We start from the raw sequence: 70,182 nt of genomic DNA on the forward strand, positions 1-70,182 counted from the left end.
CAGCTCGCTCTTCGCTATCTCCGCTTTGCGTCTGCCTACCGACGTCAGCCGAGCGAAGCTGCGCTTAGCGATCGGAGCGGCAATGTAAAGGGCAGGCAAGCCACACTTGCAATTTGGATGTCACGCATTAAAGAACATATCGTAATTTTATTTCTGCGCCGAGTTTTACTTAATTCGAAATAATTAGTCGGCCGATTGGGGATAAAAAACATTATCTCCACAGCTCTTAACCTTGTGCGTTACCCTTTTATTACCCTTTTTGTATATCTTTTGTTTTATAGATTAATCTTTAGCTAAGCTGAGGAGCGTAGCGTATCGGATCAAATCAATAAAAAGTTGATGGGTCTAAGGGGCTAGCTAACGAGGCAGTCAATGGCAATGGCAATGGAAATCCAAATGGAAATTTATGCAAACCATGCGGCAAAACTAAAAAAAAAACTAAACTAATACGCAGAATCATAGACGAGGGGGAACGTTGTGAGTTGCTGCGGACACCGCAACTCTACAGTTATACCCGATACTAAGTCAGTATGGCTCTCCTCCGGCAGACGCCTCTGAGAAAATCAGTCTGAGCGTGACGTCGGGCGCTGCGTAGCCACTGCAAATTGATTTGTTCCTTTTGGCTATAAAAATTATCTGATCTAAACCAGATTCAGCAATCTGATAGATATGGTCGTTATCTATGATTCTGCGTTTTTAGTTTTCTCGAATGTGCAATATTGTGGATGCAACAGATTTTCGTCTTTTGTGAGGGCGGAAGGGGGTGGGGCGAAATTCTGAGATAAACGTTTTATAGTGAGATCTAACAGGAGTGCATATACTAAATTTGGTTACTCTAGCCTTAATAGTCTCTGAGATTTATGGATGCCACAGATTTTCGTCCTTTGCGGGGTCGGAAGGGGGTGTGGCGAAATTTTGACACAAAACGGTCAAGGTCCGATATCACAGGAGTGTGGATACCAAACTTGGTTGCTCTAGCTCTTATGGGTTCTGAGATCCTAGAACTCATATTTTGCAATTGGAAAAACCGACCATGAAACCTGTGTGTTAGAGAGAGAGAGAGCGAGAAAGAATGAAATTGTATTCTTGATTCTGGCTATAATAATTATACGATCTGGTTCAGAATTTGCCGTCTAGAAGATATACTCATATTCTACGATTCTGCGATTTTGGTTTTTTCGTATCTTTAAAATTGTGGATGCCACAGATTTTCGCCCTTTGTGGGAGCGAAGTGGGCGGGGCAAAGTTTTGAAATTTTTTTGTAGCAGTGACATATCACAGAAGTCTGGATCCAAAACATCGTTGCTATAGCTCTTATAGTCTTTGAGCACTAGGCGCTGAAGGGGATGGACAGACGGACAGACGGACGGACGGACAGACGGACGGACGGACAAACGGACAGACAGACATGGCTCAATCGACTCGGCTATTGATGCTGATCAAGAATATATATACCAAACTTGATTCAAATTTGTAGATCACTTTGAACAATCAAGCCACTCCCTGAGTACTTATCAGGCCTTGTCTTACCTTGTTTTCAGTTGGATTGTTATAATTTAATAACTGCACGGGAGGGCAAATTAAGTCTGTAGTTCGGGTACCACAAAAACCACTTAAAACCGCTTTCTTTAATTGCCCCCAAAACGAAGATTTGGTTCTTATTTTTCGAGAAACCAGTGGGGTAGCTTTCGGCTGCGGATGTGGCTGTGACTGTGGCTCTGACTGTGGCTCTGCCTCCTGCTGCTGGCCAGCTCCATGGACAGACAGTCATTTGTGTGAAAATCATCGTAGCATGAAGCGTTGTCAAATACCGTTTGTTGCGGGGGTCGGTCCACTCTCATGCTTTTGTTTCGGCCATTTCAAGGTCTGTACAGAAACCGTCTGTTGGGTCAGACCTCCCTCCATTGACCAGAGAAGAGCTCTAACAATGCGGGTTCTGGCATCATTTTCATAGAAACGGCATTAGAAGTTACTCATAGCTCATCCTCCCCATTCTCACTTGACTCTTTGCAGACAGCAGAATGAGCTCTAACAACTGCGGTTTCATCGATCCGCAGGGCCAGTTGAGCGCAGCCCTCGCTAATCGGGACATACGGGAATTCCACACTGCCCTGGACAGCGGTGCCCAGGCCAATCGCCAGGACGATCGAATGCCTCTCAGGTGGGCTCCTGCATTCAGCTGCTGCTCGAGTACGGAGCCTCTCCGAATTTGGTGGATCAGGGCGAGTTCACGCCCCTCCACCATGTGCTGAAGAATAGAAAGATTGAGGCAGGCACTAAGCTGGAACTGATCCGACTTTTCCTGAAACAACCACAGTTGGACATTGACAGCTATCGGAACGGGCAGGTACGCCAGATGCTGAGGGATCAGTATTCGGAACTGCCGTTGCCGGAGCTGCGCGAGGCCGGAGCAGAGATCGACTGCGAGCGACTCCTCCGCACGCTGCGGGACGGAGACGAAAACCAGTTCGAGCAACAGTTCGCGGAGTACCACCAGAACGTCAGCGGAAACGCAGACAACCAATGCAATGCCAACCAGGAGGAGTATCAGTCCCTGCTGGCAGAGATGGCCTTTGAGGCCATCCTCGAGACGGGCAGCAACATTAATCCTTCAAAATTGAGCGACATCCTTCAGCCCTGTGGAGTTGGCCGTAATCTGGGGCAACCACAGGGCGCTAGAGAAGCTGTTGAAGCATCCGCAGCTGAGGCTGACATCGCATTCCAAGCTGCTGAACGCGGTTATCAGTCGCCTGGGTGAGCAGCCGCTGGACGACTTCTGTGACCACCAGCGCTGCTTCCAGCTGCTGCTCGAGAGCGATCGTGTGGACATCAATGAGGCAGACAAGGCTGGCCTGGTGCCACTCTCCTATGCGGTCAAGTATCGCAACACAAAGGTGGCACAGGAGCTTCTACGGCAGGGAGCGTACATCGGGGCGAGAAGCGCGTTCGGAGATCTTCCCATACAGGAGATGGACCCGAAAGTGCTGGAGGAGCACTTCGATTCCTGCATCACCACCAACGGGGAGAAGCCCGGTGACCAGAGTTTCGAGATCATCATCAACTACAAGAATCTGATGAGACGCCAGCGAGAGCCCGGGCAGTCGGACAAGCGGAGCATTGGCCATCCTCACCAATTGGAGGACGAGATGACTCCAATCGCATACATCGCCGAATCCAAGGAGCTGCGTTACCTGCTGCAGCACCCGCTAATCTCGAGTTTCCTCTTCCTCAAGTGGCACCGCCTCTCGGTGATCTTCTATCTGAACTTTCTACTTTACTCTCTCTTCACTGCCTCCATTATCACGCATACGCTCCTTAAGTTCCACGAAAGCGACCACACGGGCCTGACTGCCCTCTTCGGCCTGTTCTCTTGGATAGGGATTGTGTATCTCATGATCCGAGAGGTCATACAGCTTGCCATGTCGCCGCTGCTGTACTTCAGGTCCATCACGAACCTGATGGAGGTGGCTCTCATTTTCTTGTCGATCCTAACCTGCATGGAAGCCAGCTACGACAAGGAGACGCAGCGCATACTGGCCGTCTTCACCATTCTGCTGGTGTCCGTGGAGTTGTGCCTGCTGGTTGGCTCCCTGCCAGTTCTCTCAATTTCGACGCACATGCTCATGGTGCGCGCCGTCTCCAGCAGCTTCATCAAGAGCTTTGCTCTCTACTCGATCTTTGTGCTTACGTTTAGTCTGTGCTTCTACATACTGTTTGGCAAGCCCCAGGTGGATTCCTCCTCTCCAAAGGACAGCACGCCAGAGCCAGCAAAGGAGGGAGAAGATGATGGTCACTTCAACACATTCTCCGTGCCCATCGAGGCGCTCATCAAGACGATTGTGATGCTCACGGGAGAATTTAATGCCGGTGACATAAAGTTTGACAGCGTCTACACTTACCTGATCTTCCTGCTCTTTGTGTTCTTCATGACTATTGTGCTGTTCAATCTCCTGAATGGTCTGGCTGTCAGCGATACTCAGGTGGGTTTATATTTCCTTTTCTTCCTCGGCTTTATCCAACTGTTTTCTCCCCTCTCTATTCCCACAGGCCATCAAGGCCCAGGCGGAACTGAACGGCGCCATTGTCCGCACCAATCAGCTGACCCGCTACGAGCAAGTTCTCACTGGCCGAGATGGACCCAGTTCCAGTTGAACAAAGGCAGTCGGTTCGCTCGAGGAAGACCATGAGCTAGTCACCGGTTCAATCGTAATTTTCTTCATGCTTTTCTTGAGTTTCACGCCCTCGTGGCTTTTCACACACTTGGGACCCCACTAGGCAGAAAAGCGAAAGGAGAGAAAATCTTCACTGATGAATAGCCTGATCGGATCGGATGGGCTGTTATATACTCACAACACATATTCATTGGCCGCATTTGCGAATCGCTGGGCTGTGAACAAGCTTGAATTGAAAGAGTGTCGGCACTTCGGTGTGCCAAAAATACATATCTTTACCCCTTGAATCAGCTCGTGTTTATTTTTCTGCCGTGCATTGCACTTTTGAGCTCAGGTCCTAAACGAGAGTCACACACCACACACATGCACATTATTATCATTATCATCATCATTATGATAATGACTGTGAGCGAACGAATGCTGATGAAGCCTCATTGTCAATGTCGAAAGTTATGGGATTGGTTAAGGAAACCCAAGGTGGGATATGAAAAGTATTGCGTTCTGCTCTGGCATAGGATCCCAGCTTTAATATTAGGGGGATTCCCCTTCCAAGCAACGATGCGACAATCAACGGACATTGATTAACAACTGTATGTACATATGCATCTACAGTGGGTACACAGCAAGATAGCGCGATTAGATACAGGCCAGCGCCGAGCAGCGTAGACACCCAGTACCCTGCCACCCTCCGAGGGAAACAGAGAGCGATGACGGGGGATCTGTGTGTGCGTATACAATGAATTAATATTTCATTCTAGAACGCAGTTGTCTGCGTTAGTTGGGCACAGACACACATAGTACATATATGCTGGCAGCGTTCCCATTCAATCTACTCGACGGCTGATGCACGCCAGTAGCCCCCGCTGGAAACTTCCGCAGATTCTGGAACGCAGAGGATGCGGGCTATCGGCGACAGGGGAATACTTCTAAGCAGAAAGAGAAGGCGAGTTCATATTATTGCCAATTTAATGCAAGAAAAATAAAGAGAGTGGAGTGGGCGATGCCAAAGGCAGAAGAAAGGCCGTAAACCAAAAGAAGGCCTGTCTCGCTCTCTCTCGTGGGAATTGACTTTGAATTTCGAATATTTCGGTATCTATTTTCATTGCGGCCAAAAACGGAGAGACGATTCCGTGTATTGCGATGCCAGCATCAACGAAAATAGATGCCCAAATGGAAGTGCAAACATCTCTGAGGGGAGGGGTGGAGTGTCGGGCGTGTGGCCGTGTGTCTTCTGTCAGTGTGTGATTGGATACTGCTTGCTGCTTTCTGCTCGATGGCTGCCCCTAGAGCACGAGGTGCAGGCGTATCTGGAACACCAGCTGCTCGACGGTCTTCTTCAGGAGCACCGCCAGGGACAGGATGAATCCCAGGAGGCTGAGGGAGAACAGCCAGGGCGTGGTCATGTGCACGGCAATGAAGACGAGCGTCTCGTCGCCCCGGGCATTGGCCATGCGCCACAGCAACTGGCGCTGGATGGTGCGCAGCTTGAACTTGCTGTTCCACAATCGGTGGCCCTTCGAGCCGACGGTTTCGTTGAAGCCCACGGTCTTCTCGACCAGCCAGAACACCGCGCAGCACAGCATTTGCAGCACCAGCAGCACGACCTTGACCACAGCGGTCTCCAAGACGAGGTGGTACAAGGCCACCATGCGCTGACAGTGCTCCGGCTGCATTGTGGAGAGCACGACTGCGCCGAGGGACTCCAGCGGGGAGACCCTGGGGGAAGGGCCGTCGGAGAGCTCCTCCCACTCCGAGTCCGACTCGGTGCGCTCTATCGAGCTGAACTCGCTCTGGCTCTGACAGGTCTGGCTCTGACAGGAGCACGACTCCTCCTCTTGGTCCTCCTCGGTGGGCATCGAGTAGTCGCCCTCGTTGTCGCCCTCGTAGCGGCAGTCGCAGTACTCTTCGTGGGGGTCGTCGTAGTAGTCTCCGCGGCTGTCCGGAGAAGCGCCGCCTCTCCAGAGGGAGCTCAACACGGGTGGTCCCATCGAAGCCATCTGTGGCACAGCATTGAATCCGCAGGGGAGCCGGGGGTAAGTTATGCCCTGGGGGAAGGGGAGTCTGGGCTGCTTCCGCTAACCCATCTGAATCCCTCATCGGAGGGAAGGTGGGGGGTGAGCGTGACCTATTGGACCCATTGGGCGGGACAGCAGAGGACTGGTGTGGATTTGGCCTAGGAAGGGCATCGCATTGAGTCCGTTCTTGTCGGCGGAACCTTCGGGGGGGACCTGCAGCCCCGGCTGCTGCTGCTGCTGCTGCTGCTGGTCGGTAAAGACGAAGGATCCCATGGATCCGAAAATACCCCGCGAGCGGGTGAATGGGGAACGTGGATTGTTAATAGTTGGATTCATCTTATTCCAGCACCTGTGAGGAAATATTCGTTCATGGGCTTTGTTTTGTATTTGTATTTTTGCTTGGCTTTACATCTTCCTTAAGCTGATGTTTTGTGTCACAGCCAACCTGTCATTTGTACATTGAATTGCTGCTCGAGAGGTCTCTTTGGAGTCCTCTGTTCCCCGTGTACAAATTTACATAAAATCACAGGAAGCACTTAGGATTAATAGGGGATACAAATCCCCCTCTACTCCCTCTCCCCCTTTTGGTGGTGTCATGGGTTAAGCATTTGCTGTGTTCGGCATTCAATTTGTGGCTTGATTTCTTACCTTTTATGATGCGCTATACGGTATACGCTAATCCATGTAGGACATGCACTTTGTTTATCCATTCAAAGGCGCTAAAGAGGGTAGTCCTGTAATCCAAAAGGGCATCCAGTATATCCAGAGCGAAGGTTAATCCATTCGATGGAGCGCTCAAGCAGACCAGCCAGGCGGTTGACCAGAAGCTTAACGAGGCTTAAAATTTCCAAGAGGCCGCCAGCCGGCAAGTGTCATTGCAGTCCCTCCAGTCGACTCCACTCCAGTCCAGTTTTTTCCCAAACTGTGCGACGTGAATAACTTTGATGATTTCTTGGCCCAAAGGCGCCCACACAATATAAATACTCCTCCCTTTTTTGTCAATAAGTTTATTTTCAGTCGTTACATTTACGAATAGCAGGCGAGTTTTTCTACTCAAATTAAATATTAAAATTAAAAAACGAAACAGTTATTGGTTGACGTCCTTCAGCTTCTCTGGATCGGTCTACTCAAGCCAAATCAAATATTAAAATTAAAAAACGAAACAGTTATTGGTTGATGTCCTTCAGCTTCGCTGCATCAGTCTTGGCGGCCCACAAGCGACACCCAATTTTTTTATAGTCATCGCTGCACATGACTATCGCCCTCGAATACTCGGCCGGCACCCCAGTTTCCTCTGATAGTCTTAGCATGGTCACTTTTTTTTTCCTTAAAAACGGCAGCAATTTTTTCATTGTCTTCGAATTCCTTGAAACCATACCTCTTATTGCTGTGTAATGTTGGTTCATTACGTGGTTTCCCAAGGTGCTCAACCTTCCAATCATTTTGCCGCATAGTTTGCACTTGCTGCCATGCACGGGTGGCGAAGCCTTAGGGGAAATCGGTGTTTTCAAATTGTCCTTTCCACTTTCAGTACTAAGAATGTCTTCAGTAAACATGTCTGGAGAATTAAGAAGTTATTATATGTATTTTTTTTAAATTGTACTTGTTTACTTACTTAAGTCCGGATCCTCCCGAACCTCCTGCTCCTGCTTCTCCTCCACGTGGTGCACTGGCTCAGACGAATCATATATTTCATCAGAAATAGTACACTCCATATCATTGACTGTATAATCAGAAATATTGTGAATATTGTCAGAAATGTTGTCAATATTCTCCGCAATATCGTGAGTTGTGGCCGACTCCTTCGTATGACCGTTCATATTGTTGTCAATATCCTCAATATCCTGAGTTGTGGCCGACTCCTCCGTATCACCGTGCATATTGTCAATATCCTCAATATCCTGAGTTGTGGCCGACTCCTCCGTATCACCGTTCATATTGTTGTCAATATCCTCAATATCCTAAGATATCATCAGAACAGAAATATTCTGCACCGGAGTAACAGGCTCAGCATACTTCGCGTGCGTCGTCCCCGCTGAATGGAATACATTATTAGAAGAATATAATATAAATGTAACTAATTTACTTACCCTTACGTTGATGGTCCAGAAAAAAAAAGTACAAATTAATCACTCCTGCTGCACTTATGTCGCAAACTTGGGCTCCACCGAACGACAACGTCATGTTGGCAATTTCCTGTGCTTTCGGGCTTTGCACTTTCCGGCCTTGCAGATGGTCCCAGTATATCCCGCATAATACATTAACAAGGGCACTGTCCACCCCGTCAATTCTTACACCTCCCAAATTAATGTACATCTTTGTCTTATTTTGTGTTCTTTATTTATGTTTTAAATAACGGGGCATGTATGGTTTTGGTATTTACTCATCGATAGTATTATAAGAAATACCAATGTACTCGATATGCCAACACACATTTATTCGAATACGACGATCAAGAAGGAAGAACGTTTACAGATATTTTGTTGCTATACGATACGGACCGATAAATATCACATAATTCCGCGTCTAGTTTCCTGATTTCAACATGTATAAAAATAAAAATAAAATAATTGTAAGGCAACATATATTAACCCTAACCGATCGAGATATTATACTGCAATTAGTTGTATGCGATATTATACTGCGATATGATACTGCGATAGGTTTTATGCGATATTATACTGCGATAAGTCTGAGGCGAGTTATTCGACGATCGACAAAAATAGAGAAAAGAGTGAAATAAGTTAATAAGAGAAACCCAAGAACCGCGCCAAGATGGATAAAAAGATATATTCAGAAATGCATAAATTGTCGTGTTTCGATGAGGACATAAAGGAACTCAATCTGTTGGAGCCGTCGCAATTGTCGTGTTTCGATGAGGACATAAATGAACTCAATCTGTTCTAGCCGTATCAGGACCAAGAGGCAGAGGAACATCCACCGGTGACCAAGGACGCAGGATGGCTCTAAGCTATAGTATTTATTGTACGTGGACGGTTTTCTAAGGGTTAAACTACAAAGAGAGTGAGAGCGCTCTAACTGCGATTGCCCACTCGGAGAACGGCGTCGTTTCATGCTAGGGCGGCGTAACCTCGTTTCCGATCACCATGAAGAGTCTTCGTTTGCGTTTCGACGAAATCACAACGACAATTAGCAGTTGCAGCCGGCCGCGCTTAAGCCCGTATTACCCATTACATTGTACTCTATACGCGATTAAGATTAAAGTTTAAGTTGATTGAAGTCTAAATGAATAAATCTCGAATTGTCTATATCGTGTAGTACATTATTAAACGCAAAGATTCCCCAGAGCATTTCTGCTCAACATTGAAATCTCGTATCGAGGATTTCACAACATTTTTGATGGCCCATGAGGGGAACCGCGTTTAATTCGTACTATACGCATATGATTCTACCTCGTTCCGCGTTCAGTTAAATGTACAAATAAAATCATATTTTACCGGCTGCAACTGTAAACGGCAAACACAACGCAAACCAACGGTTTATGCAACAGCCGCTATCTCTCGCACGAAGCAGGGACAAAGAAGACCAGACGATAGCTCTGCGCCTGGACAGTAGCACACAACAACAACACAAGCCGACGGTTAGACAGCAGCCTCTCTCTCGTGCAAAGCAGAGACCAAGAGACCAACGAGCGTTCTGTTGCTGCATATCATCTCTAGACACAAGGCCTCAACTCAACGCTCACAGTAGCACAGTTTCTGCTCTCCGCTCGGACAACACCAACAACAACGACTCGCAAGTTCTTTTAAGCTACGCTTTAAGCAAAGAGAAGCACTCCCGAGTACCAGAGTAAGTGTTTCGTTGTGGGTATTTTGTACAAGGTCAAAGAGAGTGCAACTAAGGGTGAGAAAGGTACATACACATATAACAGCAACATGTCAACAGCCGAGTCCCACGACCTCGAAGCCGATCCTCAGGTGGAGATCGACAATCTCAGTGTTATTCAAACAAATCTCATTGCGAGGGTTAATCAAACGGTGCGTAATTTCAGAAAGGATGGCGCAGATCGGAAAACAAAAGCTTATTTTCAAACGCGCTTACAAACTTTGCAACGGTTCTTAGGTGAATTTGAGCAAAATCATCAACTTTTACTAATACTTCGATGTCCAAGTACGCATAGTTATGTGTCCAGCGAAGTGGCCTTTCGCTTTGATGAAGACTATACAACGGTATTCAGCATCATATCAGAGGCCTACGAAAATGTATGTCCAAGAGCACCACCGGTACAGCAGAATCCGGAGCCAGCAAATCCATCTGTATCATCAGTGCAATTGCCCAAGCTACCTGTACCGACATTTACAGGCAAGTTTGTGGATTGGCCGGCATTTCACGATGCATTTGTTCAACTCATCCATAACAACCAGAAACTGTCCGACGTCCAAAGGTTTCATTTTCTGAAGCAAGCTCTTCCCTCGGATCGCGACGAGGATATTCAGCAGATGGCGCTTGCGGGAAATAACTATGCAACAGCTTGGAGTCTCGTCCTCAAGCGATACGACAACAAACGGCTGCAGTTTATGTACCATATGAACGGTTTGTATGACTTGCCACAGTTGACAAAGGAGCAGTCTGCTGATATAAAACATATGCTTAATGTTGCGACGGTTTGTCTCAATGCTTTCAAGAATCTAGATGTTCAGCATTGGATGGCTCATCATCTCACTTCCAGACTGCCAAGCACGACACTGCAAGCTTGGGAGCTCCATCTCGGTAGCTCTGCCGAACTTGCCACATTTTCTCAGCTACAATCATTTCTCAACGACCGTCTCGTCAGCATCGATTTGTTCGAAAATCGAGGCCACTCCACGACGCGGACACCTGTGCCGCAGCCTGTCAATCAAAGGCACCCGAAGAAGTCAGTTGGCAACGTAACATACAAGGGCAACAGTTTCCACGCCAAGACTGCGGTTGCCGAACACACTCGCTGCCCTTACTGTAGCGACAGTCACAATCTTCGGCATTGCCCGGACCTTTTGTCCAAGGACTGCTTTGCAAGGAAAGCCATCGTCGATCATGCAAAGGCATGCCTCAACTGTCTGAGCCGTTCCCATGCACTTTCAAAATGTACCAGTAAAAGGAACTGCACGCAGTGTGGTCAAAGACACCATACACTGCTGCACTTCCCAACTCCTGCTCAGGTGGCAACACAGCCTCACGCAGCCTCCCATAGCGCTCGTTCCGGTAACTCCTGGCAGTATACAGCGAGCGACTCATCTGGCAGGGCTACACCTCTCCCAGTTGTTCCCAACACTAGTTCCGGTGGTCATCCACAGTCTGCAGCGACCGACTCGTCTGTGAGAACACACTCTGCGGACACACGGACCCAGCACTGTCCTTCTGGCCACTGCCCTGGTCACAATCCACAACCCCCACACTGGCCAATCAGCTGTGGTACGTGCGTTAGTGGATTCAGGCTTGGAAGGAACCCTCATTACAGAGCACACAGTGCAGGCTCTCAACCTCAAGCGGCATCCAATTTCGGCAGAAATCGCTGGAGTTGGGACCACCTCCAAGAACAGGTGTACCTACACTACAGAATTGTCATTAAGTTCTTGTACTTCGCAGTTTTGTACTACCATTGATACTGCGTTTATACTTAAAACGCTTACATCGCAATTACCTTCAAAATCCATCAAATTGCAGCAATGTCCTCATTTGAACGGAATAGAACTCGCCGATCCCAGGCTCTACAAATCACAACGGATTGATCTTCTGCTGGGAGCGGACGTAATCCCACAGATCCTGCTTTCAGATATCCGCAGAGGAAAGGAGAACCAACCAATTGCACAGCACACCCAGCTGGGCTGGATAGTCTTTGGTCGAGCCACTTCCACACGCTGTCACCATTAGATGTCACCACAACAGGCTAGAGAATCTCGTCCAGAAATTCTTCGAAATGGAGCATCTCGGTTCTGCAAAACAGCTCACACCAGAAGAGCGATGGTGCGAGGAGCATTTTAAACGAACTCACATCCGTCAACGAAACGGAAAGTATTTGGTACGGTTACCACTTAAGCGTTTGTTTGACCCTTCGCAGGTGCTAGGCAAATCCCCGTCAAATCGCGATTAATCGATTCCAAATGCTTCAACGAAGATTCCAAAGGCAGCCGGAGCTGCAAGCCAAATATTCGGAAGTCATGAAGGAGTACTTTCAACTAGGCCAGGTGACCAAAGTAACAACCAAGGAGCAGCAGCATTGCATCATTAGCAAGGAGAATGGAATCGAGTCCACATGTTGCACCTTGCCTCATCACGGAGTATTCAAAGAGGAAAGTGTCACTACTAAGGTTAGAGTAGTATATGACGCCTCCTGTAAAACGTCAAACGGAAAATCGCTCAATGACGTCCTATGCACCGGACCAGCGCTCCAAAACGATCTAGCCGGCGTGGTCCTGAATTGGCGTTTCCATCGTTTTGTTTTTGCTGCCGACATTCAGAAGATGTATAGATGCATTGACATGAATGCAGAGGATTCGCAATATCAACGCATCTTTTGGCATGACGAACACAACCAAGTAGCTGAGTATTATCTCAACACAGTTACGTTTGGAACCGCTTCAGCTCCTTACACAGCCATTCGCGTCATACATCAACTGGCGCAGGATGAACGAGACCGATACCCACTCGCGGAAAGGGTCCTTCGACACGAAATATACGTGGACGACGTACAAAGCGGAGCTTCCACTCGCGAAGGAGCATTAGAAATTCAAAATCAATTGATCGGAGCCTTACGATCAGCAGGAATGGAGCTTCGAAAGTGGTCTGCGAATGACGCTTCTCTGCTACAAGACATACCTCCAGACCATTTATCTCATAAGACATTATTAGAGCTTGAGTACCAAGATCCCGTTATAACCTTAGGCCTCTATTGGCATCCACATCAAGACTATTTTGGGTTCAAGATAAATTTTGAAATCAGTCACGCACATACTAAACGTTCTTTACTTTCCACAGTCGCCCGACTGTACGACCCATTAGGTTTCATCACGCCCTGTGTCATGACCGCGAAGGCGATACTCAAGGACTCATGGATGGCCCGCATCAAACGCAACGATGGCAGCCTAGCACAACTGGACTGGTTGGGACCGCTGCCAACCGAACTGCTTGATAGATGGCAGGGATTCATACAGAACTTGCCATATGTCGAGCAAATTCAAGTACCACGTGGCTGCGCTTCAACATCCACGAGCTTGCGTCATTACAGCTACATGTTTTCTGCGATGGATCATCACTGGCGTATGCAGCATGTGCATATATTCGTGCAGAGCTACCAAAAGGAATGATTCAAACTCATTTGCTAGCTGCACGCAGTCGAGTCACACCCACGAAACCGATCACAATTCCACGAGTCGAACTTTCGGGTGCGCTGCTGGCAGTTAAACTGGCAAAATGGATCCGCGACCAACTTCGCACTGCAGGACCACCTATGGCAACCTTCTATTGGTCAGATGCTACTATCGTTTTGTTTTGGATAAATGGAGATCCCCACCGATGGCAAACCTTTGTGTCAAATCGCGTTGGACAGATTTTGGAGCATAGTACATCAACTCAGTGGAGACATGTACCTACTGCGGTAAACCCAGCGGACTGCGCAACTCGTGGCTTAACACCACAAGAGTTAGCAGTACATCCATTATGGTGGTCTGGACCATCATGGCTACAGCAGCCGGAAAGCCAATGGCCGGCAAACGGAGTTCCCAGTCAGGACATCGACAGGACTATAATCGAGGAGAAACCATCAGTTTTGTTCCAAAATGCTGTGCAAGTCTCGGAGCCTTCATCCAAAACTCGTCCTCATACGACAGGTTAATATCAGTCATGGCATATGTTCTACGGTTTATACATAACATTCAAGCCAAAGGGGACAAACTGTCTGGACCACTGAGTGGGCAGGCGCTCGACAACGCTTTAATTCATCTCGTTCGCAGCATTCAACAGGAGGTCTACGCGACAGAGATATTGAGGTTGAAGGGAAACAAGGCACTATCGGGCACACACAAGCTGTGTCAATTATCCCCATTTCTAGATGACCAACAAATTCTACGAGTCAGAGGTCGACTGCGAAATGCAATGCACCTTCCGATAAGCCAGCGACAACCAATGATCATTGCCAATCATCATCATATTACCGATCTCGTCGTGCGTAATGCCCACCGTCTCGCACTCCACGGCGGCACCGAATTAACGCTGGCCACTATTCGACACAAATTCTGGATAGTCAACGGAAAACAAACTGTCAAACGCATTCTTCGACAATGCGTCCGATGTTTTCGTCACCGACCGAAACCAGCAGCACAATTGATGGCCGATCTTCCTCTACATAGAGTCAATCCGCCAACTCGTGCATTCATCGCCACCGGAGTGGACTATACAGGCGCGTTCGAAATTCAAGCATCCAGATTCCGTGGACACACAAACTACAAGGCGTATATCGCAGTTTTCATCTGTTTGGCTACAAAGGCAATTCATCTTGAAGCGGTCACGGGCTTAACCACCGAACACTTTCTCATGGCCCTACAACGTTTCATCGCGCGTCAGGGCTACTGTCAACACATGTATAGCGACTGCGGCACGAACTTCATTGGTGCCGACTGGGCTCTTCAAACCTGGCAAATACATTTGAAACGAGAGCTACCCACAACTGTAATACCTGCTTTAGCGGCCCGAAACGTCCAATGGCATTTTAATCCACCGCATAGTCCTAATTTCGTAGGCCTTTGGGAGGCAAATGTAAAGTCTGTCAAAACACATCTCTATCGAGCCTTTTCAGGATATAAAATGACCTACGAACAACTTGCTACCGTGCTAACACAAATTGAAGCCTGTTTAAATTCCAGGCCATTATGTCCACTAAGCGCGGAGCCGGAGGACCTAGCTGTCCTCACCCCGGCTCATTGTCTTATTGGAGATTCATTATTAGCACAAGGGATGTTCCACTCACAGTCCAATTTCTGGAAGGACAGAAAATGATCCGGCAATTTTGGAAACGTTGGAGTTCGGATTGGCTATCACATCTTCAAGCCCGTCCAAAGTGGCGACATGAAACCGTCAATCTACAAGTCAGCGATCTAGTAATTGTCAAGGATGACCGACTGCCACCCAACGAGTGGAAACTGGGAAGGATAATAGAAGTTCACCCTGGAGCTGACAGTTTAGTCAGAGTCGCAACTGTTAAAACAGCATCAGGCGTATACAAACGATCGGTCTCTAAACTATGTCGGCTACCGTTGCCACAGACCTCAGAATAATCCTACCACCGTTGCTAGCTCTATTCGACCATACATGTATCGAGTATCGAGGATTTCACAACAGTACGAGTAATAATCAACTAGCACAGCACTAGCATATAACCCGTATTCAGAGCAGACTGTAAGTTTAAGTTAGTCTAAAATTGTTTTTATTAACATACGAATAATGAAATTGAACAAAACCCTTAATTATTTGTTGTCAGTAAGTAAGTAGTATATAATGGTTATATAGACAGTAAATATTGTATAAACGAATATCTTTACTGTATGTACCATTTTGTACCAGAGTAAATATTTTGTAAATGCAATGTTAGATTTACGCATTCTTGAATTTTAATTTCTTTTTCTTTTCGTTATAATAGTTTTATTATCTTTAATTGGTTTTCTGTTTTCTGTTTTCGTTTTGTTTTTTTTTTGCATTTGATATGATTCGGTTCAAAATGTGCGTGTGGTTCTTAATCTTGTTCGTTACTCTTTTATTACCCTTTTTGTATATCTTTTGTTTTATAGATTAATCTTTAGCTAAGCTGAGGAGCGTAGCGTATCGGATCAAATCAATCAAAAGTTGATGGGTCTAAGGGGCTAGCTAACGAGGCAGTCAATGCCAATGGCAATGGAAATCCAAATGGAAATTTATGCAAACCATGCGGCAAAACTAAAAAAAAACTAAACTAAAAACGCAGAATCATAGACGAGGGGGAACGTTGTGAGTTGCTGCGGACACCGCAACTCTACAGTTATACCCGATACTAAGTCAGTATGGCTCTCCTCCGGCAGACGCCTCTACAGAAAATCAGTCTGCGCGTGACGTCGGGCGCTGCGTAGCCACTGCAAATTGATTTGTTCCTTTTGGCTATAAAAATTATCTGATCTAAACCAGATTCAGCAATCTGATAGATATGGTCGTTATCTATGATTCTGCGTTTTTAGTTTTCTCAAATGTGCAATATTGTGGATGTAACCGATTTTCGTCCTTTGTGGGGGCGGAAGGGGGTGGGGAGAATTCTGAGATATACGTTTTATAGTGAGATCTAACAGAAGTGCGGATACCAAATTTGGTTACTCTAGCCTTAATAGTCTCTGAGATTTGTGGATGCCACAGATTTTCGTCCTTTGCGGGGTCGGAAGGGGGTGTGGCGAAATTTTGACACAAAACGGTCAAGGTCATCCTCTACTATTCTGCGTTTTTGGTTTTCTCGTATCTTTAAAATTGTGGATGCCACAGATTTTCGTCCTTTGTGGGGGGCGGAAGTGGGCGGGGCGAAGTTTTGAAATATTCTTGTAGCACTGACATATCACAGAAGTCTGGATCGAAACCATCGTTGCTCTAGCTCATATAGTCTTTGAGCATTAGGCGCTGAAGGGGACGGACAGACGGACGGACGGACAGACAGACAGGGCTCAATCGACTCGGCTATTGATGCTGATCAAGAATATATATACTTTCTATATATACACTCAAACTGTGACATCATCGCCAGAACGAACGAGAGTTTTTGAAAAAACGATTTTCGAATGTGGGCCGGCAATGGTCACGATCACTTTTTTGATGCCCTAAAAGGAAACGCCGAAGGTGGCTCGTTTTCTCAAGTGTCTATTCTTTCTTTCAAGAAAATAAAATAAATAAGAAATAAACGAAATAATCGTGCCTGACCGTCAGTCGATCCCCTCAGATAGTGTGCAACAGCAGTAAACGGAGTCCAGTTCCATGTTTACCCAATCGGGTTCGGGAGTAATCCAAGCCTCGCTTCATTTGCATGGACTTTTGGCGTCGAGTGCTTCCGTCCTCACATACCACATTACACATGTACCGAGAGCTGAATTTGCATTTCTTATTACCAATTACAATTAAATAATCCATCGATTAGGCGATATGTGGAGAGTCGAGCGACCAGGTCTCAGTTTCCCTCCCTCCCCATATACGACTACTACCTAAATCGTTGGCTGGATTCATTCGTTTGCCGATCTGGCTCCGCCCACAAAGCTTTTGTTTATTCGTTTTCTACTTTTAGCGGGACACAAGGGCGTAGTCCCAAAAGGGGTGCTAAATCAAAGTGATCTTTAATTAATTTTTTTTTTGAAAATCTTGCCATTTTCAGGGCTTTTGGAAGTTCCGGGGAGAATCGTGAAAGTCCCAGTACTGCCGCCTCGTCTGGGCTTAATTAAATTATTCGAAATTATCGAAACGTGCGGGGCACTGACTGACATCCCCCCCAATTCTCCCACTCCACACACACCCCCCTCAAATCTTTTGTTGTGTGTTGTACGAGTACATGATGTAGGCCAGCCAATTGTTTATGAAGTGCACAGCGAGTACGAGTAGTACATATGTATATACCCAATATAGAGCATGTATATGCGATGCATGTGTGTGTATCCACTTTAGTTAAGTTAAGCATGTGTCCATGTGTTTGTGAGCTGTCCGTATTTCGGTGCCAGCTAAATATTTCTTGTATACAACTATATTTTGTTGCTTTTTATCTGCGGATGCCACTCGGAGGCGGTTCAGCATGAAGTCATGCTTGGTCTCAGCTCCAGCCCCATCTCCTCACGCATTCATCTTAATTACGAAGTTTTTATGATGACAATTTCGGGGCTGCGTTTCACTACAAGTCAAGTATATATTTCACTGTAAAAAAACTTCATTTGTAGATCAAGATTGTAGTTTTTTTCTGCCACACCCGAGTACTTTTTTCTTCATACTAGAATTTTTGGTTATTTCCCTTTGTTTTTTCAGTTTTAATGCCAAGTGTAAACAAAGCGTCTCGGGCCAGACCATCGCCTGTTGTTCATTAAGTGCAGCAAAACGCTGAGAATGCATAAAAAAAACGAGGGGGAACGTTGTGAGTTGCTGCGGAGACCGCAACTCTACATTTATACCCGATACTGCAAATTGATTTCTTGCTTTTGGCTACAAAAATAATCCGATCTGATCCAGATTCAGCAATCTGATAGATATGATCGTTATCTATGATTCTGCGTTTTTAGTTTTCTCGAATCTGCAATATTGTGGTTGCAACAGATTTTCGTCATTTGTGTCGGCGGAAGGGGGTGGGACGAAATTTTGAGATATACGTTTTATAGTGAGATCTAACAGGAGTGCATATACTAAATTTGGTTACTGTAGCGTTAATAGTCTCTGAGATTTGTGGATGCCCCAGATTTTCGTCCTTTGTGGGGGCGGAAGGGGGTGTGGTGAAGTTTTGACACAAAACGGTCAAGGTCCGATATCACAGGAGTGTGGATACCAAATTTGGTTGCTCTAGCTCTTATGGGTTCTGAGATCCTTGAACTCATATTTTGCAATTGGCAAAACCGACCATGAAACCTGTGTGTTAGAGAGAGACAGAGCGAGAAAGAATGAAATTGTTTTCTTGATTCTGGCTATAATAATTATACGATCTGGTTCAGATTTTGCACTCTAGAACATATAGGCCTGCTCTACGATTCTACGATTTTGGTTTTCTCGTATCGTCGAAATTTTGGATGCCACAGATTTTCGCCCTTTGTGGGAGCGGAAGTGGGCGGGGCAAAATTTTGAAATTTTCTTGTAGCAGTGACATATCACAGAAGTCTGGATCCAAAACATCGTTGCTATAGCTCTTATAGTCTTTGAGCACTACGGACGGACGGACGGACAGACGGACGGACGGACAGACGGACAGACAGACATGGCTCAATCGACTCGGCTATTGATGCTGATCAAGAACATATATACTTTATGGGGTCGGAAACGATTCCTTCTGGACGTTACACACATCCAGTTTTACCACAAATCTAATATACCCCAATACTCATTTTGAGTATCGGGTATAATAATGCCATAAATTGGATAAACAATCCAAGCACAGTTTGCCAAAAAACAGACTTTATGGACAAGCAATTTAGTTTAGTGCTTACTCTGCTCTCCTCCTCCCACGCAGCTAGAGGGTCTCTCGATCTGATCACATCACGTATTCGGGAAGGGTATGGTAAAATATCATGTCAGAATGTTATAGCAGTGTATGACAGTACGTATATAGTATAAATTATTGACAGACGATCGGAGAAACGCGGCTGATCCTGTGCAGCTGGACATATACATATTCAGTTTATCGCGTTAAAAACTTTACATTAATCACGTCTGTCCCCTTCTACTTACTCTTTCCGAAGTGTTGTCATTTGCTGATTTCACTTTTGCAGCTGCACCAACACAAAGAACTTTAGTAGAGGATTCGGTGTGCAGCTCAGAGCCAATTTTGTTGGGCAATTTCCTAGGTCCCAGCTCTCTCAGTCTCCAAATTCCAGATGTTCCCACAGACAGAAAGAAGAACAGGGCTGAAAGGTTTATAAATATAAATTCACTCAAAGAAAAAATGAGAAGTCGAAACAGTTTTCAAATCGCGAATGAAGATAATCTCATTATTATTTTTCTTTTAAAACTAGTAATAATGTCGTTGGACTCCCTTTCCTTTGTGACACACTTTATTCTCAAATTCCAGAGTGATACGAGTACTTTTTTTTTACCAGTGTTATAGTAAATACATATGTGAGCTCCAAGAGAAGAGGGAATAAAATTCCACTCCAGACTCCGTATACTCTGTGATTTCGACTGGTTTCCGTAGATGAAGCAAATGTTTAAGAGTTTAAGGGCAATTTGTGTTTTCCGAAGCTTTTCTCAATAAGTATAGATTACCTTGACTACATCAATATTTCTGAAAGTAGTGCTCTTAATTGCTAGGGTCAGATGCGACTGAGAGAGGAGTTGCTCACTTTTGAAATCGTTTGCTGTTAAGTTTTCTGTTAATTATTGTGATATTACGCCATTCTGTCAACCGATGTCTTAGTAAGACTTTGGGTCGAGCTTCAGCTTGGACAAACAATGAAGTTGTTTGTCAATTGCTTGGGCAAATACTCGTACTCAGGTGGAAAAACAAATACCAGAATGGGGAAGAGGTTAAGATGGGAGACAAGAAAATATCAAATAAAGGGCCAATTAAGGAAGGTGATTGTGCGATTCTGTTTATCTTATCAACGAAAAATTTTGACCCCAGGGGCTTCATTTACAATCCTCAATTTCTTTGCATACTAAAGCAACATTAGCCGAAGAGCTACCTACAAAAGAGAAGACGATGTTTCCTGATTCCCAATTCGTAGGCTATTGATAAACAATCAGTGGGGAATATTCACATTAGCCAGGTCTCATGTGTGATTAGCCGATTTCTCACACATTTCAAGCATCAAAGCAGACAGCAGACAGCAGACAGAACGGAACAGAACAGAACACAACAGAGCGGAGAAGACGTTGAGCTGACGGCTGGAGGGATCAGATCCCACAGAAGAAGCCGCCTTGAAATTTACGAAAAGAGCCGCCTATAAATCGCAAGATTTCAGCACTGCCCAGGGCTTTATCTAAAGCTCCATTCGGAACAGTATTCAAAGCATAAAGCGTAACCAATTGATTGCTAATTGATATTGATGTGTCGATTATTTTATGATTATTCTTTATGATCGTTAAATTTTGATATACCAAAAGGCGAACGAGATCGAACACCAAACTTGATTCAAATTTGTAGATCACTTTGAACAATCAAGCCACTCCCTGAGTACTTCTCAGGCCTGTCTTACCTTGTCTTCAGTTGGATTGTTATAATTTAATAACTACACGGGAGGGCAAATTAAGTCTGTAGTTCGGGTACCACAAAAACCACTTAAAGACGCTTTCTTTAATTGCCTCCAAAACGAAGATTTGGTTTTTATTTTTCGAGAAACCTTTGGGGTAGCTTTCGGCTGCGGATGTGGCTGTGACTGTGGCTCTGACTGTGGCTCTGCCTCCAGCTGCTGGCCAGCTCCATGGACAGACAGTCATTTGTGTGAAAATCATCGTAGCATGAAGCGTTGTCAAATACCGTTTAGAAACGGCATTAGAAGTTACTCATACGCAGCGTGGTTTGGATAAGATTAACGAAAGCCCACATAGACATAGCTCATCCTCCCCATTCTCACTTGACTCTTTGCAGACAGCAGAATGAGCTCTAACAACTGCGGTTTCATCGATCCGCAGGGCCAGTTGAGCGCAGCCCTCGCTAATCGGGACATACGGGAATTAAACACTGCCCTGGACAGCGGTGCCCAGGCCAGTCGCCAGGACGATCGAATGCCTCTCAGGTGGGCTCCTGCATTCAGCTGCTGCTCGAGTACGGAGCCTCTCCGAATTTGGTGGATCAGGGCGAGTTCACGCCCCTCCACCATGTGCTGCAGAATGGAAAGATTGAGGCAGGCACTAAGCTGGAGCTGATCCGACTTTTCCTGAAACAACCACAGTTGGACATTGACAGCTATCGGAACGGGCAGGTACGCCAGATGCTGAGGGATCAGTATCCGGAACTGCCGTTGCCGGAGCTGCGCGAGGCCGGAGCAGAGATCGACTGCGAGCGACTCCTCCGCACGCTGCGGGACGGAGACGAGAACCAGTTCGAGCAACAGTTCGCGGAGTACCACCAGAAGGTCAGCGGAAACGCAGACAACCAATGCAATGCCAACCAGGAGGAGTATCAGTCCCTGCTGGCGGAGAGTATGAAGCGGGGCAAGCAGCGAGCCTTTGAGGCCATCCTCGAGACGGGCATCAACATTAATCCTTCAAAATTGAGCGACATCAGCCCCGTGGAGTTGGCCGTAATCTGGGGCAACCACAGGGCGCTAGAGAAGCTGTTGAATCATCCGCAGCTGAGGCTGACATCGCATTCCAAGCTGCTGAACGCGGTTATCAGTCGCCTGGGTGAGCAGCTGCTGGACGACTTCTGTGACCACCAGCGCTGCTTCCAGCTGCTGCTCGAGAGCGATCGTGTGGACATCAATGAGGCGGACAAGGCTGGCCTGGTGCCACTCTCCTATGCGGTCAAGTATCGCAACACAAAGGTGGCACAGGAGCTTCTACGGCAGGGAGCGTACATCGGGGCGAGAAGCGCGTTCGGAGATCTTCCCATACAGGAGATGGACCCGAAAGTGCTGGAGGAGCACTTCGATTCCTGCATCACCACCAACGGGGAGAAGCCCGGTGACCAGAGTTTCGAGATCATCATCAACTACAAGAATCTGATGAGACGCCAGCGAGAGCCCGGGCAGTCGGACAAGCGGAGCATTGGCCATCCTCACCAATTGGAGGACGAGATGACTCCAATCGCATACATCGCCGATTCCAAGGAGCTGCGTTACCTGCTGCAGCACCCTCTAATCTCGAGTTTCCTCTTCCTCAAGTGGCACCGCCTCTCGGTGATCTTCTATCTGAACTTTCTACTTTACTCTCTCTTCACTGCCTCCATTATCACGCATACGCTCCTTAAGTTCCACGAAAGCGACCACACGGGCCTGACTGCCCTCTTCGGCCTGTTCTCTTGGATAGGGATTGTGTATCTCATGATCCGAGAGGTCATACAGCTTGCCATGTCGCCGCTGCTGTACTTCAGGTCCATCACGAACCTGATGGAGGTGGCTCTCATTGTCTTGTCGATCCTAACCTGCATGGAAGCCAGCTACGACAAGGAGACGCAGCGCATACTGGCCGTCTTCACCATTCTGCTGGTGTCCGTGGAGTTGTGCCTGCTGGTTGGCTCCCTGCCAGTTCTCTCAATTTCGACGCACATGCTCATGCTGCGCGCCGTCTCCAGCAGCTTCATCAAGAGCTTTGCTCTCTACTCGATCTTTGTGCTTACGTTTAGTCTGTGCTTCTACATACTGTTTGGCAAGCCCCAGGGGGATTCCTCCTCTCCGAAGGACAGCACGCCAGAGCCAGCAAAGGAGGGAGAAGATGATGGTCACTTCAACACATTCTCCGTGCCCATCGAGGCGCTCATCAAGACGATTGTGATGCTCACGGGAGAATTTAATGCCGGTGACATAAAGTTTGACAGCGTCTACACTTACCTGATCTTCCTGCTCTTTGTGTTCTTCATGACTATTGTGCTGTTCAATCTCCTGAATGGTCTGGCTGTCAGCGATACTCAGGTGGGTTTATATTTCCTTTTCTTCCTCGGCTTTATCCAACTGTTTTCTCCCCTCTCTTTTCCCACAGGCCATCAAGGCCCAGGCGGAACTGAACGGCGCCATTGTCCGCACCAATCAGCTGACCCGCTACGAGCAAGTTCTCACTGGCCGAGATGGACCCAGTCCCAGTTGAACAAAGGCAGTCGGTTCGCTCGAGGAAGACCATGAGCTAGTCACCGGTTCAATCGTAATTTTCTTCATGCTTTTCTTGAGTTTCACGCCCTCGTGGCTTTTCCCACACTTGGGACCCCACTAGGCAGAAAAGCGAAAGGAGAGAAAATCTTCACTGATGAATAGCCTGATCGGATCGGATGGGCTGTTATATACTCACAACACATATTCATTGGCCGCATTTGCGAATCGCTGGGCTGTGAACAAGCTTGAATTGAAAGAGTGTCGGCACTTCGGTGTGCCAAAAATACATATCTTTACCCCTTGAATCAGCTCGTGTTTATTTTTCTGCCGTGCATTGCACTTTTGAGCTCAGGTCCTAAACGAGAGTCACACACCACACACATGCACATTATTATCATTATCATCATCATTATGATAATGACTGTGAGCGAACGAATGCTGATGAAGCCTCATTGTCAATGTCGAAAGTTATGGGATTGGTTAAGGAAACCCAAGGTGGGATATGAAAAGTATTGCGTTCTGCTCTGGCATAGGATCCCGCTTTAATATTAGGGGGATTCCCCTTCCAAGCAACGATGCGACAATCAACGGACATTGATTAACAACTGTATGTACATATGCATCTACAGTGGGTTCACAGCAAGGCAGGCGCGATAAGATACAGGCCAGCGCCGAGCAGCGTAGACACCCAGTACCCTGCCACCCTCCGAGGGAAACAGAGAGCGATGAAGGGGGATCTGTGTGTGCGTATCCAATAAATTAATATTTCATTCTAGAACGCAGTTGTCTGCGTTAGTTGGGCACACACACACATAGTACATATATGCTGGCAGCGTTCCCATTCAATCTACTCGACGGCTGATGCACGCCAGTAGCCCCCGCTGGAAACTTCCGCAGATTCTGGAACGCAGAGTATGCGGGCTATCGGCGACAGGGGAATACTACTAAGCAGAAAGAGAAGGCGAGTTCATATTATTGCCAATTTAATGCAAGAAAAATAAAGAGAGTGGAGTGGGCGATGCCAAAGGCAGAAGAAAGAAAGGCCGTAAACCAAAAGAAGAAGGCCTGTCTCGCTCTCTCTCGTGGGAATTGACTTTGAATTTCGAATATTTCGGTATCTATTTTCATTGCAGCCAAAAACGGAGAGACGATTCCGTGTATTGCGATGCCAGCATCAACATCTCTGAGGGGAGGGGTGGAGTGTCGGGCGTGTGGCCGTGTGTCTTCTGTCAGTGTGTGATTGGATACTGCTTGCTGCTTTCTGCTCGATGGCTGCCCCTAGAGCACGAGGTGCAGGCGTATCTGGAACACCAGCTGCTCGACGGTCTTCTTCAGGAGCGCCGCCAGGGAAAGGATGAATCCCAGGAGGCTGAGGGAGAACAGCCAGGGCGTGGTCATGAGCACGGCAAAGAAGACGAGCGTCTCGTCGCCCCGGGCATTGGCCATGAGCCACAGCAACTGGCGCTGGATGGTGCGCAGCTTGAACTTGCTGTTCCACAATCGGTGGCGCTTCGAGCCGACGGTTTCGTTGAAGCCCACGGTCTTCTCGACCAGCCAGAACACCGCGCAGCACAGCAGTTGCAGCACCAGCAGCACGACCTTGACCACAGCGGTCTCCAAGACGAGGTGGTACAAGGCCACCATGCGCTGACGGTGCTCCGGCTGCATTGTGGAGAGCACGACTGCGCCGAGGGACTCCAGCGGGGAGACCCTGGGGGAAGGGGCCGTCGGAGAGCTCCTCCCACTCCGAGTCCGACTCGGTGCGCTCTATCGAGCTGAACTCGCTCTGGCTCTGACAGGTCTGGCTCTGACAGGAGCACGACTCCTCTTGGTCCTCCTCGGTTGGCATCGAGTAGTCGCCCTCGTAGTCGCCCTCGTAGCGGCAGTCGGAGTACTCTTCGTGGGGGTCGTCGTAGTAGTCTCCGCGGCTGTCCGGAGAAGCGCCGCCTGTCCAGAGGGAGCTCAACACGGGCTGTGGTCCCATCGTAGCCATCTGTGGCCCAGCATTGAATCTGCAGGGGAGCCGGGGGTAAGTTATGTCCTGAGGGGAAGGGGAGTCTGGGCTGCTGCCGCTCACCCATCTGAATCCCCCATCGGAGGGAAGGTGGGGGGGTGAGCGTGACCTATTGGATCCATTGGGCGGGACAGCAGAGGACTGGTGTGGATTTGGCCTAGGAAGGGCATCGCATTGAGTCCATTCTTGTGGGCGGAACCTTCGGGGGGACCTGCAGCCCCGGCTGCTGCTGCTGCTGCTGCTGCTGGTCGGTAAAGACGAAGGATCCCATGGATCCGAAAATACCCCGCGAGCGGGTGAATGGGGAACGTGGATTGTTAATAGTTGGATTCATCTTATTCCAGCACCTGTGAGGAAATATTCGTTCATGGGCTTTGTTTTGTATTTGTATTTTTATTTACTTTATGTTCCCTGTGCTTTCGATATTTGCTGCCGTTCTCTGTGTTGTGCCGCTCTCTCCAGATATTCGTGCTGAATGATTTCCAGAGCCAGTTCTGAACGGCTCCAGGTGATAGTTCGATGTTGTGTTTCGAATCACAGGTCAGGTGACGTACTTTCCCTGGGCAGAGCTGCGACTTGCAATAGTTGATCGGCTTTGTTGGTTTGGGATAGGACTTGCGATAAATACCATGCCACCATACTTCTTGGTGTGGCCGAAATGTTGGCTACCATTCTGGGATTAAGGAGTTAAGGGTTAAGGGTTAAGGAGAGTGGGGAAGGGGGGGGTATATATTTGCTTGGCTTTACATCTTCCTTAAGCTGCTGTTTTGTGTCACAGCCAACCTGTCATTTGTACATTGAATTGCTGCTCGAGAGGTCTCTTTGGAGTCCTCTGTTCCCCGTGTACAAATTTACATAAAATCACAGGATGCACTTAGGATTAATAGGGGGCACTCATCCCCCTCTACTCCCTCTCCCCCTTTTGGTGGTGTCATGGGTTAAGCATTTGCTGTGTTCGGCATTCAATTTGTGGCTTGATATCTTACCTTTTATGATGCGCTATACGGCTGTAATCCATGTAGGACATGCACTTTGTTTATCCATTCAAAGGCGCTAAAGAGGGTAGTCCTGTAATCCAAAAGAGCATCCAGTATATCCGGAGCGAAGGTTAATCCATTCGATGGAGCGCTCAAGCAGACCAGCCAGGCGGTTGACCAGAAGCTTAACGAGGCTTAAAATTTCCAAGAGGCCGCCAGCCGGCAAGTGTCATTGCAGTCCCTCCAGTCGACTCCACTCCAGTCCAGTTTTTTCCCAAACTGTGCGACGTGAATAACTTTGATGATTTCTTGGCCCAAAGGCGCCCACACAATATAAATACTCCTCCCTTTTTTGTCAATAAGTTTATTTTCAGTCGTTACATTTACGAATAACAGGCGAGTTTTTCTACTCAAATCAAATATTAAAATTAAAAAACGAAACAGTTATTGGTTGATGTCCTTCAGCTTCTCTGGATCAGTCTACTCAAGCCAAATCAAATATTAAAATTAAAAAACGAAACAGTTATTGGTTGATGTCCTTCAGCTTCTCTGCATCCGTCTGCACCCAATTTTTTTATAGTCATCGCTGCACATGACTATCGCCCTCAAATACTCGGCCGGCACCCCAGTTTCCTCTGATAGTCTTAACATGGTCACTATTTTTTTTCCTTAAAAACGGCAGCAATTTTTTTCATTGTCTTCGAATTCCTTGAAACCATACCTCTTATTGCTGTGTAATGTTGGTTCATTACGTGGTTTCCCAAGGTGCTCAACCTTCCAATCATTTTGCCGCATAGTTTTTCACTTGCAGCCTTGCACGGGGGGCGAAGCCTTAGGGGAAATCGGTGTTTTCAAATTGTCCTTTCCACTTTCAGTACTAAGAATGTCTTCAGTAAACATGTCTGGAGAATTAAGAAGTTATTATATGTATTTTTTTTTAAATTTTACTTATTTACTTACTTAAGTCCGGATCCTCCCAAACCGCCTGCTCCTGCTTCTCCTCCACGTGGTGCACTGGCTCAGACGAATCATATATTTCATCAGAAATAGTACACTCCATATCATTGACTGTATAATCAGAAATATTGTGAATATTGTCAGAAATGTTGTCAATATTCTCCTCAATAAAGTGAGTTGTGGCCGACTCCTCCGTATGACCGTGCATATTGTTGTCAATGTCCTCAATATCCTGAGTTGTGGCCGACTCCTCCGTATCACCGTGCATATTGTCAATATCCTCAATATCGTGAGTTGTGGCCGACTCCTCCGTATGACCGTTCATATTGTTGTCAATATCCTCAATATCCTGAGTTGTGGCCGACTCCTCCGTATCACCGTTCATATTGTTGTCAATATCCTCAATATCCTGAGATATCATCAGAACAGAAATATTCTGCACCGGAGTAACAGGCTCAGCATACTTCGCGTGCGTCGTCCCCGCTGAATGGAATACATTATTAGAAGAATATAATATAAATGTAACTAATAATGTAACAAATTAATCACTCCTGCTGCACTTATGTCGCAAACTTGGGCTCCACCGAACGACAACGTCATGTTGGCAATTTCCTGTGCTTTCGGGCTTTGCACTTTCCGGCCTTGCAGATGGTCCCAGTATATCCCGCATAATACATTAACAAGGGCACTGTCCACCCCGTCAATTCTTACACCTCCCAAATTAATGTACATCTTTGTCTTATTTTGTGTTCTTTATTTATGTTTTAAATAACGGGGAATGTATGGTTTTGGTATTTACTCATCGATAGTATTATAAGAAATACCAGTGTACTCGATATGCCAACACACATTTATTCGAATACGACGATCAAAAAGGAAGAACGTTTACAGATATTTTGTTGCTATACGATACGGACCGATAAATATCACATAATTCCGCGTCTAGTTTCCTGATTTCAACATGTATAAAAATAAAAATAAAATAATTGTAAGGCAACATATATTAACCCTAACCGATCGAGATATTATACTGCAATTAGTTTTATGCGATATTATACTGCGATATGATACTGCGATAGGTTTTATGCGATATTATACTACGATAAGTCTGAGGCGAGTTATTCGACGATCGACAAAAATAGAGAAAAGAGTGAAATAAGTTAATAAGAGTAACCCAAGAACCGCGCCAAGATGGATAAAAAGATAGATTCAGAAATGCATAAATTGTCGTGTTTCGATTAGGACATAAAGGAACTCAATCTGTTCGAGCCGTTTCAGGACATAGAGGAAGATATGTTCGAGCCGTCGCAATTGTCGTGTTTCGATGAGGACATAAATGAACTCAATCTGTTGGAGCCGTTGCAATTGTCGTGTTTCGATGAGGACATAAATGAACTCAATCTGTTCGAGCCGTATCAGGACAAAGAGGCAGAGGAACATCTGCCGTGTGGACCGCTGGACCGGCTGGTTAGTACATTGCCTATGGATGCTGACGACGACGACACTGATGGTGAGTAGATTATGGCAATTACATTGGAGCAGGTGAATCAGACTTTTCTTCCTGCAGGTATCGTCGGTAACGATGATCTGGTCAACGATATTGGTCGCCTTCAAGCGAGCTATGAATTGCACAAAGGTACGGGCCCCCGAAAATCTGGTAACGGACGCATTGGAAGAACTGAAAATGCAAGGAAACATAATGAATGGACGCATTAACATGACTGTAAAATTACAGAAACTAAGCGACTCAGAATTTTCCACTTACATGGATGAGTATCACATGCCGTGGTACCAAAATGCAAAAAAAGGACCGGTACATAAATGGAAAATTCTTGCAGTCGCTGCAATCTCAATTAACGGGAATGAAATTCATTATTTGTATTTCCACATTTGTCCCGTTTCCAAAACATCTGCACTAGGCAGGAATGCGGTCAAGGAAGGACTCGATTTAGTATTGAGGGAGATTGAGAGTGGGGGCTTGTCAAGTCAACTGTTGGCAGTTGCCGTGAAAAAGTGTAAGGGAAAAATTCCCCATATTGTGGGATCTGCCCCACCTCAAAAAGGTTATCCTAAAAAATGATATACATGAGGATGTGTTGTTGTCAAATATGTATGTCAAGGAATACAGGGAAGAATTTACAAGAGTATCTTTGAGGCTACGAAGTCGGTAGACAACTTGCCCGACTACCTAATGTCTGATAAAGTTAAAGAAATCATTAAAAATGAAATAATAAACTTATTACGCGCTGTTGAAAAACATTTCGAATTTAGAAACGAACCAATATGTTTTAACAACATGAACAGCAATACCTTCGAGGAACGTGGCAAGCATTTATCAACAATTTTTATAAACATAATGAAAGTATCGTTTAAAGAAGATTTCAACAGAAACCCAGTATATTATGCTACAACTGTAGTGTTCATGGCTCTCCAAATAATGGACCAAAAAATTAAATTATTAAATTAGACGTTAGAAAATATTTTGTAGTATGTAGTATTATTATATTAATTTTAATAATAATAACAATAATAATAATAATTTGTTTTTTATTTTATTTATTTTATGTAGTATGTATTATACATGTACTATACATAATTAATGTATTTTCAGCTGTAGAATGTAGAATATTTTCAGCCTGTACAAGATTTTCAGCTGTAGAATGTAGAATATTTCAGCCTGTACAAGATTTTCAGCTGTAGAAGCCTGTACAAGATTTTCAGTTGTAGAATGTAGAATATTTTCAGCCTCTACAAGATTTTCAGCTGTAGAATGTAGAATATTTCAGCCTGTACAAGATTTTCAGCTGTAGAAGCCTGTACAAGATTTTTAGCTGTAGTGTTCAATTTTTTTTTGTTGTTTGATTGATTTTTGAATTGATTGTTGTTGTTTGATTGATTTTTTTGTTCTGAAGGCTTGATCCACCGGTGACCAGGGACGCAGGATGGCTCTAAGCTATAGTATTTATTGTACGAGTAATAATCAACTAGCACAGCACTAGCATTTAACCCGTATTCAGAGCAGACTGTAAGTTTAAGTTAGTCTGAAATTGTTTTTATTAACATACGAATAATGAAATTGAACAAAACCCTTAATAATTTGTTGTCAGTAAGTAAGTAGTATATAATGGTTATATAGACAGTAAATATTGTATAAACGAATATCTTTACTGTATGTACCATTTTGTACCAGAGTAAATATTTTGTAATTGCAATGTTAGATTTACGCATTCTTGAATTTTCATTTCTTTTTCTTTTCGTTATATAGTTTTATTATCTTTAATTGGTTTTCTGTTTTCTGTTTTCGTTTTGTTTTTTTTTTTGCATTTGATATGATTCGGTTCAAAATGTGTGTGCTGTTTACGCACATATTATGGTTAATGGTTCTTAATCTTGTTCGTTACTCTTTTATTACCCTTTTTGTATATCTTTTGTTTTATAGATTAATCTTTAGCTAAGCTGAGGAGCGTAGCGTATCGGATCAAATCAATCAAAAGTTGATGGGTCTAAGGGGCTAGCTAACGAGGCAGTCAATGCCAATGGCAATGGAAATCCAAATGGAAATTTATGCAAACCATGCGGCAAAACTAAAAAAAAACTAAACTAAAAACGTGACGCGTGACGTCGGGGGCTGCGTAGCCAGTGCAAATTGATTTGTTCCTTTTGGCTATAAAATCTGATCTGATCTGATCCAGATTCAGCAATCTGATAGATATGATCATTATCTATGATTCTGCGTTTTTAGTTTTCTCGAATGTGCAATATTGTGGATGCAACAGATTTTCGTCCTTTGTGGTGGCGGAAGGGGGTGGGGCGAAATTCTGAGATTTATAGTGAGATCTAACAGGAGTGCAGATACTAAATTTGGTTACTCTAGCCTTAATAGTCTCTGAGATTTGTGGATGCCCCAGATTTTCTTCCTTTGCGGGGGCGGAAGGGGGTGTGGCGAAATTTTTGATCCTTGAACTCATATTTTGCAATTGGCAAAACCGACCATGAAACCTGTGTGTTAGAGAGAGACAGAGCGAGAAAGAATGAAATTGTTTTCTTGATTCTGGCTATAATAATTATACGATCTGGTTCAGATTTTGCACTCTAGAACATATAGTCATCCTCTACTATTCTGCGTTTTTGGTTTTTTCGTATCTTTAAAAATGTGGATGCCACAGACTTTCATCCTTTGTGGGGGCGGAAGTGGGCGAGGCGAAGTTTTGAAATATTTTTGTAGCAGTGACATATCACAGAAGTCTGGATCCAAAGCATCGTTGCTCTAGCTCCTATAGTCTTTGAGCATTAGGCGCTGAAGGGGACGGACAGACGGACGGACGGACAGACAGACAGGGCTCAATCGACTCGGCTATTGATGCTGATCAAGAATATATATACTTTATATATATACACTCAAACTGTGACATCATCGCCAGAACGAACGAGAGTTTTTGAAAAACGATTTTCGAATGTGGGCCGGCAATGGTCACGATCACTTTTTTGATGCCCTAAAAGGAAACGCCGAAGGTGGCTCGTTTTCTCAAGTGTCTATTGTTTCTTTCAAGAAAAGAAAATAAATAAGAAATAAACGAAATAATCGTGCCTGACCGTCAGTCGATCCCCTCAGATAGTGTGCAACAGCAGTAAACGGAGTCCAGTTCCATGTTTACCCAATCGGGTTCGGGCGTAATCCAAGCCTCGCTTCATTTGCATGGACTTTTGGCGTCGAGTGCTTCCGTCCTCACATACCACATTACACATGTACCGAGAGCTGAATTTGCATTTCTTATTACCAATTACAATTAAATAATCCATCGATTAGGCGATATGTGGAGAGTCGAGCGACCAGGTCTCAGTTTCCCCCCCTCCCCATATACGACTACTACCTAAATCGTTGGCTGGATTCATTCGTTTGCCGATCTGGCTCCGCCCACAAAGCTTTTGTTTATTCGTTTTCTACTTTTAGCGGGACACAAGGGCGTAGTCCCAAAAGGGGTGCTAAATCAAAGTGATCTTTAATTAATTTTTTTTTTTAAATCTTGCCATTTTCAGGGCTTTTGGAAGTTCCGGGGGAATCGTGAAAGTCCCAGTACTGCCGCCTCGTCTGGGCTTAATTAAATTATTCGAAATTATCGAAACGTGCGGGGCACTGACTGACATCCCCCCCAATTCTCCCACTCCACACACACCCCCCTCAAATCTTTTGTTGTGTGTTGTACGAGTACATGATGTAGGCCACCCAATTGTTTATGAAGTGCACAGCGAGTACGAGTAGTTCATATGTATATACCCAATATAGAGCATGTATATGCGATGCATGTGTGTGTATCCACTTTAGTTAAGTTAAGCATGTGTCCATGTGTTTGTGAGCTGTCCGTATTTCGGTGCCAGCTAAATATTTCTTGTATACAACTATATTTTGTTGCTTTTTATCTGCGGATGCCACTCGGAGGCGGTTCAGCATGAAGTCATGCTTGGTCTCAGCTCCAGCCCCATCTCCTCACGCATTCATCTTAATTACGAAGTTTTTATGATGACAATTTCGGGGCTGCGTTTCACTACAAGTCAAGTATATATTTCACTGTAAAAAAACTTCATTTGTAGATCAAGATTGTAGTTTTTTTCTGCCACACCCGAGTACTTTTTTCTTCATACTAGAATTTTTGGTTATTTCCCTTTGTTTTTTCAGTTTTAATGCCAAGTGTAAACAAAGCGTCTCGGGCCAGACCATCGCCTGTTGTTCATTAAGTGCAGCAAAACGCTGAGAATGCATAAAAAAAACGAGGGGGAACGTTGTGAGTTGCTGCGGAGACCGCAACTCTACATTTATACCCGATACTGCAAATTGATTTCTTGCTTTTGGCTACAAAAATAATCTGATCTGATCCAGATTCAGCAATCTGATAGATATGATCGTTATCTATGATTCTGCGTTTTTAGTTTTCTCGAATCTGCAATATTGTGGTTGCAACAGATTTTCGTCATTTGTGTCGGCGGAAGGGGGGGGGACGAAATTTTGAGATATACGTTTTATAGTGAGATCTAACAGGAGTGCATATACTAAATTTGGTTACTGTAGCGTTAATAGTCTCTGAGATTTGTGGATGCCCCAGATTTTCGTCCTTTGTGGGGGCGGAAGGGGGTGTGGTGAAGTTTTGACACAAAACGGTCAAGGTCCGATATCACAGGAGTGTGGATACCAAATTTGGTTGCTCTAGCTCTTATGGGTTCTGAGATCCTTGAACTCATATTTTGCAATTGGCAAAACCGACCATGAAACCTGTGTGTTAGAGAGAGAGAATGAAATTGTTTTCTTGATTCTGGCTATAATAATTATACGATCTGGTTCAGATTTTGCACTCTAGAACATATAGGCCTGCTCTACGATTCTACGATTTTGGTTTTCTCGTATCGTCGAAATTTTGGATGCCACAGATTTTCGCCCTTTGTGGGAGCGGAAGTGGGCGTGGCAAAATTTTGAAATTTTCTTGTAGCAGTGACATATCACAGAAGTCTGGATCCAAAACATCGTTGCTATAGCTCTTATAGTCTTTGAGCACTACGGACGGACGGACGGACAGACGGACGGACGGACAGACGGACAGACAGACATGGCTCAATCGACTCGGCTATTGATGCTGATCAAGAACATATATACTTTATGGGGTCGGAAACGATTCCTTCTGGACGTTACACACATCCAGTTTTACCACAAATCTAATATACCCCAATACTCATTTTGAGTATCGGGTATAATAATGCCATAAATTGGATAAACAATCCAAGCACAGTTTGCCAAAAAACAGACTTTATGGACAAGCAATTTAGTTTAGTGCTTACTCTGCTCTCCTCCTCCCACGCAGCTAGAGGGTCTCTCGATCTGATCACATCACGTATTCGGGAAGGGTATGGTAAAATATCATGTCAGAATGTTATAGCAGTGTAAGACAGTACGTATATAGTATAAATTATTGACAGACGATCGGAGAAACGCGGCTGATCCTGTGCAGCTGGACATATACATATTCAGTTTATCGCGTTAAAAACTTTACATTAATCACGTCTGTCCCCCTTCTACTTACTCTTTCCGAAGTGTTGTCATTTGCTGATTTCACTTTTGCAGCTGCACCAACACAAAGAACTTTAGTAGAGGATTCGGTGTGCAACTCAGAGCCAATTTTGTTGGGCAATTTCCTAGGTCCCAGCTCTCTCAGTCTCCAAATTCCAGATGTTCCCACAGACAGAAAGAAGAACAGGGCTGAAAGGTTTATAAATATAAATTCACTCAAAGAAAAAATGAGAAGTCGAAACAGTTTTCAAATCGCGAATGAAGATAATCTCATTATTATTTTTCTTTTAAGACTAGTAATAATGTCGTTGGACTCCCTTTCCTTTGTGACACACTTTATTCTCAAATTCCAGAGTGATACGAGTACTTTTTTTTTACCAGTGTTATAGTAAATACATATGTGAGCTCCAAGAGAAGAGGGAATAAAATTCCACTCCAGACTCCGTATACTCTGTGATTTCGACTGGTTTCCGTAGATGAAGCAAATGTTTAAGAGTTTAAGGGCAATTTGTGTTTTCCGAAGCTTTTCTCAATAAGTATAGATTACCTTGACTACATCAATATTTCTGAAAGTAGTGCTCTTAATTGCTAGGGTCAGATGCGACTGAGAGAGGAGTTGCTCACTTTTGAAATCGTTTGCTGTTAAGTTTTCTGTTAATTATTGTGATATTACGCCATTCTGTCAACCGATGTCTTAGTAAGACTTTGGGTCGAGCTTCAGCTTGGACAAACAATGAAGTTGTTTGTCAATTGCTTGGGCAAATACTCGTACTCAGGTGGAAAAACAAATACCAGAATGGGGAAGAGATTAAGATGGGAGACAAGAAAATATCAAATAAAGGGCCAATTAAGGAAGGTGATTGTGCGATTCTGTTTATCTTATCAACGAAAAATTTTGACCCCAGGGGCGTCATTTACAATCCTCAATTTCTTTGCATACTAAAGCAACATTAGCCGAAGAGCTACCTACAAAAGAGAAGACGATGTTTCCTGATTCCCAATTCGTAGGCTATTGATAAACAATCAGTGGGGGAATATTCACATTAGCCAGGTCTCATGTGTGATTAGCCGATTTCTCACACATTTCAAGCATCAAAGCAGACAGCAGACAGCAGACAGAACGGAACAGAACAGAACACAACAGAGCGGAGAAGACGTTGAGCTGACGGCTGGAGGGATCAGATCCCACAGAAGAAGCCGCCTTGAAATTTACGAAAGAGCCGCACTGCCCAGGTCTTTATCTAAAGCTCCATTCGGAACAGTATTCAAAGCATAAAGCGTAACCAATTGATTGCTAATTGATATTGATGTGTCGATTATTTTATGATTATTCTTTATGATCGTTAAATTTTGATATACCAAAAGGCCAGCGAGATCGAACACAAAACTTGATTCAAATTTGTAGATCACTTTAAACAATGAAGCCACTCCCTGAGTACTTCTCAGGCCTGTCTTACCTTGTCTTCAGTTGGATTGTTATAATGTAATAACTACACGGGAGGGCAAATTAAGTCTGTAGTTCGGGTACCACAAAAACCACTTAAAGACGCTTTCTTTAATTGCCCCCAAAACGAAGATTTGGTTTTTATTTTTCGAGAAACCTGTGGGGTAGCTTTCGGCTGCGGATGTGGCTGTGACTGTGGCTCTGACTGTGGCTCTGCCTCCAGCTGCTGGCCAGCTCCATGGACAGACAGTCATTTGTGTGAAAATCATCGTAGCATGAAGCTTTGTCAAATACCGTTTGTTGCGGGGGTCGGTCCACTCTCATGCTTTTGTTTCGGCCATTTCAAGGTCTGTACAGAAACCGTCTGTTGGGTCAGACCTCCCTCCATTGACCAGAGCAGAGCTCTAACAATGCGGGTTCTGGCATCATTTTCATAGAAACGGCATTAGAAGTTACTCATACGCAGCGTGGGTTGGATAAGATTAACGAAAGCCCACATAGACATAGCTCATCCTCCCCATTCTCACTTGACTCTTTGCAGACAGCAGAATGAGCTCTAACAACTGCGGTTTCATCGATCCGCATGGCCAGTTGAGCGCAGCCCTCGCTAATCGGGACATACGGGAATTCCACACTGCCCTGGACAGCGGTGCCCAGGCCAATCGCCAGGACGATCGAATGCCTCTCAGGTGGGCTCCTGCATTCAGCTGCTGCTCGAGTACGGAGCCTCTCCGAATTTGGTGGATCAGGGCGAGTTCACGCCCCTCCTCCATGTGCTGAAGAATATAAATATTAAGGCAGGCACTAAGCTGGAGCTGATCCGACTTTTCCTGAAACAACCACAGTTGGACATTGACAGCTATCGGAATGGGCAGGTACGCCAGATGCTGAGGGATCAGTATCCGGAACTGCCGTTGCCGGAGCTGCGCGAGGCCGGAGCGGAGATCGACTGCGAGCGACTCTCCGCACGCTGCGGGACGGAGACGACAACCAGTTCGAGCAACAGTTCGCGGAGTACCACCAGAACGTCAGCGGAAACGCAGACAACGCAATGCAATGCCAACCAGGAGGAGTATCAGTCCCTGCTGGCGGAGAGTATCAAGCGGGGCAAGCAGCGAGCCTTTGAGGCCATCCTCGAGACGGGCATCAACATTTATCCTTCAAAATTGAGCGACATCAGCCCCGTGGAGTTGGCCGTAATGTGGGGCAACCACAGGGCGCTAGAGAAGCTGTTGAAGCATCCGCAGCTGAGGCTGACATCGCATTCCAAGCTGCTGAACGCGGTTATCAGTCGCCTGGGTGAGCAACCGCTGGACGACTTCTGTGACCACCAGCGCTGCTTCCAGCTGCTGCTCGAGAGCGATCGTGTGGACATCAATGAGGCGGACAAGGCTGGCCTGGTGCCACTCTCCTATGCGGTCAAGTATCGCAACACAAAGGTGGCACAGGAGCTTCTACGGCAGGGAGCGCGTTCGGAGATCTTCCCATACAGGAGATGGACCCGACAGTGCTGGAGGAGCACTTCGATTCCTTCATCACCACCAACGGGGAGAAGCCCGGTGACCAGAGTTTCGAGATCATCATCAACTACAATCTGATGAGACGCCAGCGAGAGCCCGGGCAGTCGGACAAGCGGAGCATTGGCCATCCTCACCAATTGGAGGACGAGATGATTCCAATCGCATACATCGCCGATTCCAAGGAGCTGCGTTATCTGCTGCAGCGCCCGCTAATCTCGAGTTTCCTCTTCCTCAAGTGGCACCGCCTCTCGGTGAGCTTCCATCTGAACTTTCTACTTTACTCTCTCTTCACTGCCTCCATTATCACGCATACGCTCCTTAAGTTCCACGAAAGCGACCACACGGGCCTGACTGCCCTCTTCGGCCTGTTCTCTTGGATAGGGATTGTGTATCTCATGATCCGAGAGGTCATACAGCTTGCCATGTCGCCGCTGCTGTACTTCAGGTCCATCACGAACCTGATGGAGGTGGCTCTCATTGTCTTGTCGATCCTAACCTGCATGGAAGCCAGCTACGACAAGGAGACGCAGCGCATACTGGCCGTCTTCACCATTCTGCTGGTGTCCGTGTAGTTCTGCCTGCTGGTTGGCTCCCTGACAGTACTCTCAATTTCGACGCACATGCTCATGCTGCGCGCCGTCTCCAGCAGCTTCATCAAGAGCTTTGCTTTCTACTCGATCTTTGTGCTTACGCTTAGTCTGTGCTTCTACATACTGTTTGGCAAGCCCCAGGTGGATTCCTCCTCTCCGAAGGACAGCACGCCAGAGCCAGCAAAGGAGGGAGAAGATGATGGTCACTTCAACACATTCTCCGTGCCCATCGAGGCGCTCATCAAGACGATTGTGATGCTCACGGGAGAATTTGATGCCGGTGACATAAAGTTTGACAGCGTCTACACTTACCTGATCTTCCTGCTCTTTGTGTTCTTCATGACCATTGTGCTGTTCAATCTCCTGAATGGTCTGGTCTGGTCTGTCAGCGATACTCAGGTGGGTTTATATTTCCTTTTCTTCCTCGGCTTTATCCAACTGTTTTCTCCCCTCTCTTTTCCCACAGGCCATCAAGGCCCAGGCGGAACTGAACGGCGCCATTTTCCGCACCAATCTGCTGACCCGCTACGAGCAAGTTCTCAATGGCCGAGATGGACACGCTCAGACCTCATCGTCCCAGTTGAACAAAGGCAGCCGGTTCGCTCGAGGAAGACCATGAGCTAGTCACCGGTTCAATCGTAATTATACCCGATACTCAAAATGAGTATTGGGGTATATTAGATTTGTGGTAAAAGTGGATGTGTGTAACGTCCAGAAGGAATCGTTTCCGACCCCATAAAGTATATATATTCTTGATCAGCATCAATAGCCGAGTCGATTGAGCCCTGTCTGTCTGTCCGTCTGTCCGTCCGTCCGTCCGTCCGTCCGTCCGTCCGTCCGTCCGTCCCCTTCAGCGCCTAGTGCTCAAAGACTATAAGATCTAGAGCAACGATGTTTTGGATCCAGACTTCTGTGATATATGTGAAATATTTCAAACTTTCGCCCCGCCCACTTCCGCCCCACAAAGGACGAAAATCTGTGGCATCCACATTTTTAAAGATACGATAAAACCAAAAGCGCAGAATAGTAGAGGATTACTATATGTTCTAGAGTGCAAAATCTGAACCAGATCGTATAATTATTATAGCCAGAATCAAGAAAACAATTTCATTCTGTCTCGCTCTGTCTCTCTCTAACACACAGGTTTCATGGTCGGTTATGCCAATTGCAAAATATGAGTTCAAGGATCTCAGAACCCATACGAGCTAGAGCAACCAAATTTAATATCCACACTCCTGTGATACCGGACCTTGACCGTTTTGTGTCAAAATTTCGCCACACCCCCTTCCGCCCCCGCAAAGAAAGAAAATCTGGGGCATCCACAAATCTCAGAGACTATTAAGGCTAGAGTAACCAAATTTGGTATCCGCACTCCTGTTAGATCTCACTATAAAACGTATATCTCAGAATTTCGCCCCACCCCTTCCGCCCCCACAAAGGACGAAAATCTGTTGCATCCACAATATTGCACATTCGAGAAAACTAAAAACGCAGAATCATAGATAATGACCATATATATCAGATTGCTGAATCTGGATCAGATCAGATCAGATTTTATAGCCAATAGGAACAAATCAATTTGCACTGGCTACGCAGCCCCCGACGTCACGCTCAGACTGATTTTCTGTCTCTCTCGCACGCACTCCTTGTCGTGTCGTTTAATATTAGCGGCGTCTGCCGGAGGAGAGCCATACTGACTTAGTATCGGGTATAACTGTAGAGTTGCGGTCTCCGCAGCAACTCACAACGTTCCCCCTCGTTTTCTTCATGCTTTTCTTGAGTTTCACGCCCTCGTGGCTTTTCCCACACTTGGGACCCCACTAGGCAGAAAAGCGAAAGGAGAGAAAATCTTCACTGATGAATCGCCTGATCGGATCGGATGGGCTGTTATATACTCACAACACATACTCATTGGCCGCATTTGCGAATCACTGGGCTGTGAACAAGCTTGAATTGAAAGAGTGTCGGCACTTCGGTGTGCCAAAAATACATATCTTTACCCCTTGAATCAGCTCGTGTTTATTTTTCTGCCGTGCATTGCACTTTTGAGCTCAGGTCCTAAACGAGAGTCACACACCACACACATGCACATTATTATCATTATCATCATCATTATGATAATGACTGTGAGCGAACGAATGCTGATGAAGCCTCATTGTCAATGTCGAAAGTTATGGGATTGGTTAAGGAAACCCAAGGTGGGATATGAAAAGTATTGCGTTCTGCTCTGGCATAGGATCCCAGCTTTAATATTAGGGGGATTCCCCTTCCAAGCAACGATGCGACAATCAACGGACATTGATTAACAACTGTATGTACATATGCATCTACAGTGGGTACACAGCAAGGCAGGCGCGATTAGATACAGGCCAGCGCCGAGCAGCGTAGACACCCAGTACCCTGCCACCCTCCGAGGGAAACAGAGAGCGATGAAGGGGGATCTGTGTGTGCGTATCCAATGAATTAATATTTCATTCTAGAACGCAGTTGTCTGCGTTAGTTGGGCACACACACACATAGTACATATATGCTGGCAGCGTTCCCATTCAATCTACTCGACGGCTGATGCACGCCAGTAGCCCCCGCTGGAAACTTCCGCAGATTCTGGAACGCAGAGGATGCGGGCTATCGGCGACAGGGGAATACTACTAAGCAGAAAGAGAAGGCGAGTTCATATTATTGCCAATTTAATGCAAGAAAAATAAAGAGAGTGGAGTGGGCGATGCCAAAGGCAGAAGAAAGAAAGGCCGTAAACCAAAAGAAGAAGGCCTGTCTCGCTCTCTCTCGTGGGAATTGACTTTGCATTTCGAATATTTCGGTATCTATTTTCATTGCGGCCAAAAACGGAGAGACGATTCCGTGTATTGCGATGCCAGCATCAACGAAAATAGATGCCCAAATGGAAGTGCAAACATCTCTGAGGGGAGGGGTGGAGTGTCGGGCGTGTGGCCGTGTGGCCGTGTGTCTTCTGTCAGTGTGTGATTGGATACTGCTTGCTGCTTTCTGCTCGATGGCTGCCCCTAGAGCACGAGGTGCAGGCGTATCTGGAACACCAGCTGCTCGACGGTCTTCTTCAGGAGCGCCGCCGGGGACAGGATGAATCCCAGGAGGCTGAGGGAGATCAGCCAGGTCGTGGTCATGAGCACGGCAAAGAAGACGAGCGTCTCGTCGCCCCGGGCATTGGCCATGCGCCACAGCAACTGGCGCTGGATGGTGCGCAGCTTGAACTTGCTGTTCCACAATCGGTGGCGCATCGAGCCGACGGTTTCGTTGAAGCCCACGGTCTTCTCGACCAGCCAGAACACCGCGCAGCACAGCAGTTGCAGCACCAGCAGCACGAGCTTGACCACAGCGGTCTCCAAGACGAGGTGGTACAAGGCCACCATGCGCTGACGGTGCTCCGGCTGCATTGTGGAGAGCACGACTGCGCCGAGGGACTCCAGCGGGGAGACCCTGGGGAAGGGGCCGTCGGAGAGCTCCTCCCACTCCGAGTCCGACTCGGTGCGCTCTATCGAGCTGAACTCGCTCTGGCTCTGACAGGTCTGGCTCTGACAGGAGCACGACTCCTTCTCTTGGTCCTCCTCGGTGGGCATCGAGTAGTCGCCCTCGTAGTCGCCCTCGTAGCGGCAGTCGGAGTACTCTTCGTGGGGGTCGTCGTAGTAGTCTCCGCGGCTGTCCGGAGAAGCGCCGCCTGTTCAGAGGGAGGTCAACACGGGCGGCGGTCTCATCGAAGCCATCTGTGGCACAGCATTGAATCTGCAGGTGAGCCGGGGGTAAGTTATGTCCTGGGGAGAAGGGAAGTCTGGGCTGCTGCCGCTCACCCATCTGAATCCCCCATCGGAGGGAAGGTGTGGGGGTGAGCGTGACCTATTGGACCCATTGGGCGGGACAGCAGAGGACTGGTGTGGATTTGGCCTAGGAAGGGCATCGCATTGAGTCCATTCTTGTCGGCGGAACCTTCGGGGGGGACCTGCAGCCCCGGCTGCTGCTGCTGCTGCTGGTCGGGAAAGACGAAGGATCCCATGGATCCGAAAATAACCCGCGAGCGGGTGAATGGGGAACGTGGATTGTTAATAGTTGGATTCATCTTATTCCAGCACCTGTGAGGAAATATTCGTTCACGGGCTTTGTTTTGTATTTGTATTTTTATTTACTTTATGTTCCCTGTGCTTTCGATATTTGCTGCCGTTCTCTGTGTTGTGCCGCTCTCTCCAGATATTCGTACTGAATGATTTCCAGAGCCAGTTCTGAACGGCTCCAAGTGATAGTTCAGGGCCCACTTCGATGTTGTGTTTCGAATCACAGGTCAGGTGACGTACTTTCCCTGGGCAGAGCTGCGACTTGCAATAGTTGATCGGCTTTGTTGGTTTGGGTTTGGGTTTTTGACTTGCGATAAATACCATGCCACCATACTCCTTGGTGTGGCCGAAATGTTGGCTACCATTCTGGGATTAAGGAGTTAAGGGTTAAGGAGAGTGGGGGAGAGGGGGTATATTTTTGCTTGGCTTTACATCTTCCTTAAGCTGCTGTTTTGTGTCACAGCCAACCTGTCATTTGTACATTGAATTGCTGCTCGAGAGGTCTCTTTGGAGTCCTCTGTTCCCCGTGTACAAGTTTACATAAAATCACAGGAAGCACTTAGGATTAATAGGGGGCACTCATCCCCCTCTACTCCCTCTCCCGCTTTTGGTGGTGTCATGGGTTAAGCATTTCCTGTGTTCGGCATTCAATTTGTGGCTTGATTTCTTACATTTTATGATGCGCTATACGGCTGTAATCCATGTGGGACATGCACTTTGTTTATCCATTCAAAGGCGCTAAAGAGGGTAGTCCTGTAATCCAAAAGGGCATCCAGTATATCCAGAGCGAAGGTTAATCCATTCGATGGAGCGCTCAGGCAGACCAGCCAGGCGGTTGACCAGAAGCTTAACGAGGCTTAAAATTTCCAAGAGGCCGCCAGCCGGCAAGTGTCATTGCAGTCCCTCCAGTCGACTCCACTCCAGTCCAGTTTTTTCCCAAACTGTGCGACGTGAATAACTTTGATGATTTCTTGGCCCAAAGGCGCCCACACAATATAAATACTCCTCCCTTTTTTGTCAATAAGTTTATTTTCAGTCGTTACATTTACGAATAACAGGCGAGTTCTTCTACTCAAATCAAATATTAAAATAAAAAAAAAACGAAACAGTTATTGGTTGATGTCCTTCAGCTTCTCTGGATCAGTCTACTCAAGCCAAATCAAATACTAAAATTAAAAAACGAAACAGTTATTGGTTGATGTCCTTCAGCTTCTCTGCATCCGTCTTGTCGGCCCACAAGCGGCACCCAATTTTTTTATAGTCATCGCTGCACATGACTATCGCCCTCAAATACTCGGCCGGCACCCCAGTTTCCTCTGATAGTCTTAACATGGTCACTTTTTTTTCCTTAAAAACGGCAGAAATTTTTTGCATTGTCTTCGAATTCCTTGAAACCATACCTCTTATTGCTGTGTAATGTTGGTTCATTACGTGGTTTCCCAAGGTGCTCAACCTTCCAATCATTTTGCCGCATAGTTTGCACTTGCAGCCATGCACGGGGGGCGAAGCTGTAGCGCTTGTAGCAGGGAATGCTGAGTTTTTTGTGGCGCCATCTAGTGCTCAGAGTGGCAGGCGAACGACAGGTCAAGGGAAAACCAAAAAGACGGTAACAGGTCGAAACGTCAGGCTATCTCTGTTGAAAATGCATCCAGGGACCTGTTCGAGGATTTGCCGCCAGAACGTTGGCGTCCCTATCGGCTATTCCCTCGTGAAAGTCAATTCAGTCGGTTGCGTATCGGTCCGACGGAAAGGAAAACCAAGAATTTAGTGAAGAGAAAAACTCTGGGGAATCTAAATATCTAAATCCAAGATTCGACTGCGAGATTCTTGGTTGAAGGCGAGTGGGCTATTCAGTCGTCAGAAGCCGTATAGCGCTGAGTCCGGTTGGGGTAAGTGCTGCGGGAAGAGAAGAGAAGGGCTAAAGGAGAATAAAGAGTTGTCCCATTTGTAGTCTTGGCGCTTAGTAAATCGATTTAATCAGTGCGGATTCGATCGTCCAAGGAAGCCAGCCAGCAAACAACAACAGCCGCAAGCCTAACAAAGTGGCGTTTAAACCTTTGGGATTGTCTGGAAAGCACTCAGCCATCGGAGAAGTGAGCGTGGAAGCAGAGGGAGAAGACATTTGGTGAACGCTCGGTCCCCCCAAGCGGCTAGCTTCCCGAGGCGTTGGCGTCGGCACTTTAGTAGTCGAGCGCGACGCGGCAGATAACGAGGCCCCGTCCCTTGGTCGCGAGCAGATCGGCGGAGAGAAAGTGTTAGCACCGTCGGAGATTGGCCGTTTGGCCTTTTTCTTTGCTTTCGCGTACCTTTCACCTGCAGAAGCAGGGGAAAGAATTTGAGCTGTTCCCGTTAGCCCAGGAGGTGGAAAGGAAACATAGATAACAGTCGGGAGAAAGAGAATAGAAAAAAAAGAGGAAGCAACGGATTGACGGAGTAATTGTATTCGTGTTTGTAAATGTGTAATTAATTATTATTTCTGTGCGGAGCTAATTAGGAGAGATTTAGATTTGATTCCGGTAGTGGCTTCTCGTGACTCTCGCCGATCTGCAAATATGATTTCCCCCAACCTTGTGCCCATTTAAGTGTTCTTCCACCACAGCAGCTTTAGGTATTCATCGAGGAAAGCGCTTTCGCCGATGGAGCCATAAACTGGAGAAAAGGTATGAGTGGACTTAAATTCTCTTATTAATAAATACAACTTGAAACAAGGGAACTAGGGCCGGTCAGTGAGTGAGAGGGAGAAGTGCCCACTCGAATTGGTTTCGTAACATTACGGAGTCAGCAAGCAAGTTAGTTTGTCCATTTCGGACTTATTTAGTATATCGTTTGTATGACACATAGCCAAGTATTTGTAGGAATTTTATACATATATTTCATTTAGCTACTCTTTTAATGTGGGTGATTATATTATGGTATTTGCGGGTAATGTTAGTGTTTTAGCCAGTAAGTGAATAAACTTTATAATGTATTAATCTACCGCTTTGCTTTCGCTGGCAAATTCCCCATGTAGGACGCCCCGGACAAAGGGGCCATTCCATCATTAAATCGAACGGTTTGGAATGGCCATGGTAGGGTGGGCGACACGACCTCGACAACACCAGAGGCGGAGTTGAGATACCTTTCCAGCACACATCCACAATTCTATTCAGGGATAAACAGTGTCTCCCGGTTAAGCATTTTCGTCGTGACACGCTACTTCATTCGCGGTATAATGCGTATAGGCCACCAGCAGGAGGGGGGCAAGAACATCACTCCAATAGCCGACGAGCAGAGGCCGGAAACCCAAAGCGTGTGCTTCCCTTCGCTGAATGACAGCTAGCCTGGCAGGATTTATATACACAGACGTGCGTAGATGACACGTTACATTTATGAATCATAGATATAGTATTATAACTAAAAATTGGCGCCCAACGTGGGGCCACACCTATTCAGGTGTGACACCATCAACACTGTGACATCCTTGTTTTTTGTCTTTAAAACTTCCCGATTCAGCATAGACGGCATTGACCAAAATTGTTTCTCTGGAAGTGGTCATTGCTCAAGAATATCTTCTTTTCTCAACACCAAGTAGAGGGCTTGTCAGACGATTCGGAAAACGGAAGCAGAAGTTTTGACTTTTCATCCGGCCACGTCTGAGGAGCGTTTCGAAAAGTGCATCGATCTTAATAATACCCTACTTTTTCTGAGGCAGGAGTCTTAAACATGGTCTTTCGGGCGCGTAGGACAGCAGAGGGAATCTCGTTTACTTACGGAACCCTGCCCACGGCTGAAGGACTGTGCGGAAGGCTTAGCCATTGCTGCTGATGAGCTTTAGAGCGTCGGACATACTCGGATTAATCTTGATTATAGAATTCCGTTGGCCACGAGTGAAATCAGAAGCAGCATGCTCATTTCAAGTGTAGAGTGCCGAGCCGAGATGTTTGGACGACAGCGGCGCGAATAAAAGCAGCAGCTGGCCACGGCTCGCGCATGCAGTTGTTGTTGGTTTTGATTAGACAGCGACAAGTGCAAGGCGTCTGCGCGCGTACACATTCTTTTCATTTTCTTTTGTGCTTAGGAATTGGGGTCTCAATTAGCATAGGGTCCGTTTCGCATGGGGATTAGCTATGCGTAAGGCAAAAATTTTTATGACTTTATTTTATCGTATCATATTCTTTGCGTTCTATTCTTGTGGTTTACATTCCATGTGTGTTATTTGGTAGGGCTGTTGATTTGCTAGCTCTCTCGCTGTACAAGGGAAGCGAGACTTGAGAACAGCTGTGCCGTTTACTGGGCCATTGACCCTAAGTTGGCAACGTAGGTTAGGTTAGGTTAAGGCGGTAGCCGGGAGGGGGGGGGATAAGAGCCTCCCGCCCCCAAGCTCACTTGGACCTATAAAAGGTCCGTTGTGTTGCCGCATGGGCATGTGCCCCTTCGCGTTGCCCGAACCGTGAGAGCATACTGCTGCAGGTTAAGGGCAGTCCCATCCGGTGGCTTGGATGTATTTGGACAAGGTCCCTGGTTTGATTACGGACAGGTCCGAAATGTCCGTGAGGAAAGCGGCCCCGAGAATACGAAGACGACGATTTCCAAGGGCTGGGCAGTGGCAGAAGAAGTGGGGGACCGATTCCTCCTCCTCCTCGTCGCGACAACTCCTGCAGAAGTCGTTATGAGGGATTGACAGTCTAGAGGCGTGAGTGCCGATCTGCCAGTGTCCCGTAATGGCTCTAGTAACTGCAGAGCACTGTGCTCTGCTGAGTTTATACAGCTCTGCTGAGCGCTTCTTCGATCGATATGGCCATATCAATCTTGAGACTTTACAGGAAACGGTTTGCTGCCATCTCCTATTGGCATTTTGCTCGAACAATTCGTGCGTTAGGAGCCTGCAGGTAGCCAAGGGCATCGCTACTTGCTCCCTCTCCGGTAGGAGAGGAATCGTAGTACCCTGCCTGGCTAGCTCGTCGGCGGCGTCATTCCCCTCGATGTCCCTGTGGCCGGGGACCCATATAAGGATGAGATCTAACTGCTCTGCGATCTCGTGCAGAGACCTGCGGCAGTCATTTACAGTCGCTGAGTTCGACGATATTGAGCCTAGAGCTTTGATAGCTGCTTGGCTGTCCGAGAAGACGCACACTAAGTGCGTATCTAGAAGTAATTTGGAGACAATCGAAATGGCCTCCTTGATGGCTTCAACCTCCGCTTGGAACACACTACAGTGATCCGGGAGCCTGAAGCAATGACTGATGTTCAGCTCGCTGCAGTAGACTCCGCCTCCCACGCGGCCGTCTAGCTTTGAGCCATCAGTGTAGAAGTGGACCGCATTTGCAGGTCCTGGTTCGCCCATCTCCCAGTCCTCCCTAGATGGGATTGATACCTGGAAGGGCGTCGAGAGGTGATCACTGGGGATACAGTAATCTGTCCTCTCTGGTAATTGCGGGAGTCTCATCAGGATTCCCGAGTGCCCAACCGCGGATGCTTTCCACAGTCTGGCTTCTCTCATTCTGAGGGCGGAAAGTGTTGCCACCTTCTTTCCCATGAGATCCACAGGGAGGAGGTCCAGCACAGTATCCAGGGCTTCCCCTGGAGTAGTGCGTAGCCCGCCAGTTATGCATAGCTCTGCCATGCGTTGAACTCTGCTGAGTTTATTGAGGCATGTCCTTCTGTCCAAGGCTGGCCACCATACCACCACTCCATAGAGCATGATTGGTCGTATGATGGCGGTGTAGAGCCACCGAACTATATAGGGGGTCATTCCCCATTTTAGTCCGATGGCTTTCCTGCAGGTATAGAGGGCCACTGTGGCCTTCTTTACTCTATCCTCTATGCTCAATTTCCAATCGAGCTTTCTATCGAGGATTAGGCCAAGATACTTGGCGTTGTTGCTGAAGACTAGCGTTTCCCCACATAGTCTTGGGGAATCAGTACCGGAACTTTGTACTTCCTAGTGAAAAGCACCAGTTCCGTTTTAGACGGGTTGACGCCTAACCCGCATTTGTCTGCCCATTTCGACATTTTCGTGAGAGTACTTGTCATGCACTCACACAATGTCTGCGGAAATTTTCCGGAGAATGCTATGGCAACATCGTCCGCGTACGCCACCACACGGCAGCCACCCCCCTCTATCTCCCGCAGCAGTGTGTTCACTGCCACGTTCCATAGGAGGGGCGAGAGGACTCCGCCCTGCGGTGTGCCTCTGCTGACAAATCTGGTACACGTTGACGTCCCCAGCGATGCCTCAACCGTCCTGCATTGTAGCATCTGATCGATCAGGCTCACCGTCCTGGAGTCAACGCCCAGATCCGTCAGTGCGCCCGTGATGGCGGTCGGAAGGATGTTGTTAAAGGCGCCTTCTATGTCGAGGAAGGCTACTAGGGTGTACTCCTTAAAGTTAAGGGACGCTTCGATGATCGATGTGATCGAGTGTAGGGCCGTTTCGGTGGATCTTCCCTTCCGATAGGCATGCTGGGAGTCTGAGATCAGACTGGACGGAATGCACGCCGTTAGATGCAGCCCCAGGAGCCGCTCCATCGCCTTTAGAAGAAAAGACGATAGACTTATGGGTCTGAAATCTTTTGGGGCAGTGTGCGAGGGCTTGCCTGCCTTGGGTATGAATACGACTTTGGTCTGAAGCCAGGTGTCAGGAATGCACCCGTGGGAGAAGATTCCCTCGTAAATTATTTTGAGCCAGTTAATGGCTTTATGTCCCGCGTGAATCAGTTGGGCAGGGAAAATGCCGTCTGGCCCCGCGGACTTGTAGGGTTTAAAGCTTCTGATCGCCCAGGAAATGTTTTCCTGGCTTAGCAGTCCCAAGATGGCATTTGAGGCGACAGAAGGAGGCGCGAGGTAGTTGGGTCTGTTTTCATCGCAGCCAGGGAAGTGGGTATTTAGGAGAAGATTTAGCGACTCCTCGCTGGACGTAGTCCACGACTGGTCGGTGTTCTTCAAGTAGCCCAGGGTGGGTGTTGTCTTCGAGAGAACTCTGCGCAAGCGTGAGGCTTCTGAGTTACTCTCGATTTCGCTGCAGAACTTACGCCAGGAGGCGCGTTTGGCTTTTCTAAGTTCTTTGTTGTAGGTTGACAGACTGGCCTTGTATTCGGCCCAGTTTTGCTCAACGTTTTCAGCCTTAGCTTTATTGAAGAGTCTCCGGGAGGCTTTCCGGAGTTCACCCAGTTTCGGATTCCACCATTCAGGTTTCTTCCGGCCTCTGTTCTTGCCAGAGGGGCATGCTTTGTCGAGCGCCTTATTGCAGGCGTCGGTAAAGATCTTAAGAAGACGAGTCGTGGCCTCCGTGGAGAACTCCTCCTCAGATGGGGGCTCAGGGAGAACACGACAGAGGTAATCAGAGTACCGAGTCCAGTTTGTCCGCCTGATGTTTCGGAATCGGACTGGCTTCGGTACTGAGAAGGAGAAGACAGTTTCCACGTACCTGTGGTCCGAGAAGGAGTGCTCTTCCAGGACCCTCCAGGATACAATGTTACGCTGTATCTCATGAGAGGCAAGCGTGAGGTCCAGGACCTCCTTGCGGTTTTTAATGATAAAGGTGGGATCACTACCCCGGTTTAGTAAGACCATCTGAGTGGTTAGTAAGTAACTGAAAAGGTACTCACCCCTTTCGTTTGTGTCAGTGCTTCCCCACTGACAGTGATGTGCATTGGCATCGCACCCCACAATTAGGCCGATGTCCTTGGCCGAGCAGTCTGCGATTAGAGCCCGGAGAGGCGCGTGTGGAGGGGGTCTGTTTGTTCATGCCCCATGTATGCGGAGCAGATCCTCAGTGAGCGCTCCTGGCCTTCGAGGCTCACTGCGGTGTGGTCTTCATTGCTGAAATTTGGGAGCAAAAATAGGTGCAACTCTCTTTTTGCAAGAATGCAGGTACGAATTTTACCTGCGGTTTCAGCTACATATAGCTTGTAGTCAGAAGTCCTCAGACCGGAGACCCTGTTTCCGAGGATCCAGGGCTCCTGAATGAGGACTATGTCGGCTCCATCCTTGGCCAGGTGGAGCAGTAGAGCAGCGCATGCTGCCTTACAATGGTGGAGGTTTATCTGCAGGAGCGTCAACGACATTCCTGAGGCTCGCCTCCACCATTGTTACTTCTAGATCGCTGTCAGGGGACTCCGGCTCCTCCCCGACAACGATGTGGCTGAGACCTCTGGCTAGGTCGCTCTCGTCGAACGCGTAGTCGTCCAAGATATCGTCCGACATCATGGACGCCGCATCCGACGCCGGGTTGTCTTCCTCGCACGAGGCCCCCTCTTTCGGGATCTCCGGCAGCTCCGGGTCTGGCTCGACCTCCACTTGCCTGCCCTTGCGATCGGACTTGTAAGTGGATATGGTGACCTTCTTGTAGCCATAATCCACTACACCGTCCGACTTTGCGAGGAGATCAATGGATTCCTCATTTAGGACGAGGATAACCTGGCGCCTCTGCCCTTGGATATCCTCCACCTTTGCCACCTTCCAATCGGCTGTAGGAAGGTGGGGGTTGCAGACCTGCAGTAACCTGAGGATCTTCTCAGGCTCTGCAGGCTTAGCCGAGACCCACGCTCTGGCTCTCGGGCGACTAGGGACATCTTCCCACTTCACGGCCTCCAGTTTCGCCCCTGGATAGACCTCTTTTAGGGCCGCCACCGCCTTCATGTAGAGGGCCGCAGAGCGAGCGTCTTGGCAGGCGATGGCTTTCACCTTGCCTTGATGCCACCCTGCGTCCTCACACTTTGGCGGTGGTCCGCCGTTCTCCTCCAGTTCCAGTAGGAACCGGTCCTGGAGCTCGTTCTCCACCAGGTGCCACTTATCGCGAGGGACATGGCCGTCCTCGGCGCCCCTGTCCAGGACACCGATCAGGGTCCTGCCCCTCGCCACCTCAGCGAACGACCGGTTCGTGAGGTGGGTCTTCACCCGCTTGGCTTGCTGGGCTTGGCCTGGCTGATTTGCGGGGTCCTCCGCTGAGCGTTGCCGCTTGTTGGCGGCCTTGGCTGCGCCCTTTCCGGCTTTGGCTGGCTGGAACAGTGGAAGGATTGAGCAGGCCCACAGCCTCTGCTCCTTTCCTTCGGCTGACGCCTTGAAGTTCGGGTCTTCGTTGGACAGGATGAAAGCCGCTCGTCTCCTGTCCTGGTACGACGGCTTTCCACCCCGTGGTGCAGAGACGCTGCCCGCCGGGGCTCCCATGGGTTCTTCGGTCCCGGTGCGCTCACCAGCCGCGATTACGCTCTGCTTGGCAGCCACCCCGGTATCCGCTTCGCCCTTGGAGCCACCCGACTTGGAAGGACCCGATTGGCTTTTCGGGCCCCCCCTCACTGCGGCTGCTGCCTGAAGACGGTGGACCGACTCAGTCTCCTTCCCCGTCTTCTTTGGACCCGGTTTCCCAGGCGCTGGTGAAGAGGGATTGGCTTGTCCCTCCGGTACTTTAAGAGGAGTACCGAGCTCCTTTGCGGCTTTGTTGGTTTTTATTTGTTTTTTATTTGGCATAGTAGTTCCCACGAGTAGGCGGGAAGGGGATGGTCACCCGAGGCATAGCCCGCTTGCCCCGGGAAGCCTGATTTAAACTGGAGGTCGGCAGGTATCCAGAGTCCGCATATTAGCGACCGGGCACCCCCCGGCCATGCATCCCTCGGCATATAACAGTGTCACCTTGGATTGGGGTAATTTCACTGAGAGTTTTCTTCTCTCCGCCCGACTACCATTCGCCAGCATCATAGCAGAGACATGACCGGGCTAGGACCTGTTTCCAGCCGCCCTCACGGGGAGAGTATAGTCGCACTTCCACCGGTGTGCACAGTTACGGCGGGTGACGGTTCGCTCGCAACCCTCTGTGTCCTAGGGGGGGGGGTGTGAGACGCAGACCGCACCGGGTATTACTAACCGGAGCGGCTGCGCCTCAGTTCCGAGTTCACAGTTGTGCGAGCCGACCCGTCATCCGTTTGTCCCCCTGTAGCACCCGATGGCTGACGGCCAACGTTGGCAACGTTGGCAACGTAGGAAGCTATGAATTATAACACGAGGAATCAGTTCTCTTTGCAATTTGAGTTCACGTACAATTACTTATTATTTTTGAATTTTTAGGTCATCTTAGGTTTGCTAGCATAAGTTATCTGACTTTTAACTAGAATACTTAATTTAGTTTTACTATTAACACATTTTTTAACTTTGGTTTTGTCTGCGTTTGATAAGTAAGTGTTTAGGTTTTGTCGTGTAGTTTTTATGAGACATATTTTTGTCAGGACAGTTAGCAATTAAGTTTGATTTATTTTTTTTACAATGGAGAACCCCGATAACGAGCCTGAACCGGCTCCGGCGCCAAAATGCCAGTTTTGTGGGAAAACTTTGGCTTCGGCTCCTACATTGAAAACAAAGTGCAGCCACGAGTTTCACAAAACTTGTATTGAGTCACATGTCAAGACCCATACTACTGTCCCACATGCAAGACGCTATGCGTCGATAGAAGTACTCCTCATAATACCAGGTCCCAGGCCAAGCAAAACGATGCAGCAGCCATAACCGCTGAAAGAGTTAGTAGCATGGTTACACAGGCCATCAGCACGATGCAAAACGAGGTGGTAGCCCAGCTCACGGACAAAATGGCTCAAATCAATCAGTCCAGCATAGCAGCACATTTCCAAGAGACTGGCAATAGCATTCCTCAAGGGAATAGACGTGGGGAAGCGGATAATCCGGTCCAACAAAATAGGGACAGAGAAGGGGAGGAAACATTCCGACAGGGACTGAATAGTCAGTATTCAGCACAGTTTCCGAGCTACGACCGTCCAAGCAGTGCAGTCTCAGATCTGAGTCAGCGACCGGACAAAGTCGCCCATATCCTCAATAGTTGGAAATTACGTTTTAATGGGACCCAAGAAGGATTGAGCATTGATAATTTTCTCTATAGGGTAGAGGCTTTGACGCATCAGACTCTCGAGGGAAATTTTCCAGTTCTGTGCAGTAACGCCAGTCTGCTTTTTGACGGAAAGGCCAGAGATTTTTATTGGCGTTACCACAAGACTTCCGGATCGATGAGATGGGACCGGTTATGCCAAGCCCTAAGAAAGCAGTTTAGGGATTCTCGAACCGATGTGGATATCTGAGAAGCGATAAGGGACAGGAAGCAAAAAGAAAAAGAAAATTTCGATTCCTTCCACGACGCCCTGATACAGCTGATGGATGATTTGGAAACTCCCATGTCAGAGAAAGCGATTGTGGAAACTTTACGGCCCAATTTGCGACCTGAAATTAGACATGAGCTCCTGAATGTCCAAATCGACTCCGTAGAACGTTTGAGAGAAGTCTGTCGTAGAAGGGAGGGTTTTCTCGACGACGTTAGGCGGAGTCATGGGTACCAGAAATTGATTCCTTTCCGGAAACAGGTTGCGGAATTGGTAGAGGAAGCCCAATTAGAGGAGGCCTCCGAATTCTCGGATGTAGAAGAAGAGGACGAGGTGGCAGCCATGGCACTGATTTGCTGGAACTGCCGAAAGGAGGGGCATCGCTACCACGATTGCGATAGCAAAAGGAAAATTTTTTGCTTTGGGTGCGGAGCACCTAATAAATATAAGCCGTCGTGTAGCAAATGCCAAAAAAACGGCAAAGTGAACACCCAGCCTCGCCAGCCGGTCAGTGTTCAGCGCAAGCAGTCGAGTGCAGAGGCGAAATCCCAGTAGGGATACTTAAAACTACCGCCCAGCTTCCGTCTGAGAAATCAGAATCCGACATACACCAAGCTTTAGTCTGGCCACAACTAGTCCATGCCAGATCCCATTCGCTTTTCACCAACGACCAACCCAGTAATAAGTCCCTCACAAGGAGTGCAAGAAGGATGAGAGCGTTCCGGCAGGCGGCGAAAGCGATAAATTGCATTCGTTACAAGCAGAAGGACAAGCGTCCATATGCGGAAGTTCGCCTGCGGAAAGTTAGCAGAACGCGTAATCCAAAGCCGAATTCCTTTTAAGAGAGGAGTTGTAAATGCTTCCACTGCGGATGGACGGAGGCAAGAGGTAGTGGGACGACTGCGGACACCGGTGCAGTATTAGGGGGCAGTGAAGGACCTTGAGCTGCACATTATTCCATCGCTCAGCCAGGACTTGTATTTAGGGATCGACTTTTGGTCAAGTTTCGATTTATTACCACCCAGCATGTCGCTGGCAGAGATAGTTCATGAACCGCAGAACCTCAGCCGAGGGGAAATGGACCAGTTGCAAGCGACCATCAATTTATTTCCTTCGTTTTCCGTTTCCGGTCTAGGAAAGACGGCTCTGCTTTCGCATTCAATTGATGTAGGTGATGCAAAAGCCGTGAAGCAGAGACACTTCCCTGTATCTCCTACGGTAGAGAAATTGTTATATGCGGAGATAGATCGGATGCTCAGCTTAGGGGTGATAGAGGAATCCGATAGTGCGTGGTCATCACCGGTAGTATTGGTGCAGAAGCCAGGAAAGGTGAGGCTATGTTTAGATAGTAGGAAAGTTAACGCGGTGACCAAAAAAGACGCGTATCCGTTACCACAAATTGATGGGATTCTAGGACGTCTTCCTAAGGCGTTGTTTATTTCGAGCCTGGATCTCAAGGATGCCTATTGGCAAGTTCCCTTAGAGCCGAGCTCACGCGATAAAACAGCGTTCACGGTTCCGGGGAAACCTCTCTACCAGTATAAGGTAATGCCTTTTGTTCTCACCAATGCTTCGCAGACCATGACAAGGTTGATGGACAAGGTAATTCCGGCCAGTTTAAGAAATGAAGTTTTTGTGTACCTGGACGACCTTTTGATTGTGTCGGACAGTTTCGAGTCACATCGGAGGGTGTTGAGTGAAGTGGCAAGTTACATAAAAGCGGCAGGGTTAACGCTGAATGTGGAGAAAAGCAAGTTTTGCATGAAGTCAGTGCGGGGTGAAGGGGTGATTCGTACAGATCCGGATAAGATTTCGGCCATGTCCGATTTTCCTTTGCCAAAATCCCTAAAGTCTCTGCGTCGCTTCCTAGGTATGGTAGGCTGGTACAGGAAGTTTATAAGCAACTTCGCATCGGTAGCCGCGCCTCTCACGGACTTGCTCAAACCCAGACAGAAATTTTCAATGACTCCAGAGGGTCAGGAGGCTTTTGAAAAGTTGAAGGAGATGCTTTGCTCAGCGCCAGTTTTGCGTAGTCCTGATTTTAGCAAACCATTCTATGTTCACTGCGATGCTAGCAAGACAGGCGTTGGGGGAGTGCTGGTGCAGAAGACGCCGGAGGGGGACGAATATCCGATTGCGTTTGTATCGAAAAAACTCAACAAAGCCCAAAAGAATTATTCAGTCACCGAACAAGAATGTCTGGCCGCAATAGTTTGCATAAATAGGTTCAGAGCTTATATCGAGGGGCATGAATTTACTGTAATCACTGATCACGCCTCTTTAAAGTGGCCCAGGTCACAAACTGACTTACACTCACGTCTAGCCCGATGGGCATTAAAGCTGCAGAGTTTCTCGTTTAAAATCGAGCATCGTAGCGGCAGGCTTAATGTGGTTCCGGATGCTCTTTCTCGCGTAAATGAGGAGGAAGTGGCGACTCTAGACGCGAGCAATGGGTTGTTGGTGGATTTGGAATCGCCAGAATTCAAGGCAGAAGATTACGTGGAGATCGTAGAAAGGGTTAGGGCCAATATTGATAAGTTGCCAGATCTCAAAATTGTAGATAACTTGTTGTATCGTAGGTCAGATCACGCAACAGGAGAGGTGCTACATGATGTGTTCATTTGGAAACTCTGGATTCCTCAAGGGTTAGTGGTTGACGTTTTGCGTAACGCGCACGACAATCCACTGGCTTCCCATGGAGGCATTCACAAAACCCTAGAAAGGATACGGCGGTATTATTACTGGCCTGGTTTGGTTGCCAATGTGAAGAAGTATATCCAGGCTTGTGATGTCTGCAAGACTACCAAGGCCCCCAATACAATCCAGAGACCGAAGATTGGAATTGCGCCCGAGTCACAACGTTTCTTCCAGAAATAATATGTAGATTTCCTGGGGCCATATCCCCGTTCAAGAAGTGGACATATAGGCATCTTTATCGTCCTCGATCACTATTCTAAATATGTGTTTCTTAAGGCAGTGAAGAAGTTGACCGCGGACGTGGTAGTCAAATACATGCAGCAAGATCTTTTTCATGCTTTCGGGGTTGCGGAGACAATAGTATCCGACAATGGCACACAATTTAAGTCTGAGGCATTCCAAAAGCTACTCCGGGAATATAAAGTTTCGCACACTCTCACGGCCCTGTACGCACCCCAAGGTGATTGCAGCAATCCGATCTTATGTGCGCGAGGATCAGAAGGACTGGGACGAGCACCTCAGCAGCATTTGCTGCGCATTGCGTTCGGCGGTGCATGCAAGTCTGAATGCAACTCCTTATTATATGGTGTTCGGACAGCATTTCATCACTTCCGGGGCAACATACAAGCTTCTGAGAACATTGCGGGTGATGGACGACAGGTCAGCAATTTTCTCGCGGGAGGATTCATTAGACTTGGTTCGAAGCAAGGCTCTAGAAGTCATGAAAAAACAGAACGATAAGAATGAACGGCAGTATAACTTACGGTCGAGAGACATATCCTACAATGTCGGCCAGGAGGTGTTCCGAAGAAATTTCAGGCAGAGCAATTTTCAGTCAGGGTACAGCGCGAAGTTGGGTCCGGCCTTTCTGAAGGCCAGGGTCAAAAAGAAGATAGGGCAGGCCTACTATGAGTTAGAGGATTTGCAGGGTCGTTACGTAGGACGGTTTCACGCGAAAGATCTTCGTCAGTAAACCAACTGCTTCAAGCTGTCCTGTTATCATTCTTGGGATTGTAACCCCCAAGCCTGATCTTTCGGGGGGCTTTTGTAGCGCTTGTAGCAGGGAATGCTGAGTTTTTTGTGGCGCCATCTAGTGCTCAGAGTGGCAGGCGAACGACAAGTCAAGGGAAAACCAAAAAGACGGTAACAGGTCAAAACGTCAGGCTATCTCTGTTGAAAATGCATCCAGGGACCTGTTAGAGGATTTGCCTCCAGAACGTTGGCGTCCCTATCGGCTATTCCCTCGTGAAAGTCAATTGAGTCGGTTGCGTATCGGTCCGACGGAAAGGAAAACCAAGAATTTAGTGAAGAGAAAAACTCTAGGGAATCTAAATATCTAAATCCAAGATTCGACTGCGAGATTCTTGGTTGAAGGCGAGTGGGCTATTCAGTCGTCAGAAGCCGTATAGCGCTGAGTCCGGTTGGGGTAAGTGCTGCGGGAAGAGAAGAGAAGGGCTAAAGGAGAATAAAAAGTTGTCCCATTTGTAGTCTTGTCGCTTAGTATATCGAGTTAATCAGTGCGGATTCGATCGTCCAAGGATGCCAGCCAGCAAACAACAGCAGCCGCAAGCCTAACAAAGTGGCGTTTAAACCTTTGGGACTGTCTGGAAAGCGCTCAGCCATCGGAGAAGCGAGCGTGGAAGCAGAGGGAGAAGACATTTGGGGAACGCTCGGTCCCCCCAAGCGGCTAGCTTCCCGAGGCGTTGGCGTCGGCACTTTAGTAGTCGAGCGCGACGCGGCAGATAACGAGGGCCCGTCCCTTGGTCGCGAGCAGATCGGCGGAGAGAAAGTGTTAGCACCGTCGGAGATTGGCCGTTTGGCCTTTTTCTTTGCTTTCGCGTACCTTTCACCTGCAGAAGCAGGGGAAAGAATTTGAGCTGTTCCCGTTCGCCCAGGAGGTGGAAAGGAAACATAGATAACAGTCGGGAGAAAGAGAATAGAAAAAAAAGAGGAAGCAACGGATTGACGGAGTAATTGTATTCGTGTTTGTAAATGTGTAATTAATTATGATTTCTGTGCGGAGCTAATTAGGAGAGATTTAGATTTGATTCCGGTAGTGGCTTCTCGTGACTCTCGCCGATCTGCAAATATGATTTCCCCCAACCTTGTGCCCATTTAAGTGTTCTTCCACCACAGCAGCTTTAGGTATTCATCGAGGAAAGCGCTTTCGCCGATGGAGCCATAAACTGGAGAAAAGGTATGAGTGGACTTAAATTCTATTATTAATAAATACAACTTGAAACAAGGGAACTAAGGCCGGTCGGTCAGTGAGAGGGAGAAGTGCCCACTCGAATTGGTTTCGTAACATTACGGAGTCAGCAAGCAAGTTAGTTTGTCCATTTCGGACTTATTTAGTATATCGTTTGTATGACACATAGCCAAGTATTTGTAGGAATTTTATACATATATTTCATTTAGCTACTCTTTTAATGTGGGTGATTATATTATGGTATTTGCGGGTAATGTTAGTGTTTTAGCCAGTAAGTGAATAAACTTTATAATGTATTAATCTACCGCTTTGCTTTCGCTGGCAAATTCCCCATGTAGGACGCCCCGGACAAAGGGGCCATTCCATCATTAAATCGAACGGTTTGGAATGGCCATGGTAGGGTGGGCGACACGACCTCGACAACACCAGAGGCGGAGTTGAGATACCTTTCCAGCACACATCCACAATTCTATTCAGGGATAAACAGTGTCTCCCGGTTAAGCATTTTCGTCGTGACACGCTACTTCATTCGCGGTATAATGCGTATAGGCCACCAGCAGGAGGGGGGCAAGAACATCACTCCAATAGCCGACGAGCAGAGGCCGGAAACCCAAAGCGTGTGCTTCCCTTCGCTGAATGACAGCTAGCCTGGCAGGATTTATATACACAGACGTGCGTAGATGACACGTTACATTTATGAATCATAGATATAGTATTATAACTAAAAATTGGCGCCCAACGTGGGGCCACACCTATTCAGGTGTGACACCATCAACACTGTGACATCCTTGTTTTTTGTCTTTAAAACTTCCCGATTCAGCATAGACGGCATTGACCAAAATTGTTTCTCTGGAAGTGGTCATTGCTCAAGAATATCTTCTTTTCTCAACACCAAGTAGAGGGCTTGTCAGACGATTCGGAAAACGGAAGCAGAAGTTTTGACTTTTCATCCGGCCACGTCTGAGGAGCGTTTCGAAAAGTGCATCGATCTTAATAATACCCTACTTTTTCTGAGGCAGGAGTCTTAAACATGGTCTTTCGGGCGCGTAGGACAGCAGAGGGAATCTCGTTTACTTACGGAACCCTGCCCACGGCTGAAGGACTGTGCGGAAGGCTTAGCCATTGCTGCTGATGAGCTTTAGAGCGTTGGACATACTCGGATTAATCTTGATTATAGAATTCCGTTGGCCACGAGTGAAATCAGAAGCAGCATGCTCATTTCAAGTGTAGAGTGCCGAGCCGAGATGTTTGGACGACAGCGGCGCGAATAAAAGCAGCAGCTGGCCACGGCTCGCGCATGCAGTTGTTGTTGGTTTTGATTAGACAGCGACAAGTGCAAGGCGTCTGCGCGCGTACACATTCTTTTCATTTTCTTTTGTGCTTAGGAATTGGGGTCTCAATTAGCATAGGGTCCGTTTCGCATGGGGATTAGCTATGCGTAAGGCAAAAATTTTTATGACTTTATTTTATCGTATCATATTCTTTGCGTTCTATTCTTGTGGTTTACATTCCATGTGTGTTATTTGGTAGGGCTGTTGATTTGCTAGCTCTCTCGCTGTACAAGGGACGCGAGACTTGAGAACAGCTGTGCCGTTTACTGGGCCATTGACCCTAAGTTGGCAACCTAGGAAGCTATGAATTATAACACGAGGAATCAGTTCTCTTTGCAATTTGAGTTCACGTACAATTACTTATTATTTTTGAATTTTTAGGTCATCTTAGGTTTGCTAGCATAAGTTATCTGACTTTTAACTAGAATACTTAATTTAGTTTTACTATTAACACATTTTTTAACTTTGGTTTTGTCTGCGTTTGATAAGTAAGTGTTTAGGTTTTGTCGTGTAGTTTTTATGAGACATATTTTTGTCAGGACAGTTAGCAATTAAGTTTGATTTATTTTTTTTACAATGGAGAACCCCGATAACGAGCCTGAACCGGCTCCGGCGCCAAAATGCCAGTTTTGTGGGAAAACTTTGGCTTCGGCTCCTACATTGAAAACAAAGTGCAGCCACGAGTTTCACAAAACTTGTATTGAGTCACATGTCAAGACCCATACTACTGTCCCACATGCAAGACGCTATGCGTCGATAGAAGTACTCCTCATAATACCAGGTCCCAGGCCAAGCAAAACGATGCAGCAGCCATAGCCGCTGAAAGAGTTAGTAGCATGGTTACACAGGCCATCAGCACGATGCAAAACGAGGTGGTAGCCCAGCTCACGGACAAAATGGCTCAAATCAATCAGTCCAGCATAGCAGCACATTTCCAAGAGACTGGCAATAGCATTCCTCAAGGGAATAGACGTGGGGAAGCGGATAATCCGGTCCAACAAAATAGGGACAGAGAAGGGGAGGAAACATTCCGACAGGGACTGAATAGTCAGTATTCAGCACAGTTTCCGAGCTACGACCGTCCAAGCAGTGCAGTCTCAGATCTGAGTCAGCGACCGGACAAAGTCGCCCATATCCTCAATAGTTGGAAATTACGTTTTAATGGGACCCAAGAAGGATTGAGCATTGATAATTTTCTCTATAGGGTAGAGGCTTTGACGCATCAGACTCTCGAGGGAAATTTTCCAGTTCTGTGCAGTAACGCCAGTCTGCTTTTTGACGGAAAGGCCAGAGAGTTTTATTGGCGTTACCACAAGACTTCCGGATCGATGAGATGGGACCGGTTATGCCAAGCCCTAAGAAAGCAGTTTAGGGATTCTCGAACCGATGTGGATATCTGAGAAGCGATAAGGGACAGGAACAAAAAAGAAAAAGAAAATTTCGATTCCTTCCACGACGCCCTGATACAGCTGATGGATGATTTGGAAACTCCCATGTCAGAGAAAGCGATTGTGGAAACTTTACGGCCCAATTTGCGACCTGAAATTAGACATGAGCTCCTGAATGTCCAAATCGACTCCGTAGAACGTTTGAGAGAAGTCTGTCGTAGAAGGGAGGGTTTTCTCGACGACGTTAGGCGGAGTCATGGGTACCAGAAATTGATTCCTTTCCGGAAACAGGGTGCGGAATTGGTAGAGGAAGCCCAATTAGAGGAGGCCTCCGAATTCTCGGATGTAGAAGAAGAGGACGAGGTGGCAGCCATGGCACTGATTTGCTGGAACTGCCGAAAGGAGGGGCATCGCTACCACGATTGCGATAGCAAAAGGAAAATTTTTTGCTTTGGGTGCGGAGCACCTAATAAATATAAGCCGTCGTGTAGCAAATGCCAAAAAAACGGCAAAGTGAACACCCAGCCTCGCCAGCCGGTCAGTGTTCAGCGCAAGCAGTCGAGTGCAGAGGCGAAATCCCAGTAGGGATACTTAAAACTACCGCCCAGCTTCCGTCTGAGAAATCAGAATCCGACATACACCAAGCTTTAGTCTGGCCACAACTAGTCCATGCCAGATCCCATTCGCTTTTCACCAACGACCAACCCAGTAATAAGTCCCTCACAAGGAGTGCAAGAAGGATGAGAGCGTTCCGGCAGGCGGCGAAAGCGATAAATTGCATTCGTTACAAGCAGAAGGACAAGCGTCCATATGCGGAAGTTCGCCTGCGGAAAGTTAGCAGAACGCGTAATCCAAAGCCGAATTCCTTTTAAGAGAGGAGTTGTAAATGCTTCCACTGCGGATGGACGGAGGCAAGAGGTAGTGGGACGAATGCGGACACCGGTGCAGTATTAGGGGGCAGTGAAGGACCTTGAGCTGCACATTATTCCATCGCTCAGCCAGGACTTGTATTTAGGGATCGACTTTTGGTCAAGTTTCGATTTATTACCACCCAGCATGTCGCTGGCAGAGATAGTTCATGAACCGCAGAACCTCAGCCGAGGGGAAATGGACCAGTTGCAAGCGACCATCAATTTATTTCCTTCGTTTTCCGTTTCCGGTCTAGGAAAGACGGCTCTGCTTTCGCATTCAATTGATGTAGGTGATGCAAAAGCCGTGAAGCAGAGACACTTCCCTGTATCTCCTACGGTAGAGAAATTGTTATATGCGGAGATAGATCGGATGCTCAGCTTAGGGGTGATAGAGGAATCCGATAGTGCGTGGTCATCACCGGTAGTATTGGTGCAGAAGCCAGGAAAGGTGAGGCTATGTTTAGATAGTAGGAAAGTTAACGCGGTGACCAAAAAAGACGCGTATCCGTTACCACAAATTGATGGGATTCTAGGACGTCTTCCTAAGGCGTTGTTTATTTCGAGCCTGGATCTCAAGGATGCCTATTGGCAAGTTCCCTTAGAGCCGAGCTCACGCGATAAAACAGCGTTCACGGTTCCGGGGAAACCTCTCTACCAGTATAAGGTAATGCCTTTTGTTCTCACCAATGCTTCGCAGACCATGACAAGGTTGATGGACAAGGTAATTCCGGCCAGTTTAAGAAATTAAGTTTTTGTGTACCTGGACGACCTTTTGATTGTGTCGGACAGTTTCGAGTCACATCGGAGGGTGTTGAGTGAAGTGGCAAGTTACATAAAAGCGGCAGGGTTAACGCTGAATGTGGAGAAAAGCAAGTTTTGCATGAAGTCAGTGCGGTATTTGGGGCATATAGTAGGCGAAGGGGTGATTCGTACAGATCCGGATAAGATTTCGTCCATGTCCGATTTTCCTTTGCCAAAATCCCTAAAGTCTCTGCGTCGCTTCCTAGGTATGGTAGGCTGGTACAGGAAGTTTATAAGCAACTTCGCATCGGTAGCCGCGCCTCTCACGGACTTGCTCAAACCCAGACAGAAATTTTCAATGACTCCAGAGGGTCAGGAGGCTTTTGAAAAGTTGAAGGAGATGCTTTGCTCAGCGCCAGTTTTGCGTAGTCCTGATTTTAGCAAACCATTCTATGTTCACTGCGATGCTAGCAAGACAGGCGTTGGGGGAGTGCTGGTGCAGAAGACGCCGGAGGGGGACGAATATCCGATTGCGTTTGTATCGAAAAAACTCAACAAAGCCCAAAAGAATTATTCAGTCACCGAACAAGAATGTCTGGCCGCAATAGTTTGCATAAATAGGTTCAGAGCTTATATCGAGGGGCATGAATTTACTGTAATCACTGATCACGCCTCTTTAAAGTGGCCCAGGTCACAAACTGACTTACACTCACGTCTAGCCCGATGGGCATTAAAGCTGCAGAGTTTCTCGTTTAAAATCGAGCATCGTAGCGGCAGGCTTAATGTGGTTCCGGATGCTCTTTCTCGCGTAAATGAGGAGGAAGTGGCGACTCTAGACGCGAGCAATGGGTTGTTGGTGGATTTGGAATCGCCAGAATTCAAGGCAGAAGATTACGTGGAGATCGTAGAAAGGGTTAGGGCCAATATTGATAAGTTGCCAGATCTCAAAATTGTAGATAACTTGTTGTATCGTAGGTCAGATCACGCAACAGGAGAGGTGCTACATGATGTGTTCATTTGGAAACTCTGGATTCCTCAAGGGTTAGTGGTTGACGTTTTGCGTAACGCGCACGACAATCCACTGGCTTCCCATGGAGGCATTCACAAAACCCTAGAAAGGATACGGCGGTATTATTACTGGCCTGGTTTGGTTGCCAATGTGAAGAAGTATATCCAGGCTTGTGATGTCTGCAAGACTACCAAGGCCCCCAATACAATCCAGAGACCGAAGATTGGAATTGCGCCCGAGTCACAACGTTTCTTCCAGAAATAATATGTAGATTTCCTGGGGCCATATCCCCGTTCAAGAAGTGGACATATAGGCATCTTTATCGTCCTCGATCACTATTCTAAATATGTGTTTCTTAAGGCAGTGAAGAAGTTGACCGCGGACGTGGTAGTCAAATACATGCAGCAAGATCTTTTTCATGCTTTCGGGGTTCCGGAGACAATAGTATCCGACAATGGCACACAATTTAAGTCTGAGGCATTCCAAAAGCTACTCCGGGAATATAAAGTTTCGCACACTCTCACGGCCCTGTACGCACCCCAAGGTGATTGCAGCAATCCGATCTTATGTGCGCGAGGATCAGAAGGACTGGGACGAGCACCTCAGCAGCATTTGCTGCGCATTGCGTTCGGCGGTGCATGCAAGTCTGAATGCAACTCCTTATTATATGGTGTTCGGACAGCATTTCATCACTTCCGGGGCAACATACAAGCTTCTGAGAACATTGCGGGTGATGGACGACAGGTCAGCAATTTTCTCGCGGGAGGATTCATTAGACTTGGTTCGAAGCAAGGCTCTAGAAGTCATGAAAAAACAGAACGATAAGAATGAACGGCAGTATAACTTACGGTCGAGAGACATATCCTACAATGTCGGCCAGGAGGTGTTCCGAAGAAATTTCAGGCAGAGCAATTTTCAGTCAGGGTACAGCGCGAAGTTGGGTCCGGCCTTTCTGAAGGCCAGGGTCAAAAAGAAGATAGGGCAGGCCTACTATGAGTTAGAGGATTTGCAGGGTCGTTACGTAGGACGGTTTCACGCGAAAGATCTTCGTCAGTAAACCAACTGCTTCAAGCTGTCCTGTTATCATTCTTGGGATTGTAACCCCCAAGCCTGATCTTTCGGGGGGCTTTTGTAGCGCTTGTAGCAGGGAATGCTGAGTTTTTTGTGGCGCCATCTAGTGCTCAGAGTGGCAGGCGAACGACAAGTCAAGGGAAAACCAAAAAGACGGTAACAGGTCAAAACGTCAGGCTATCTCTGTTGAAAATGCATCCAGGGACCTGTTAGAGGATTTGCCTCCAGAACGTTGGCGTCCCTATCGGCTATTCCCTCGTGAAAGTCAATTGAGTCGGTTGCGTATCGGTCCGACGGAAAGGAAAACCAAGAATTTAGTGAAGAGAAAAACTCTAGGGAATCTAAATATCTAAATCCAAGATTCGACTGCGAGATTCTTGGTTGAAGGCGAGTGGGCTATTCAGTCGTCAGAAGCCGTATAGCGCTGAGTCCGGTTGGGGTAAGTGCTGCGGGAAGAGAAGAGAAGGGCTAAAGGAGAATAAAAAGTTGTCCCATTTGTAGTCTTGTCGCTTAGTATATCGAGTTAATCAGTGCGGATTCGATCGTCCAAGGATGCCAGCCAGCAAACAACAGCAGCCGCAAGCCTAACAAAGTGGCGTTTAAACCTTTGGGACTGTCTGGAAAGCGCTCAGCCATCGGAGAAGCGAGCGTGGAAGCAGAGGGAGAAGACATTTGGGGAACGCTCGGTCCCCCAAGCGGCTAGCTTCCCGAGGCGTTGGCGTCGGCACTTTAGTAGTCGAGCGCGACGCGGCAGATAACGAGGGCCCGTCCCTTGGTCGCGAGCAGATCGGCGGAGAGAAAGTGTTAGCACCGTCGGAGATTGGCCGTTTGGCCTTTTTCTTTGCTTTCGCGTACCTTTCACCTGCAGAAGCAGGGGAAAGAATTTGAGCTGTTCCCGTTCGCCCAGGAGGTGGAAAGGAAACATAGATAACAGTCGGGAGAAAGAGAATAGAAAAAAAAGAGGAAGCAACGGATTGACGGAGTAATTGTATTCGTGTTTGTAAATGTGTAATTAATTATGATTTCTGTGCGGAGCTAATTAGGAGAGATTTAGATTTGATTCCGGTAGTGGCTTCTCGTGACTCTCGCCGATCTGCAAATATGATTTCCCCCAACCTTGTGCCCATTTAAGTGTTCTTCCACCACAGCAGCTTTAGGTATTCATCGAGGAAAGCGCTTTCGCCGATGGAGCCATAAACTGGAGAAAAGGTATGAGTGGACTTAAATTCTCTTATTAATAAATACAACTTGAAACAAGGGAACTAGGGCCGGTCAGTGAGTGAGAGGGAGAAGTGCCCACTCGAATTGGTTTCGTAACATTACGGAGTCAGCAAGCAAGTTAGTTTGTCCATTTCGGACTTATTTAGTATATCGTTTGTATGACACATAGCCAAGAATTTGTAGGAATTTTATACATATATTTCATTTAGCTACTCTTTTAATGTGGGTGATTATATTATGGTATTTACGGGTAATGTTAGTGTTTTAGCCAGTAAGTGAATAAACTTTATAATGTATTAATCTACCGCTTTGCTTTCGCTGGCAAATTCCCCATGTAGGACGCCCCGGACAAAGGGGCCATTCCATCATTAAATCGAACGGTTTGGAATGGCCATGGTAGGGTGGGCGACACGACCTCGACAACACCAGAGGCGGAGTTGAGATACCTTTCCAGCACACATCCACAATTCTATTCAGGGATAAACAGTGTCTCCCGGTTAAGCATTTTCGTCGTGACACGCTACTTCATTCGCGGTATAATGCGTATAGGCCACCAGCAGGAGGGGGGCAAGAACATCACTCCAATAGCCGACGAGCAGAGGCCGGAAACCCAAAGCGTGTGCTTCCCTTCGCTGAATGACAGTTAGCCTGGCAGGATTTATATACACAGACGTGCGTAGATGACACGTTACAAAGCCTTAGGGGAAATCGGTGTTTTCAAATTGTTCTTTCCACTTTCAGTACTAAGAATGTCTTCAGTAAACATGTCTGGAGAATGTGAAGGCATAAGCCTCCACAACACTGACCACGACACCATCCCCTGAAGGGACCGCCCCGACGGCTTGTTATCTAATTTCATTATTATCTCAGTTCATTATCACTATTATCCGATTTTATTACTTCTATTATTATTAGTATTACCAAGACAAGCAACAATGTGTAAACTTTTAATAGCACGGTTTTATTATATGTTCTTCTTTCTTGATCGGCGTATTCGAATGAATGTGTGTTGTCCTCGACAAGTATCGATATATCGAGTACATTGGTATTTCTTATAATACTATCGATGAGTAAATCTTAAACTAATATTCAAATCTTATAAACTAATATTCATATCTTACATTCGGGCAACCTGACTACAGATCGCCCACGATCTACACACTAAGGCATACAGTTGGTTAAACATTTCTTATTCGGTATTTTCTTACTTAACATACTATTTCATCGATTAACAACATGAGACCATGGTTTTATCCTTACACTCTACCCAGGGTTTAAGCCTTGCTGGTTCTAATATACTTCGGAATGGCATTTGCGTCAACTGACAGTCTTCAATCTCGACAACCTCATAACGATCATTATCCAATACTCTATTGATCCTGTACGGTCCTCGATACTTTGGTGCGAACTTCTTATTGATCCCCGGTGTTGTGTCCACATGCCGGACTGCTACATAGTCACCAGGTTCATACTTTAATGGGGCTCTATGTTTATGGGCATACATCTTCTCATTTCTTTTCTGCGACAACCGTATGTTCTCTCTTGCTATTTCTCTTATAGTTTCCAACTCTCTAAGTTCTGACGCTAACTTCTCCTCTAGGTATTCGGTTAATTCATCTACAACGGGTCCTTTCTGGGGCATTCCAAATAACAATGTGCTAGGTGTCTTTTTCGTACTGCTGTTAACGGAGTTATTAATGGCGTGCTCTACCTTGCTCATCAACCTATACCAATCGGCTTGCTCAAGGGGCTCTGACAGTTTTCCTAACATAGGAGTAAGAACACGATTCACCCGCTCCACTTGGCCATTCGCCTGCGGTGCACCTGTAGCTACCTTAATGTGCTCTATCCCTCTCTCCTGCAGAAAACTAGAGAACTCTAACGAGGTGAAACAGGTCCCACGATCTGATATTATCCTAGTAGGGCGACTATAGAAATCAAAATATTTACTTAAGGCATCCTTCGCTTCCCGCGTGCTGGTACTATTAACCGGGAACAATTTGACAAACTTAGTGAATGCATCTATTACCACAAGGAGGTGTTTTCGCTTAGATCTAATACTCGGCAACGGACCCAAATGATCAACATGTAGGGTATGAAAAGGAACACACGACTTTGGGATACTATGGAGCGTTCTGTTATGGATTGTTTTAGGCATCGAGTGTAGTATACACGGTAGACAGTTTCTGATGAACCTTGCCACTTTACTTCTCATTGACGGAAACCAGTAGGTCCTCAAAAGGTCGCTCACGCACTTCTCTGCGGCCAGATGTCCTAGTTTTTCGTGTGACCGCCTTATCAACTGCTCTTCCATACACATTGGTACATAGAAACATAGTTTGTTTTTACAACTCCTCTTGTAAACAATACCATCTATCATTTCAAAATCTACTTCAATTCCATCCTCTAGCATTTTTCGAATCCTAACTACTTCCTTCTCTCGCATCTGTTCTGTTTGCAATATCAAATCAACATCTTCTGGCGTTGCACCTACTACCCCAAATATCAATGATTTTAGTAATCTTTCCTCCTGAAACTCTAACTTGTCCCTCTCTACTGTATCCTCAACACATTTTTTCTCTTTATCTGAATTCCTACTACTAATGTACTTTACTCCCCCACCACATCGTTAACGCTTCCTCTACATTGGCTCAAATCTCTAATTTCAATCTTCCATCCATCCTTTTCCCTATATTCACTATTCTCTATGTTATCTCTACAATCACCACCAAGGTTCTCTCTATCATCAGACTTCCACCTATTTCCCATTCTACTTCCTACTGCACTTGATTCTCCACACTCAATCGCAGGGTTCTGTACGCTACTACTACGCTCTCTATTGATATTTAATTCTCTACACTTAATCACAGGGTTCTCTGCGGTACCTCTATGCTCACTACCAGTGTTGTCTCTACTTACACTATTCCTTGTATATTGCTTTCTACTCTTATCTTTTTCTAAATTAGACTTTTCTAAACCGTATTTGACTCTATAACCATCCTCTAACATATTCGTCACTTGATCTTGTCTGCTCAGCGCATCAACGTGCGCCATACTAGCCCCAGGTCTGTGCATAATGGAGTAATCATAGTTCTCTAACTCTAGGGACCACCGTGCTATCTTAGGACTAATTGACTTTCTGGTTAACGTCTGTACTAACGAATTACAATCCGTGATTATTTTGAAGGACCTATGCTCCAAATATGCTCTAAAACGCCTCAATGCATAAATTATAGCCAATGTCTCTAGTTCGAAACTATGATAACGTGATTCTCTTTCTGTTGTTTTGCCGGAATAATAGGACACAGGGTGCATCTTCCCATCATCTTGTCTTTGCATCAGTATTGCGCCATAACCGTATGAACTTGCGTCTGTATGTAATTCCGTTTCTCTATTTGGGCTAAAAATGGCTAATACCGGAGGATTTGCCAACGCATTCTTAAGAGTTTCAAACGTCTTCACCTGTTCTCTATTCATGGGAAACGGACCACCTTCTTTTAACAACTGCACCAAGGGCTTAGCTGTCGTCGCAAATGACAACATGAAACGTCGAAAATACGAAAAGAATCCCAAGCATGAGTGCAGTGCTTTTACATTTTGAGGGACTGGGTATTTTTCCAAGGCCTCAATATGGGAATCACTAGGAACTATTCCGTTTTGATTAATTTCATACCCCAGGAAATCGATGTTTCGATTGACAAACCTACACTTTTTTATATTTATCTCTAAATTTTGCTCGCTAAACCGAATGCATAGTCTTATTAATATATCCATGTGTTCTTCAACTGTTTTAGTCGCTACTAATATATCATCCATGTACACTACAATGCTTTTGTTCCTAATAAAGTCTCTCAAGAGCTCCGAAATAAATCTCTGAAAAATAGCGGATCCATTTTTTACCCCAAAGGGCATTCTCAAGTACTCATACTGTCCTTGCGGTGTCACAAACGATGCATACGGAACTGATTTTTCTTCTACGCCTATTTGATGATACCCACTTTTCAAATCTATAATGGAAAAACAGCACTTGTTTTCTAAAAACTCAAGACAGTCCTCAATAAGGGGCAATGGGAAATTATCTTTAACAATTCGTTTGTTCAGACCACGGTAATCGACACACATTCGAAGTTCTCCTGATTTTTTTTTTACTAGGACCAACGGGGAAGCATAAGGAGACTCACTATGACGGATTACTTTCTTTTCTAACAGATCATCTACTATTTCAGCTACTTTCTCTCTCTCATGGTAGGATAAACGACGCGGAGTACAATGAAATGG

At 46.7% G+C, this 70,182-nt stretch overlaps 1 protein-coding gene, 2 long non-coding RNA genes and 1 pseudogene across 3 annotated transcripts; 2 read left to right on the forward strand and 2 right to left on the reverse strand.

Moving 5' to 3' along the window:
* Positions 1–2,173: 2,173 nt before the first annotated feature.
* Positions 2,174–4,245, forward strand: LOC117189611 (annotated as a pseudogene).
* A 3,319-nt stretch (positions 4,246–7,564) lies between these two features.
* On the reverse strand, positions 7,565–7,897 carry LOC117189614. Its single transcript, XR_004473481.1, has 2 exons — positions 7,803–7,897; positions 7,565–7,745 (listed from the first exon to the last, which is right to left on the reverse strand). It is a non-coding gene; the product is annotated as an uncharacterized LOC117189614 (long non-coding RNA).
* Positions 7,898–21,582: 13,685 nt separating this feature from the next.
* LOC117189610 (transient receptor potential cation channel protein painless-like) lies at positions 21,583–23,705 on the forward strand (the record flags this gene model as incomplete). The annotated part of the gene is made up of 2 exons (XM_033394732.1): positions 21,583–23,439; positions 23,507–23,705. Coding segments are annotated over 2 exons (1,962 nt in total), but the record flags the coding sequence as incomplete, so codon positions are not given.
* A 5,498-nt stretch (positions 23,706–29,203) lies between these two features.
* Positions 29,204–38,525, reverse strand: LOC117189616. The gene is made up of 3 exons (XR_004473483.1): positions 38,482–38,525; positions 34,629–34,804; positions 29,204–29,239 (listed from the first exon to the last, which is right to left on the reverse strand). It is a non-coding gene; the product is annotated as an uncharacterized LOC117189616 (long non-coding RNA).
* Positions 38,526–70,182: the final 31,657 nt, after the last annotated feature.

The sequence above is a fragment of the Drosophila miranda genome, assembly GCF_003369915.1.
Source record: "Drosophila miranda strain MSH22 chromosome Y unlocalized genomic scaffold, D.miranda_PacBio2.1 Contig_Y1_pilon, whole genome shotgun sequence".
Taxonomy (NCBI): domain Eukaryota; kingdom Metazoa; phylum Arthropoda; class Insecta; order Diptera; family Drosophilidae; genus Drosophila; species Drosophila miranda.